The 67,813-nt window shown below is 61.6% G+C and overlaps 3 protein-coding genes across 9 annotated transcripts; 1 reads left to right on the top strand and 2 right to left on the bottom strand.

Annotated features, from left to right (window-relative positions):
* The first annotated feature begins 2,314 nt into the window (after window positions 1–2,314).
* GRIFIN (galectin-related inter-fiber protein) lies at window positions 2,315–3,743 on the top strand. The gene is made up of 4 exons (XM_024576824.3): window positions 2,315–2,352; window positions 2,572–2,651; window positions 2,746–2,905; window positions 3,283–3,743. Exons 1-4 carry the CDS (start codon window positions 2,341–2,343, stop codon window positions 3,451–3,453), a joined length of 423 nt encoding a protein of 140 aa, XP_024432592.3. The 5' UTR covers window positions 2,315–2,340; the 3' UTR covers window positions 3,454–3,743.
* An 18,651-nt stretch (window positions 3,744–22,394) lies between these two features.
* On the bottom strand, window positions 22,395–35,124 carry CHST12 (carbohydrate sulfotransferase 12). Of its 2 annotated transcripts, none has more exons than XM_024576960.4 (2): window positions 33,817–34,199; window positions 22,395–24,132 (listed from the first exon to the last, which is right to left on the bottom strand). In XM_024576960.4, the coding sequence occupies exon 2, from the start codon at window positions 24,072–24,074 to the stop codon at window positions 22,815–22,817; it is 1,260 nt and encodes a 419-aa protein (XP_024432728.2). In that variant the 5' UTR covers window positions 24,075–24,132; window positions 33,817–34,199; the 3' UTR covers window positions 22,395–22,814. The 2 variants fall into 2 exon arrangements, with proteins under 2 accessions (XP_024432728.2, XP_053782880.1); XM_053926905.2 differs by lacking the exon at window positions 33,817–34,199 and adding an exon at window positions 35,028–35,124 and having other exon boundaries at window positions 22,398–24,132.
* Window positions 35,125–41,991: 6,867 nt separating this feature from the next.
* LOC123478320 (kinesin-like protein KIF19) lies at window positions 41,992–67,495 on the bottom strand. Of its 6 annotated transcripts, none has more exons than XM_053927033.2 (20): window positions 67,354–67,371; window positions 66,665–66,745; window positions 65,324–65,489; window positions 63,999–64,109; window positions 63,068–63,155; window positions 62,168–62,304; window positions 61,878–62,003; window positions 60,689–60,883; window positions 59,524–59,676; window positions 58,740–58,889; window positions 56,584–56,737; window positions 54,708–54,885; window positions 53,176–53,368; window positions 50,356–50,626; window positions 49,842–49,963; window positions 49,345–49,469; window positions 49,041–49,224; window positions 48,266–48,607; window positions 46,788–46,935; window positions 41,992–42,514 (listed from the first exon to the last, which is right to left on the bottom strand). In XM_053927033.2, the coding sequence occupies exons 4-20, from the start codon at window positions 64,107–64,109 to the stop codon at window positions 42,414–42,416; spliced, it is 2,778 nt and encodes a 925-aa protein (XP_053783008.1). In that variant the 5' UTR covers window positions 65,324–65,489; window positions 66,665–66,745; window positions 67,354–67,371; the 3' UTR covers window positions 41,992–42,413. The 6 variants fall into 6 exon arrangements, 5 of the variants coding, with proteins under 5 accessions (XP_053783008.1, XP_053783006.1, XP_053783004.1 ...); XR_008427155.1 differs by lacking the exon at window positions 65,324–65,489 and adding an exon at window positions 45,414–45,499 and having other exon boundaries at window positions 42,431–42,514; window positions 67,354–67,495; XM_053927031.1 differs by lacking the exon at window positions 65,324–65,489 and having other exon boundaries at window positions 49,041–49,149; window positions 67,354–67,494.
* Between the last annotated feature and the right edge of the window lie 318 nt (window positions 67,496–67,813).

The raw sequence follows: 67,813 nt of genomic DNA, 5'->3' as shown, positions 1-67,813 counted from the left end.
TGAGGGCAGGGAGGGTGGCACCTGCAGGCCAGGTCTGTTTGCTCCATGGCACCAGCTCTGGCTGGCCAGCAATGCAGGGTGGGGGCCTGCCCACTGTACCCCCCACCAGCCAGGCCAGGTTGGGCCCCACCTGGGCTCTGTGATGGGTGTGCCTGCTGGGCTGGGTTGGCCACATGGGGTTCCATGTCCCTGTCTCCATCCCCCAGCCTTCTGGGCCCTTGGTGGCCTAGTTGCTGATGGCTTTGGCCACTCCCAGCTCCTGCCCACGGGACGAGGTCCCAAAGCCCAGTCAGGCAGGAAGAGACCACAGGCTGGACCAGGTGTGCACTCAGGCCAGGTACCAGGTGTCACGGTGCAGGTGGAGCCTGCCTCATCCCAGGTGGGTGTTCTGAGACCCCCAGGCTGGTGCAAATAGGTCAGGCTCCCCATCCTGGCCCGGGGGCCCCTGGGCTACCTGCAGCACCAGCCCCCACCGCGTGGACCGGGAGGCTGCAGCCCAGAGAGGGACGGGCCTGCCTGAATCAATGGGAGGTCAGGCCTCCGCAGCCCAGGCCAGGGTGCCCCCAGGCCAGCAGCACTTGGGCCATCTGTGCAGCTCACCTGGGGCCCAGCTTCCCCCCAGGCCCCTGATGCCCAGCTGGGGTGCTGGGCAGCTGATTCTGCAGGACCCTCCACTGGCACCCTCGCTGATCACACAGCCAGGAGGCAATGGCCCAGTACCAGGCCAGGGGACAGTCACAGGACCAGCTTGGAGGATGGAGGCACAGAGGTCACTAGGTCATGGCCACCCCTCTAGACCCCTGACCATGTGCTGCCCCTGGCACAGGGCCCTGGACCCTGGCCAGAACTGTACCCAGAGCCTAGGCTCCATGTCTCCACCCAGCAGCAGACACCCAGCTTGCCCAGTCCCAGCCCCCCCTGGACTGGGGGCAGGCCAGGCGGCCTTGCGCCCACCCTCCTGCTGGACCACAGTAGCCCCCCATGGCCTTCGGCTGGGGAGGCAGGCAGGTAGGTGCAAAGGGCCTGAAGCCTGCAGCCCAAGGATTGCCAGGCTGGGCCAGGTCACAGGTGTGCAGAGAAGGCCGGCATTCAGAGCCAGGCCCTGCAGTGGGCGGGCGGCTCCTGCCGCAGCCTCTCTGCTGCCCAGGGGCTGCCCGCTGCCAGCCCCCGGTGCCTGGTGGAGAAGACAGCACCAAGGGGCGGCCCCTGTACCGCCCTCACCACAGTCCCCTAGCACCATGTCCCCTCCTGGCCTTAGCATCCCCCTCATTCCCCTCCAATAATGGACCAGGCACTCGCCTGCACTGCCCGAGGGAAGAGGCCTGGCGCTGGGCCACCCCTGCCTGGGGCCCTGGGGAAAGAATGGGGCTGAGGACGGACGCAGGGGCAGAGGACCCGGGGGCCCGGGAGCCACATAAGCACCCACCCTCCTTGAGAAGCAGGGGCTCCTGAGCCACACATGCTGGCATTCACGTGGGCCCCTGTGTGCACACACACAGCCCCACACTTGGCACATGCTCACACTCTCATTGTGCACTCACACAGCGGCCCTGGAGCTCTGCGTTTCCGCCCCCCAACCAGCTCTCCTTTGGGTTGGCTCCCAGGTCTGTGCAGCCAAGGGGCCCCACAGCTTCCCAAAAGCTTGGGGAGACCCTTCCTGTCTCCCCTACCTGCTCTGCAAGGGCCCCAGCCTGGCCGCCTCCCCAGCTCAGACACCAGGAGGGGTGTGGGGGTGGGAAAGGCCCCCCCCTTCACTTCTGCCTATTCTGGAATGCGCTGACCCTAGTGCCCAGCCTAATCCCCAACTGGGTGCTCATGGGGCTGCTGACCCGCTGCTGAGCCAGCCACAACGGCCCAAGGGAGGCTGGGCAGGGTGGAGTACAGTGGGGTGGGGTGGGGTGGAGGACCCAGGCTTGAGGCCCCTGGTGGTCGGACAGGGCCCCAGAAGGCCAGGGCAGGGGTGGTAAGCCCACCTCCCTCCCCACCCCCTCACTTGACCAAATGGGAGGGTTTGGGTCCTTGGGGGCAGAGGCTGGGCCGGGGCCTGCCTCAGGGTGTCCTTCCTACAAGAATGGGTGGCTGCATTCCTCTTCCTAGGCATCCAAGGATCTTGAAGTTTGAGAGCCCTGAGGAAAGGGAGGGGTGCGCTGGGTGACCCTCTCCCTGCTGCCTGAATGAAGCACCTGCTGAGGCGGGAGAGGCCAGGACAGAGGGAGAGGTGGGGCAGGGAGGGGCAGGGAGCCTGTCAGCTGTGGGGGTGGGGGCCAGCCCCCGCCCAGCCCCCTGCCTGGCCTTATATCCCGGGCTGGCTTGCTCTGCCCACCAGCAGAGGCTGTGGGGATGGCATTGCAGGTGGGTAAGGGAGGCCTGGTATGCGGGGAAGGAAGCAGGGCCAGGACAGGAGTCTCCCCAGTCACCTGGCTCCTTCCCAGCACAGCTGCCCTCTCATCAGACCCTGGGCAGAGACCCCTGTTCCCTGCACCCATCAGGGAGGGAGCCCTGCCCACAGGGCCAGCTGGGATGGGCCTCCTCACCCCGGGCCCCCCTGCCTTCCTCCTGGTCTGCCTACAGTTCGAAGCCTTCTGTGCAGAGGGCCTGGCCCCGGGCTGGAGCCTGCTGGTGCAGGGGCAGGCGGACTCTGGAGAGGACAAGTAAGGGCAGCACCCTCCCCGGGGTCCCTCCTCGGCTCTGGGTGGGGTGGCCACCCAGCTATCAGCTGCTCTCACAGCCCTAGGATGCCCCCAGGTTTGAGATCAACTTCCTGTCCGAGACGGGGGATATTGCCTTCCACGTCAAGCCCCGCTTCACCAGCGCCACCATGGTGGGCAACGCCTTCCAGGGCGGCCGCTGGGGCCAGGAGGAGGTGTCCAGTGTCTTCCCGCTGGCGCTGGGGGAGCCCTTCGAGGTGATGGAGGCGGGGAGGCCTGGGGGGTGCCCAGGAGGCAGGGCTTGGGTCCCTGTGGAAGTGCCTGGGCCACCTGTGTGGAAGCTGTGTCCCTGGGTTCCAGCCACACTGCTGTCCCCACCTGGGGCCCACAGAGGGTGTTTGCAGGTGAACGGGCCAGCGCATATCTCAGGACGGGTGGGTGCAATGGGATGGCCCCTGCCCCCCCAACACCCCCCAGGAGAGAGGAGGGGGTGGGCCCGAGTGACAGGGTTCCATGGGGTGAGGGGACCCTCAGGCCCACCCGGCTGTGCTTACGGGACCCAGAGGGCGTGTGGAGTGGGACCAGGCCCAGGCCCTGGGCAGGTGGTGGTCACTGGCCGCCCGCCTGCCCGCAGATGGAGGTCAGCTCGGATGCTCAGCACTTCCACGTCCACGCCCAGGAGCACAGGGTGCTGCAGTTCGCCCACCGCCACAGGCCGCTGGCGGCCATCACCCGGGTGCAGGTGCTGAGCGACCAGCGCCTGGCCCAGGTGCAGCTGGCCAGGAGGGGCCTGGGCTGGGGGTGACGATCCTGCCGCCCCGGCCCCCGAACCCCCCGCTGCAGGGTTATCAGTGTGTGTCCTTATGCTGGGACCCCAGCAGCCTGGAAGGGCTGTCCACTTGGTCCTCCCCTGTCCCCTGTGTGGGTGCCGAGTCTGGCAGCTGGCTGGGGTGGGGGCCACTGAGCCGTGCCCGACGTCCCAGGAGCAGGCCTTGGCCACCAGCCCTCCCCAGTGCACTGGGGCCACGGGGGGCGGTGTGTGGCTCTGGGGCCCCCTCTCCAGCTCCACATCCAATAAAGTCTGAGCAGAGTGCAGGGCCTGGCTGCTGTGAGGGGGAGAGTGGTGTCAGAGGGCAGTGGCGGGTGAGGGGAGGGGGGCTCCTGGCCTGGCCAAAGGTGCAGCTGGTCCTTGCCAGGGCAGCTGAGCTCACAATGCCTCCAACCAGCTCCCTCGGGGACCTCCGCGCCTGCTTCCTGTGGGCGGAGGGAGGGCCTTCCTATTTCTCCTCTCCCACCTGGAAACGGGACGTGCTCCTCTCCTCGTCCCTCCTGAGTGCGGTGGCAGGAGGGGTGACAGGGAGGCCTGAGGGCCACCTCTGGGGAAAGCGAGCAGCACAGGGGGTCTCCCAGTCCTGGCTTCAGACGGAGGCTTGTCTGTCATCTATCTCCCTTGTATCGTACCTGCGTCTCTGCCACCTGCCTGCCATCTGCGATAACTGCCTGTTACCTGTTACACCCGCCTACCACCATCATCTGTGTATCTGCCATCTGTCATATCTATCCTCCATCTGGCCATGTCTTTTAAAAAAATATTTTAGTTATTTATTTTCAGAGAGCAGGGAAAGGAGGGAGAAAGAGGGAGAGAAACATCAATGTGTGGTTGCCTCTTGCACGCCCCCTACTGGGAACCTGGCCTGCCACCCAGGCATGTGCCCTGACTGGGAATTGAACCGGCAACCTTTGGTTGGTAGGCCGGCACTCAGTCCACTGATCTGGCCATCTTAATTAAACTGGTGATGTCACAGCTTAGGGCAAGGCCTGACAGGTATTGGCCTTTTGAAGGAGTTATTTAAGGAAAGGCAGGAGGTCTGCTGGGCTGGGCAGGGGCGGTCAGGCCTGGGCTGTGGGGCCTCAGCCCCTCGGCCTGTGTGTGGCCGTGGGCAGGTCCCGAGTTCTGAGGCAGCTGGAGCCCTCTGCTCATCAGGAACAGGGAGGCTCAAGGGAGCTCAGGTAAAGCACTAGGTACAGTCACGTACCTAGTCACGACAACCCTTGTCACAATGTCACCTGCGTGGAACTTCAGGCAGCACACGGATCTGGCCCAGACCTCTTGCTCTCTAAGGTTTTATAGATGGGGAAACTGAGGCTGAGTGGAGGAGGAAAGCAGCAAGGTGGAGCCCAGAGAGGGAAGGGTCCATCGAGACCCCTCTAGGCAGTGCGGCCGGATGGCAGGGAGCCCACGGCGTCCCCACCCCCAGGTGAGACAATGGTGGCCCCAGCCTCCAGCAGCGAAGCTTCCTTCCTGTCTCCACTCACGTCCTGCCTCATCCCCTTCTTTGGGGGGTCTGGCCGTCTGTCAAGGGAAGGGGTGGGGCAGGCAGGCAGACACTGGACCAGGCCCTGGGCCTTGGGAAGGACGGGGGCAGAGGGTGGGGTGACCTACATGGGGACACCAGGCCTGGCTCTGTGGTCAGGTCAGGCTGTGCCTGCCGCTGGCAGGGCATCCCTGCACTGGGCCCCAGGCCCTGCTCCTGTCTTTGGGCCTCAGTTTCCCTGCAGACAAAAGCCCCTCTTGGAGATGCACTGCCTCCAGATGAGCAGACACCAGGCTTTCTTGCTTGGGTGGGTGGACGTGGGGGGCTGAGCCTGGGGACGGCCTGAGGCTTGGAGTCAGGGGCGCAGGCTGTCCCTGAATTTGCCAGGCTCCATGCCAGGGCCTGGCCTGTGCCATCTCCTGAGAACCGAGCAAGTCACGGAGAACAGTGAGCACCTAGCTGGTGTGAGCCGGGCTCCAAGAGGTCGAGGGACTTGTCTTGGGTTGTTCAGCCAGCAAGGGAAGGAGTCAGACTCTGCAGGTCTGACCGGCCCCATGTGTGCACAGCCCTGGCCCTCGGCTGCCAGTTCTGAGCTCAGCCCACGTCGCATCAGCCCTCCGTGTCCTCCAGGGTCCAAGCTGCTGTCGGCTAGTCAGACCACAGTGGCCCCAGACCCTGCCTCCTCGGGCCTCCATCTCTCCACCTATGAAATGGGGGGCAGGGAGCTGTGGTCTCAGGGTGTGACCCCTTCCCTGATGCCCACTGCCCTCAGCACGCCGTGTGCGTGTCCATCTGGCCATCTGTAGCTGCGCCCCCACCCAGCTTTACAGACTCATGGCCAGAACAGCTGGATGGCTCCTCAGCTCAGATGACACCTCCTCTGGGAAGCCTTCCCTGACCTCCAGTGGGCTCTTTGCCCTCTGCTTCCCTGTGCCCCCATGCTTACCACACTGCATCGCTGGGGGTTGGGGACTTCCCTGTGCCCCAGCCCCAGCCCCGCTGCCCCACAGCACACCCGGCTCTGGGAATGCTGGCTGAGTGAACGACTGAGTACATGCGTGGATGATAAGCTCAGGAAATCACTCAGAGTCTTGAACAGGCTAGAGGCGCCCCTCCCAACAGGGGCCACAGGACCATGGAGGCTTCTAGTGCAACCCTCCTCCCTGGATACCTGGACCCCCGCGCTGAGAGGTGAGAATAAACGCAACCCCTCCCATGGCGGTATCGCTGGGGCCCTCGCTCCCCTGCTCACCCCCTTCCTCTCCAGTCCTGGCGCACACTGAGCCACCCCTGCCTCAGGACCTTTGCACGGCACCTCCCTGCACACCCCAGCGTGCAGCCTGTCCGGCTCGTTGTTTAGGTCTCCCCTGGACGCTGCATACTCAGTGACGCCTCTCACATCCCTGGCTGTGCTTATTCTCCATCACTGTTGCAGTTATGGTTCGTGGGTTTAACTGCTCACAGGTGTGCCGGCCACCCTCCTCCACTGGACAGTCAGCTCCAGGACAGGGCCAGCCACCAGTGTGCTCACCACTGGGTTCTGCAGATCTGGCACATCTTAGGCACCAAAGATATCTGTTAAACTAACAAATTCATGGAGCCAGACCCTGCTTGAATGCTGTGAGGGACGGGCAGCTCACCTACCACAGTAGCCCATCTCCCTGCCGCTCATAGGCAAGCGCTGGAGTTGATATCCGTCTCCACCTCCCGCACGCCTCCTGCCCGTCCCCAGTGCTGTCACAGAGTCCCCAGGAGGAGCCCAAATAGCCCTTGACACGCTCTAGAGACCCAAAGGCAACAACAGGGTGCTGTGCTCCCACTGCAGGGGCTCTGGGAGGTCACCAGGGCAGCCCCTGCTCCTGGCAATTCTTGGAGGACTGTCTGCTGTGGGGGTGGGGCAGACCCCCTGGGCCAGACCTTGGCAAGGAGGGTCAAGTCCACAGGCTTCCAACACCACCAACTGGCCAAAGGTGCCAGGCCCTTGGGATGGTCCAATAGAGAGCTCCAATGTCCACAGGCCCCAGGACCAAATGAGGCAGGTGGGCGAAGGGCAATAGGGATGGTTGGGGTCTGAGGCTAACAGGAAGGCACATATCTCATTGTGCTCAGCTCTGCACAGGGAAAGGGGGGTTCAGAGTGGGAAGATCTTCTCATTTAAAAAAACATGAAGTTAACTTGCTGTCTGATGCCTCTGTCTTTAATTACCGGCCACCACAGTGGGACCCAAACAAGGTACCCCCCAGGGGTGACTAGTTGGAGACCTCTGCTCCAAAACCAACTTTTGCCCTGTTTTGTCCCACCAGAACAGAAGTCATCGGTCACCCCAGGGTGCAGGTGCCTTCCTGGTCCCCCATATTCCAAGCCCTTCCTCAAGCCTCTAGGGCCACGGGGAACAGTCTGACCAGCAGAGGGCGCTCCAGACATAGTTTTCCTCCATGTTCACTCCGGTTCCAGCAACCAGGACAGGGTGGGGTTTTCTTCCCAACTAACGACACCCTGGGTGTGTGTGGGCGGGGGGGGGGGGGGGGGGGGGACAGAAGCTGAGCAGGGAGAATCAGGCATGGCCACGCCCCACCTGCCTTTCCTACTGCATAGCCCAGCACTGGGCACTGGGCAAGCAGATGGAATGGACAAAGGCCATGCACAGGTGGACCGAAGCAAAAGGCCACCCCCCTGAGCCTCTGTTCCCAGTTCTGTGAGGTGGCGTGGCTGTGAGGAGCACACGGCACCTGGCAAGCATGGTGGGGTGAGGTCTGTGCACCCCCCACCAAGGCAGCAGGGGCCAGGCCCAAGCTGCTCCCCATGGATCCCTGCGGGTGTCTCCAGCCTGCCTGGATCCCCCACCCCACGCCCAGGCCAGGGCCCTGTCCTCGGCTCACAGATTCCTGCTTCGGGTTGAGGATCGGCCACCAGGGCTCCCTTGAGGGCCACAGGAGCACAGGGGCTGCTGGCGTGGGCTGGTGTCGAGCTCCGAGCACGTATCAGCCTGACCCCAGAGGGCTGGGGGCCGCCAGGGCTTCAGTGACACCCCCAGAGAGGTCCCTGCTGCTGGGGGGCGAGGTGAGCTGAGTGGCAAAGCCACGCCCTCTCAGACTCCCCAGAGCAGCACCTGCAACGAGGGCAGTGGCCTGCAGGTGCTGATGGTGCAGGGCCCCTGGCCGGTCCCAGTGCAGGTGAGGCCTGCTGCCTTGGGGGACCAGGAAGAGGGGAGGAAATGCCTGGCTCTCCACGACCACCCTTGGAAGAATTTAATAAACCTGGTGGCAGGGGCTTCAGGGAGGGGCGTCAGGGGGCTGGAGAGCCCTTCTTAAACCTGCACTTTAACCCCTCCCCCAACCTTTGGTTATGAGAAACTTCAAGCACCTGGGAGAGCTGAAGTGATTCCTAGTGAGCAGCCCCTGCCTGGGGGATGAGGAGCTGTCTTTTCAGCACCAAGCAGCCCTCAGCTCCACCCCATGGCGCAAACCAGGGCGCTCGGGGCCCTCAGGGCTCATCCCCCGTGGCCTAGGTGTTCCTAGGGCAGGAGACGAGACAGTCAGGCACAGGGGCATGGGTCTCAGGGGCATGGGACATGAGGTGGGAAGGGCCTAGGGAAGGTCCAAGTGGGAGGAGCAGGTGGGTGGCTAGGAGGGCATGCACATGGGAGGGTCTTCTCGCCTGGGGGTACTTGCAAGAGGATCTCATCTTCTCTGCAGGCTGCAGTGGGGGCCTCTTCCAATGGGGACACCTTCTTGGATGAGACCCAAAGGCTTCGCGCCTCTCCTGTCCTACTGAGCCCCAGGACCACCATATGGGGACTTGGGGTCAAAATGGGGGGCTTTGTGCCCCCACTGGCACCCCCATGCACCATGATGTCACCTGTGGGAACCCAGCACCCTGGTCCCCACTGATGGGGTTGGGGGGAGGGGGTCCCTCAAGTCAGCATTAAGCCCCCCCAGCCCTGGTCCTCCTGGCCTACGGGTCTCCTCTGGGAGGTAGGTGCACCTGACCATGGGCCACCCTGGGGGCTGGGCGTGTCCAGGACGAGGAGGCCCGTGGAGAGTGGGTCCTACAGATGGGGTCATGGCCTTGGTTTTTACTGGGGCCAGAACCTCTGTGTTGCCTCTGGGGGTGGGGTCCAGCTGGCTCTGAGGCACGTCAGCAGCCCAGCTGTATTCTAGGTCCTCATCGGGGGGACGACAGAGAGGAGAAAAGTCCCTTCTCAGACCTCAAGACCTCCAGCAGGGTCTGGGCCTGCCCCCCTGCCCCAAGAGGGACAGAGCAGCCCAGGGCACCTGGTGGGGGGGCTTGGGAGGCTCCCCATTGGGAGGGCATGGTGGGGGGGGAGCTCTGGGACAGGGAGGAGACACCCTTCACCTCCCACCTCCTCTAGAGGCCCCTCAAGTGCCCCACTCCAAGCCTCTCCGGTGGGGGCACCTTTGATGGTGGTGTCTGGAGTCTTGTCCCCCTCAAACCCACCCCCTCTCTGCTCACTGTCCCTCCCCACTTGGGGTTTCGGTGAGGATTTCCAGGGCTAAAGAAGCCCCACTCCAGGGCCAGCCAGGGTAACTCATGGAGAATCAAAGAGACATGGGACCAGCCCTTGGGGCTCAGCCGCGTCCTTTCCGAGACATTTAGAGATGACCTCAGGGATCCTCACGAGAGCCCTTTGAAGTTGGTCTGCTGTTCGTTTTTATAGAAGAGGGATCTCAGACACAGAGCAGGGGAGACATCTGCCTGAGGCCAGAGGCCACACAGCACATAGGGGCAGAGCTGGGTGGGGGCCCAGGCACTCTGGGTGGCTATGGTTTTCTTTTTTAAAATATTTTATTTAATTTTTTTTTTTTAGAGAGGGTAAGGGAGGGATAGAGAGAGGGAGAGAAACATCAATATGTGGCTGCCTCTTGCACGCCCCCTGCCAGGGACCTGGCCTGCAACCTGGCCCACAGCCCAGGCATGTGCCTTGACCGGGAATCAAACCCGCAACCCTTTGGTTCACAGGCCAGTGCTCAATCCATTGAGCCACACCAGCCAGGGCTCTCCTCTTTCTTAAAGGAGGTCTTGACTGCTAATGTGGGTTTTGTAGGCATCACTTTGGGGGGACACTGACCCCCACAGCTGGAGAGGGGTTGGCCACTCTGTGCCCTGGGCACGCAGGGAGTGGAAGTGGGCCGAGCCGGTGGATGCGCGGCATCCAGGCTGAGGGAGCCCAGGGGACACCTGGAGAGGACCCCGTGTACTCTGGCCAGCTGCCTGGAACATCCCGGAACTTGGAGAAGGGCTGCCTCCTTCCAGGAGCACCAGGCCCTGTGCCCCATGGAGGGGCAGCTCAGAGGGCAGGGTAGGGGGTGGCAGTGTGACGACCTCCCTGTCAGCAGGCACGGTGCCCCAGGATGTGCTCCGGCCCAAACTGGCTGAGGTGTGAGGACCCTGGAAGCAGCTCCCAGCCTCCCCTCGACCCCAGCCTGCTCTCCAGCCCCGGCCCCACTCTTGCCTGCCCGCCCACCAGCCATTCAGAGCTGTGGGCCCGGGACCGGTTCCAACCGGAGGGACAAAGCTGTAACCAGGGTCCTGGGCCTGGCGGACCCTGATGGGCAGTTGGCTCTGCTGCCTTGTGGGGCCCCTCACCATGGTTACGGCCCACCCACAGCCCTGCTCAGAGGCGGGCATTGTTTGGGTGCCAGAGTGTGGCGAGCGCCCAGGAGCCCCGGTGGGCACAGTGGCCTTGGCGTGCCTTTGGCGGGGACCTAGAGCCGAGCACTTTCCCACGCTCCAGCCCCCGCAGCCCTGGGAAGGTGAGTGGGCCTGGCTCTGGCCAACGGGGAGCCGGGGCCTGGAGAAGGTGTGCACCCGGAGTCAGGGCCAGCCCTGGGACCGGGGTCGGGGTCGGGGCTCACGGCAACCAGGCCCTAGGTGGGGGCATCTGCAAAACGAAGACTTCGCTGTGCCATGGGTGGCGGACATGCCCAGGTCAGCACCTGTCTGCAGCCTCCCCAGCTCCCCCCTGCCCTGTGTCCCTGGTCCCAGCAGACAGGAGAGCCCGCTGTGGACACCGAGCCCCTAACCTGCCCTCCAGACCACTCTGCCTAGGTGCCCCCTCTCGGCTCTGTCACCGGGCGCGAATCTCCCCTACCAAGTGTCGCTTTCCTTAACTGCCTCCCTCCAGGGGGAAGGGACACTTCCACTTGCCCCTGCCCAAGCACTTGCCACCTTCTCTTTGGAGACCTGTCCCTGCCCCGCACAGGTCTCGGGGCGCAGGCAATCCTGGGCTCCACCCACCCACCTCAGAGGCTGAAGGACTGGGGGTCTTCTGCCTGGACCCTTGTTACTGCGCGGACCAGCCAAGGACAGGCCATCGGGCATCTTCGGTGGGGTCACGAACGAAGGCGGGAGGACAGGTCTCTCGCTGGTACCTGTTGGCTGTGGCGGCCACACGGTTGCACTCAAACGCAGAGAAAACATTGGAAGCAGCAGACAGCACAGGGCTGGGCAGCCCTGACCTCTCCGAGACAGGGGAGGCAGCGGGGGACGGAGCTCTGGTGTGTTCCAGGTGCTAGATGAGGCCAGCGGGACCACACTGCAAATGGGAAGCTGGGGCACGGACACTCCCAGATGTAAAGAGTCCGATTGGCCGCTAGCAGGCCTGTCTCGCAGTGAGCGCCAGCTGATGCACACAGGCCGCAGAGAAGGGACCAGAGACGGGGACGGGGACCCGCAGGGAGGAAAGGACCCAGACTCGCCAAGACGATGCTGAAGGAGGACAGAGTCAGGGGGATGACAGGACCTCATCTCAGATCTCCCGTGACACCACAGGGGTGACGGGGGTGTCGTGGTGGCACAAGACGGGCACACTGACTGCCGGAGCGGAACTGAGAGTCAGGAAATTGGCCTCGGGTCCTCGGTCAATGGATTTTCGACAGAACGCACCAGGTGATTCAAGGGAGAGAGGACAGGCTTCTCAACGACCAGTGTGGGGACAGCTGGGTCTCCCAAAAGCCACCCACACGGAGCGTCACGCTGCGCACTGCCATGAGGGCCCAGTGCGCTTGAGAACGCCACGTGTGGAAGAGCCGGGGCTGCGTGACTTCCGTATGAAAGCACAGGCAGACCCCTCTGTGATCCTGGGGTGAGCGTTACCCCAAAAGCACAGCCCATAAACAAGCTGGTCAACTGGAATTCATTAGAAATAAAAATCTCTCTTCAAGAGACACCATCAAGAAAATGAAAAGACAGGCCATAAACTGGGAAAAACTGCTTGCAGAGCACAGGCCCGGGGAGGGCCTCACGCCCAGCGTGTGACACATTCAGTAAGAGACCAGCTCACGCACAGTGGGCGGAAGGCCTGAGCGGGCAGTTCATTACGGGCATGACTGGGTGACAACGAGCTGGTGAAAAGACGCTCGGCATCGTTAGTCATCCGGGACACATGAATCCTGTGTGACCCAGCATCCACACGTCTCTGCCAGGGAGTGGACAGTGGGCGTCCACACGTGTTTGTGGCGGTAGTTCCGTGGTAGTTCTGTGACAGCCCTGATGGGACCCAGTCCGAGTGTCCATCCCCGGAGGTGGGGGCGATGCAGGCCGCCCATCCAATGAGCGGGACAGCCCCAAGTGACGTAGCCGAGGACTCGGCACTGCCCGCGTCCCACGGGCCCGTGAGGATGCTCAGACAGGCGGGCAGGTTCACAGGCAGAGAGCAGGCTGGCAGTGCCAGGGTGGGTGGGCGCAGGCCTGGCCGAGAACGGGCTCGGGAACCCTGGGCTGCACTGATAGCTGCACCACCTGGAAGCTCCCCAGTGCGCACAGCACATCTGACATTGACTCTACCTCAACAAAGCCACAGTTAAGACTGCTGTGTTTGCGGTGTGATGCACTGTGTCTGCGTTCATTGTGTTGTTTCGTTGTGTTAAAAATACAGCCACTCGAAAAAAGAAACGCGTAGGCATGCATCTAACAGAAGTTGTATGGGACTTTTATGCTGAAAACTACAAAACGCTGAAGACAAACCAAAAAGGGCTAAAGGCGGGGAGACACTGTCCACCAGGTTCACAGACCAGGAGAGTCAACAGCGAGGGGCCTGTCCCCCGAGACGGACACTCAGCGGCAGCACAGTACCCACAGACACCCCAGCGAGACCTTCTGTAGACATGGGCGCGACTACGGCAAAGGGACGTGAAGAAGAAAGCAGGAGAAACTGCTCCCCTGGTGCCACGCTGTGTCAGGGGCACGGTCGGCGCTCCTGTGTGACGGCGACCGGCAGGCGTGCAGGGCGGTGGAGCAGAGGGAGGACCCAGAAAAAGCGGCTGGGCGAGCAAAGGCAGCCACTGAGTGCCCACAGACGAGCAGCGAAGCTCAGCGTGAACAGCACGGCTAACTGCGCACCTGCCCGCCAGATGGAGCCTGGGCCCCACTGTGAAAGGCGAGGCTTTCTGATGGCAGCACAGAAACAGCAATCAGAACCTGGGCATGGCGGAGACATGGCGGGTGGGTGACGCAGCCCTTCCTCCAGGGACCCAGCGGCTTGGCGGAGGCCAGCTCTTGCCAGCTTTCTGCTGGGGGCATGGGGGGCTCAGGGACACCCATCGTGAAGATGGGGACCTGGGGGTGTCCAGAGGCCTGGGAGTCAAGACGTAGCCCCAGCCCTCTGTGGGGCCACAGACCCCTGTGGCCATCCTGGTTCAGTACTGGGGCTCTGAGCTCCCCATGCCCTGTGCAGCCCGACAAGAACCTGGCTTCTGTGCTGGGCAGGAACCAGCTGCCCCCAGCGGAGGCTGCAGCTCAGAGGACTTCTAGATCGTCCTGGGTGGGCCCCTCACTCCAGCTATAGAATTGCCCGCAGGTTTGACCAGCAAGCCCCAGGCAGGGTGCCAGCCTGGGCAAACCCGGAGGCCCACCCCCACAGGTCGGAGCCTAAGCCAAGGCTGCCCCCTGGTGGGAGGTGCTGGGACCAGGCGAGCCCAGCCCTGCATGAATCCTCCTGCTGGCGGGATTCAGAGCTGCAGCCCTCCCCAGAGGGAGCAGGCAATACAGACCGGGCTGGTTCTTCATGCCCCGCCCCTCACGTGGCAGCAGGGGCCACAGGGACCCACACTGGTCAGTGGGAGAGGAGCCCAACCCCTGGGGTAGGGGAAGCACCGGGGACCACTCCCAGCTGCAGGGCCGGCTCAGTGTCTGGCCTGGAATCAAAAGGGCCAGGACAGTTCCCTGGGGCGGCCCCTCCCAGACAGAGCCAAGAGCTCAGGGTAGGCTGTGACCTTGGGTGAAACCGTGGCCTCTGGGAGCCTGTTTCCTCACCTATACAACCGCAATAGCTGCAGAACCTGCTCCTCAAAACCACACTGCCCCCTGGTGGGCACCGGCCACGTGTGGGGGTCTGGGTGGTTGGTCCCAGCCAGGACGTGCTGTGAGGGTGGAATCTCACATGTCCGAAAATGTAAACCTACCATTTGGCTCGAAGGCTCGTTGGGAAGATCCGACCAGACACCCTGGATGGCAGGTGGTAGACCTCGGGCAGCGGGCCCTTGAGGCCTGAGAAGCGGTGTTGGACAGGTGGGTCAGCTGTGGCCGTGGGAGGCCGCGGTCCCTGCCCGGGTCTCTGCTTGCCGAGGTGGCAGGGCTGCGGGCAGCTGGACATAGGCGGGGCAGTGCAGGGGGTGCAGGGTCAGCATCTGTGTCCCAAGGCCGCACGCTGCGCTCTCTCTGCCTCTGGGCCCACGGGTACTCTCACCTCGGGGGCGCTCCATGCCCGGGAAGAGCCACGGCGGCCACCAAGGCCCTGCAGAGTCCCTGTGCCTTGAGGGCAGGGGCCAGCAGAAAGGGTGTGGGCAGGCAACAGAGGAGGGGAGGGCCAGGTGGGTCCCATGCCAGCAGGAAGTGACCACAGGGCAGCCCTACCCACAGGCACCCACATCCAATTCCCTGGGGACACTCAGTGCCGCTTGACGTGCCACTGCTCAGCTGCTACCCCACAGGGCATTCGGGGCCTCCCTGCCCAGGAAGCCGGCAAGAGCAGAGCAGAGGGCACGTGGCCAGGCCCTGGGAGCCCAGCGCCCTGCCCTGACCCCAGGCCATGGGGCCTGGGCTGGGGGCTCCAGGACCACCTGACCTGCTCTCGGACAGCAGCCTGTTTCTGGGCCCTCGTAGCAGAGAGCCCAGGCTTTGCTGTCACCGGCACCTGGGTCAGCCTCCAGGCCAGGGAGCCCCAGGAACATGGGCCCATTAGCAGACCCGGAGACTGTGCCAGCTCAGGAGGGGAGGGCTGGGGCAGACGGCCAGGGCTGCTGATTTCTCCTGGGCTGTGGGCTCGGGGCCCCCACCTCCCAGGAGGGTCAAGGGTCTAGGGAACACACCAAGAACCCACCACTTCTCTGGGTCAAGGCTATTTGAATGTCTTTGTATCAGGCCGGGTTACTTTTGATTATGGCCTTGAGATGGGCCCCTGCAGGGACATCAGAACGGGCTTCTGGAAGGAGCCCCGGGCCGCAGCTACAGCAGGTGGCCTCTGTCTTAGCAGATGAGGAGCCAACAGCCAGAGCACAGACTGGCTCAGCTCTCCCCTGCTGCAGCCCAGTGGCGGGAGCCCCACTGGGTGGGAGGGGCCTGAAGGGAACGGACACATGTCAGGCAAGACCTTCTTGGCTTCCTGACCAGGCGCTGCCTCCCAGGGTGGGGCCGCTCCCTGGGCAGCTCGAGGTGAAGGCTCAGGCCCCCGCCTGGGCTGGACGTTTTCCTGAGTGCTGGGTTTTTCCTCCCTCCTCCCCTCTGCCCTGGGCCTGTCCGCCAACACACAGTGCCCACAGCACCGCACCCCAGTCTACGTGGCTGGCTGTCCGCTGCATGCCCTGTCCACAGCTCCCCGCTTGTTCACCGTCACTGGTCTGCGGGCCGGGCGTCCTCAGACCGCCTGTCATCTTCCCCTGGCCATCGCCCAACCCCAGGCCGGCTTTTTCCAAGGCTGGGCCTGATGCCGAAGCCCGGGGGCCCGCTCAGAAGGACAAGACGCCTGAGGAGGGCCTGAGTCAGGTGCTGCGAACGGTTCAGAGAAGCCGGGCTTTAGGGTCAGAGCGACTGGTGCTTGAGGGGTGTCAGACTCGGGCAGGTCAGCACAGCCTCTCTGGGCCTTGGTTTCCCCATCTGGAAAACGGGACCAACAGCCCGCACAGTGGCAGACTCTGGCTCGGCCCAGGACTGCACAGACATCTGCTGCAAAGCCCGAGGTTCCCATCAACATGCCTTTTCCCACATGAGCCCCCCTATCAGCTTCCTCTTTGGAGTGTGACGCCAGTGGACAGGCACCCATCAATATGCACATATGCCAAGGTCAGGATGGATGCGGGCCCCCCACAGAGAGGAGACACCTGAGCAGAATGACCCGTGGGGGACAGCTGCAGGAAATGACCCACTTGGATGTCCTTCTAGACACCAACACAAGGCCCTGTCTCCCTGTGCCTGGGGCTGGGCAGATGCCCCACTCGCCTGGCTGCCCCGCCTCATGCCTCCCGCCCTGTCCACTCCTGCCTTGCCCCCTTCCCACAGTGCTGAGGAGCTCTGTGCTCTGGGAAACACCTCCGGAACATTTGAGACCAAAACATTTCCAACCAAAGCTTTCAGAAGCCCAGACCACATTCACCGCCAGCCTGCTCTGAAACCCGACACTCTGGAAGCCACTTGGTGAGTTCCTGCCCCAACATCTTGAAACCAAAATATTCTGGAAACCTACTGAAAGCAAGATATCGCACGCAATGGAAGGAAACCAACAGGAAATGGCAACCAGCTTCACCCGGTTGTTCTTAACTCCCAGTTTGCGAGATGGCTCGGAGGTGAGGGGGTCCTGTCAAAGCTGAGTTTCCGCCGCAATGTTCCTGGGAAGAGCTGGGCACAGAGTCCTCGCTCGTTCTGTGGGCGCACACTCCAGCCTATGACCGGGCAGCATCCAACCTGGGGGGGAGGCTGGGGCCTCTGCGCCGAGTGCTCTCCGCTCGCCCTGCTGTCCCCTGGAGACAGCCAGGTCTGTCATAGCCCGGGGGGCCTTTGGGAGGTACCTTTCCACACAGATACCCTGGGCTGGTTCGGGCAGCGTGGCCTCGCTGGGCCTGCATTCCGCCGCTCCCCACCTTTGTCACCCACTGAGGCTCCCTCAGTCTTCACCCGTTTGCCCTCGGGGCACGGTGGCCACCTGCCCAGTGTCCACCATGAGACAGACCGAGGGCTTCGCCTTGAAGGGACTGAGCCCGCCCGCCAGGAGCAGCGACCACAGGGTATCCCCTCCCGGCCGATGTGAGGGCACAGCCATCTGCCTGACCACTGCCCCTGCTCCTGGGTTTAGGGGAGCAGAACCGTTGGAGGGGTGCCTCCTATGTGCCAGTCTCTCACCGCATCCTCTGTAAGCATTTCTGGCGATAAAAATCGAAATTCAGTTCTATAAAAAAGTTAAACATAGAATTACTATCAGATCCAGAAATCCTACTTCTGGGTCTACACCTGAAAGAACCGGAAGCCCCCGTCTGACAGGGAGAGAAGAAAGCACGGAAAGCGGGGCTCAGACGCGCTTGCACACCCACGTCCACGGTGGCGCGGTCCAGCACGGCCACGAGCGGGTGGGGGGCAGCACCAGGCCCACAGACGGCAGACGGAGACAGGGGTGCACCCACACACAACATGTGGCCTGTCCTGACCACACAGTGTCCCTCAGCCAGACACGGCAGGACAAACGGCACGGTCCCAGTTCACGCGCGGGGCTGGAGGGTCACGTCCGTAGAGACAGACAGCAGGAGCGTGGGGTCCAGGGTCTGGGGAGGGGCGGGGCGGGTGCAGCGTGACTGCGAACAGAGGTCCCCGCGCTGCACCCCAAACGGCTGAGACGGCACGTTTCGTGTCAAGCGTGTGCCAGCACGGCTGTAAAAAGAGGCCAGGTAAGCGCCAGCTGACAGCACCACCCCCGCTGCTCCCCAACTCAACCAAGAAAGCGGACTCACAAGGCGAAGGGCTGCTTTCCCGTGAGAAACCCTGCTCCCCAACCCGGGGCCGGCTGTCCAATGACAGAATCATAAGCTTCGCTGTCGTCGCTACTACCGAGGAAACGAGCATCTCAAAGACTCCTGCTCCAAACTTGCTTAAAAATGATCTCCAGCCAGGGCACAGGCCCTGAGGCTGGACATCGCTGCAGGTCTGGGCATCGGGAAGTGTCTGCGGGGCCGAGCGAGCTGGACGCAGCAGCTGCCCCAGCCCGCACCGGGGAAGGCCGCTGCACTAATGAGGCTCCCACTCTGTCCTCGGGCTCCGGCCTTCCCTCCAGGACCCCAGGGAACGCTCAGGTGCCCACCTCTGCCGACCCAGGTCTGGCCCGCACCTCACCGAGCCCTTTGAAGCTCCTGAAACATCACAGGCAGAACGCTGCCCAGGAGCACACAGGGTGGTGTGTCCGCCTGGCAACCCCACAATTTGGAAGGTGCCCAGAGAGAGCAGAGTCAGCGTTTGACCCTTCTCATGCAAGTGTGGAGAGGTGCTGACCGGCTCGGGGGCCGGACCCTTCATAGACGGCAGAGGGGACAGCACAGGAACGCTCTCGGCCCAGCTGGACGCAGACAGACCGCAGTCCAGCTCTCAGGCCTTCCTCCCGTGGCCCGCTCTCTCAGCGCTCCCTGAGTGGTGTCTTTTATCTGTGTGACAGCAGGTGACTACACGAAAAGGAGGAGCCAGGAGGATAGAGAGCCCGCTCACAGACCAGTCTGCAGAGCCCTGTGGGCACCCGGCTGACTTGCCAGCCGGCTCTACCCCCGCCTCTTCTCTGTGAAGCTCGGTGCTGCCGACTCGGATCTGGGCCTCACCGTGGCCAGTGCCACGTGCCAGGAGAGCGTGCACGTCAAGGCTGCAGCCTGAAGTTCGGGTCAGACACCCCCCAGGAACTGGGCCGTGCTTCCCAGATCACCTCCCCAGACACAGCACGGGCTCACAGCCCCGCCAGCCTCCAGTGGGATGTCGGGCTGGACACTGCAAATCCATCAAGTGCAAGAGGCCGTGCCTGTGCCGTTCACTCATCACTGACAGCCACCCTACAGCCCCTGGTCACCCGGAGCGACAGTGCCCCCCAGATGGCCCGGGCACCCTGAGCCAGGACACAGGGCATGGATCGCAGCGCCCCGGAAAGGCAGGCATGCGGCAATGCACCAGGACTGGCCCCGAGGGAAAGCGCCCCCGGCCCCTCAGGACTGTGTGGCGCTGGTTTGCACGGGCCGCAGCGGAGCACCTTGCCCGTGTGCACAGTCGCACAGTGCTGAGCCGTCCGTGCCTAGTGAGACCCACGGAGGCCGCAGCCCCTCTCCATCACTGGGACACCTGGACCCTGCTAGACCAGAGCCAGGGTGGCAATTCAATGGTGCACCAGGCAGGGTCCTGAGGGTTCAAGGCCAAAAGTCCAGCTCCAACACACTTAAGCCCAGCCCCACCTGCGGAGTGCAGACGGACACCCCATCTCTCAGCCTCTGCCCTCCCGGTGTGGCCCAGGTGAGGGCGCTGGGTCTGATGGTCCAGACTGGGGTGTGAGCCCCGCCAGAATGAGAGCCGGACCACCCAGCCGGCCAGTTCTCCGGGCTGGGTGCCACGACCCCACTCGGCTCTCCAGGGCCTGGAGCGAGGGGCAGACTGACCAGAGGAGGGATGGATGAGCGTAGGCAAGAGCAGCGGACACTGAACAGAGTCGCCCCATCTGGAGAAACGCTCACACGTTTTTAGATTAATTATGTCAGACCAGTCAAGTTTCATCTCGTCATAATTTTAGGTTTGGAATGTGTGGTGGGCAGGAAAGGACATGTAGCTTATAAATAAATGAGCCATAACCACTGGGGCATTGGCTCAGGGCAGCAGACCCCCTGGGTCTGCGTGACATCGGGGAGCCTGTTTGGCACTTGGCAGGGCAGGGCAGCCAAGGAGGACAGACCGTCCCAAGCCGTCTGCCAAGAGTGGCACTCCGCCCCTCTGAGCGGCTCTCCGGCCCAAGTGGGGAGGGCACACAGCAAGGGGAAAGTCGCACCAGAAACCCACCTTCCTTCCGGAGACACGGAAGGCCTCCTCCCCGCAGAGGGCTGCCGACGCAGGGGATGCAGCATCCTCTCCGGGGGTTGGGGGCGGGAACAGAGACACTCTTCTTGTCTGGGACGGAGAAGGGACAGTAACTTCCCCAGGAACAGGGCAAACTGCCCCCAGGAGCCACAGACAGCACAGGGCTGAGAAAGCGTCCCAAGTCAGGAGGAAGGAGCACAGGGCCCCACAATCCCGGGGCCCGGCACTGACCCTCCGAGCCGGGGCCGCCTCCGTGACACACGTGGGAGAACGATGCAGGCCCCTGGCTCACAGGCCCCGAAGGAGGCCCTCATGGAGTCACCCCTCCCTCATTCACTCGTTCGTCCATTCACGCACTCACACAATGAAGTCACCTGAGCCCCGGCATGCCAGGCCCTGCATGCCCCGGCCTGCTGCTCCCCACCCAGGAAAAGTGGGGAGGAGACTCAAACCGTACTGGGGTCCACTGCCCACATCTGCGATTCCACTGTAACAAGTCCCCCAGACCCTGGAGCCTCAGCGGGCTCCGCGTGGGCTCCAAACGGAGCTCCGCAGGCAGGCAGGTTAGACAGCCACGCTCCTCATGGCATCCGCCTCGCTGCCCCCAAAATGCCACCTTCCCCCTCTGCCAAGTGCTCCCAGCTGAACAGCTCCAGCACAGCCCACCTGGGGAGGGCAGGTGGGCGGGGCAGCTCCTCTAACTGCCCCCACAAGAGGCGGGGCTGGATTAAAGCCCCTCCCTCACCAGTCAGACTGTGGATGCTGGTGCACAGGGGCACACGGACCACACTGCAGAGAGAAAAGGAGACCCTCACCCCTGCCAAAAACAAACTTATTCATCAAGAGTAGAAATTCCTTCAAAATAGATGATGAAGGCACTATACACCTAAATATTCATTAGAAGCTATGAGTGGACACACTGTATCGACACATGAGCAAGTAGATACACTGTAACGACACATGAGCAAGTAGATACACTGTATCAACACACGAGCAAGTGTATCAGACACTGTAAGAGTTAAGAGGATGACAGCGCCGCCCCCCCCCCCAGAACTGCGCTATCTGGGGGAGGTGCAAAATGCACAACCCCAAGGCTAAGCGCAAGTCCAAGGCGGGCTCTGCCCCACGCCACATCCTCTCCCAGGCTGCGACAGGCACAGTGCCTAAGGGGCCCAGCTGGGGGCTCAGCTATGACACACGAGGGGATTTTGTAGCATAAACTACGGTGGTGACAGCTGTCCAACAATGTGGATGTGCCTAGTATCCCTAAATTGGACACTTAAAAATGGTTAAAAAGGTAAATTTTATGTTATGTATAGTTGACTACAAAAACAAATGGGGGGGAAAAGTTAGCAGGTCAGGAGAAGGGTCTCCGCCACCCTTCACTGATCTCGTGCATCTGTGCCTCCTCCCAGCAGCAACCCTGGGCAGGGGACCTGCCCATGGGGCATCCGGGGCCATCTCTGCGTCATCACCGAGCCAGCTCTAAGCCAGGAAAATGGAAGGAAGATCTCCGAACATCTTGGTCCTGCTCCTCATACCAAAACGAAGTGAAAGACAAGGTGGCGCCTCCTCTCCACCACAGACCCTCATGCCTCCCATCACCAGGGCCCTCTGGCCTGTCCTCCACCCTTCCTGCCCATGGCCACCCCTGGGCTGGGCCCCAGCCCTACGCACTCCACTAGTCAACTCACACCCAGAGGCCACAGGCTCCAACAGGCCGGCCAGAGCAAGGGCACTCACAGCAAGGAGACCCAAGGGACGGCTTCCAAGCCCATGGCAAACTCTCCAGGGATTGGGCATCAGGGTCCTGATGTCTGAGATGAGGAAGTCAAGGTCAGATGCGATGCCCCAACACCACAAAATGACAACACACTTTTCAGCAGTTACATGCCCAACTGCAAAGGAATAGGAACCAGATGTTTTGAAAGAGCCTTCTGGACTAGCAGACACCTTAATCGAGTCAAGGCCACCAACTGGGGCTAACTACCCCAGCGTGACAGCCTCGAGGACGAATGTCACCAGAGCTGAACCCGGCCAGCCAGGTCTGCCACGAGCGACAGGCAGAGCCTTGCCCTGCTGGGGTAGGGCATCCCGCCCGCCCACTGCCGTCACCGCAAGCCTTCAGTCTGTGGCTCAGACGCGGAGGGCGGCGCTGGAGCTAACGTCCTGCCTCTGGGGCTGGGACTGAGGGGCAGTGTAAAGCCCTGATCTGACCAAGGCCCCACGAGACCTGGCCCCCGGTGAAGGAGCGCTCGCTCGTGAAGGGTGTGTCTGCCGCATGCTCACAAGCACAGGTCACACACTGATCACACGCTGGGGGTCCTCCCTCCCCTCAGTGACGTTTCTGAGTGTGAATGCCGGCCGTCACACAACTCAGAGCCCTACTGTGTGCACCTGAATGACCACACAAGCAGGCGGCGCAAGCAGATGTAGGATTTACTCCATTATTTTCTCCGCCCGTCTCATATTAAATATCCGAAATATATTAATCTTAAAAAACAGTATTAACATGGTACTCAGGGAGTACAAGCAGTGGGGTAAGCAGTAAGTCTGGCTGCCGAACCGCAGGGGATTTTACAAACTGGAGTGTGGCTGTGGCCCATCGCAGGGTGCTTAGGCCGTGGAGCAGGAGCGCTGTGGACTTGTCTGCCACGCGTCACACTGGGAGGGACACAAGGCCATAAAAACCCGTGTGTGGCGGCCCCTGGCTCCCTCTTCGGGACGGCGGTTGAGGCCCAGCAGCTGTCACTGCGCCAAGAGGCCCGACGCGGCCCGGTCAGCAGGTTTCTGGTGCCGGGAGCTCGCCCGCTCCTTAGTCCCGGAGCAGGTGCTCGGGCTTGGGGTAGCCGAAGAGCACAAAGTCGGCCTCGTAGAGCTTGTACAGCTGCCGCCTCCAGGCCAGCGGGATTTTGGCGAACCAGTCCTCCTCCCAGCTGCTGGCAGTTCTGTTCCGGTAGCTCGGGGGGAAGTGGAGCTGCCCATCCACCTTGAGCAGCCGCAGCAGCTGGGCGGCATCCTGGTCCAGGGTCTCCAGCTTGCCCACAAAGTCGTACTCGATCTGGCAGGGGTGGCAGAGCCGGTGCACCTGCCGCCAGTGCTCGTTGAAGGGTGCCAGCTTCTCAGTACGGGGGTCCAGCAGGTACTGGATGAAGTGGGAGAAGGTGACCTTGAGGCCCGCGCTGAAGGCCTCGCCCACAGACGCAGGCAGACTGGTGAGGTTGGCATAGGCCCTGAGCATGGGCACGGCGAACTTGCGGTAGAACTCCTCGTTCTCCAGCTCGAACTTGCTGCGGAAGGCCGAGATGAGGCGCACGAAGGGGTCCCGCACAAACAGGAACTTGGTGTACTTCTTCAGCTTGATCTTCATGAGGTGGCGGGAGAACTTCCCGTAGCGACGCCAGAACTTGTTGAAGGTCAGGTGGGTGCTGGAGTTGTGGACATACTCGCGGGGGATGTCCAGGGGGTCGCGGTAGGGGGCGCCCCGGTGCAGGAGGCTCTCACTGAGGACGATCATCACGCGCTTCCAGTTGGTGCAGGCCACCTTGGGCACGTAGCAGTAGATGATGCCGTGTCGGTCGTCCACGATCAGGTGGTTCAGCTCATAGTTGGGGATGTCATCGAAGGAGCGCTCCTTGGTGGGGAACACAAAGCTGGCGTTGGCGCAGAAGTCCCTCAGCATGCCCCTGCGCTCGGCCTGCCGCCCATCGGAGTCCGGGCCCTGCTGGGCATCACGGCTGGACCAGTCATAGCCCCTCACACTCTCCTCCACGCTGCCCAGCGCGGGCCTCCTGGAGGCCGGCAGCGGGGGCAGCTCTGTCTTTTTGCCCAGCAGGACATTCTGCTTTGTGCTGGCACCAAGCAGGTTCTCCAAAAACTCGTCCATGTCAGGTGTGAGCTGCTCCACGGCAGCCCGCCCCGGGCTGGGGTGGGGCCCTGGCGTGTGCAGCCTGGAGAAGGCCGTGTGCGGGGGCAAGTGCGCGGTGCCCACGCTGTCCCAGTACACGATGATCAGGACCACCATGAACACGGAGCCCAGGGCCAGCCCCAGGCGGAACAGCCGGGTCTTGGCCATCCTGCGCCCGGGTCCTCACTCCGGCCGCGTGGAGAGGCTGGCACCGCGTTCCCGGGACCTGGAAAGGCAATGGAAAGCCGAGTTAAAGGCTGGGCCAACCTGAGGGCCCCTCTGCGGGCTCAGGGTCCAGTGGGTGGCGCTGACTGGCTGGCTGGTGCTCAGGTGCTCCTTCCACGAGGCGTCTGCAGCCCCCTCCATCCTCCACGCGCTGGGTCTGGTTAGGCCGCCCGACCAGGAGCCCTGGCCTCTCCATGTACTGTGACCAATGCTGCTCATAAGGGCCTGAAAGGACGAGTGTGACTGACGAGGTGCCTAGAGGTCCTTTGTCACTGCCCTGAGGAGAGAAAGCCCGACAGAGCTGTCATTGGGCAGAACGCAGACCTTAAAGAGAGGCGTGAGGATCAGAGTAGAGGACAGAGGACGAGGCAGCGAGAGGGTGAAGCTCAGTGCAGCTACAGTTTAGGAAAGTGTGAGGATGCCCCTCCCTCTTGCTGTGTCCACTTAATCCCAATAAACACAAGAGACAGGCCCCTGGGTGTGGCTGACATGCCTGTGCGTGGTCCCCGCCCCTGCCCCTCGGGAAGGGCGGGAAGGGCGGGAAGGGCCCAGTGCACACAGGGCTGGTGGGAGGGTCCACCCACAGACCAGCTGAGCTCCATTCCGCCCCAGGCACTTTCTCAGTGCTCAGATGCAGCAGGGAAAAGGATGGGGTGTCTCCTCAACTGCTTGGCTGAAACACGAGGACTAAGTTGTGGGGGACCCCAGCTGGGGATGCTGGCTCACAGACAGCAATACCCTGGATGCCTGACCTGGTTCAACTCAGGTTCCAGCCAGACGGAGCAGCCTCAGTGCCCCGAGACCTGCCCTCCTACAACTAAAAACTACAGGGCACAGTCACCAGGCGAAGGAGGAGGTCTCAGGACCTCTGAGCGACACCAGTGAGTTCGCTGGGCCCCTATTGTCTCCCGTATGTCCTGGACAGGGTGCTGCAGAAGCTACCAGCCCCGAACAGCTACCAGCACAGGAAAAAACACCAGCTCCCGAGGAGAGCCCAGCCAGAGGACAGGAAGGGGCGGCTGTGTCCCTGCCCAGAGGTCTTCCTGTCCCGGGCTCCTTGGGAGGGAGCTCTGGGCCCTCGGATGTCCTGCCTGATGGGACCGGCATTGCTGATCTGCGGCCTGGGGGTCACAGAGTCCCACAGTGTGGTTTAGAGTGGGGGCTTTGGGTTGCACAGGTTTGAATGGGCTGCAGACTGAGGTCAACTGTGTGTGGGTCAATATTGATATGACAAAGGTCCAGGAAAGACTGGCCACGGAGGCTCAGGGGCTGTCCCTGGTGAGCCGTGCTGCATATACAGGGTCCCCTGTTCCTGCTGGGAGGGGTCAGCTCTGTGCTCGCTGCACTGGGAGGGGCACCTTCTGCCCTCTACCTCACGCTGCTGCCCCTGGCTGAGCCTGACCGGGACCCTGTGCTGTGATGAACCATGGCTGTGAGCGTGGAGGCTCGAGGAGCTCTGTGAACCCTTCTGGCAGAGCATCCGACTGGGGGGCAGCCCGGGGACCCCCATTTCCTATTGGTGTCGGAAGTGTGGGAAAAGGGGTCTTGGGAACGGTTCCTGATGTGGCAATGACCTAACAACAGAAGCATCTTTTTGGCAACCCACGTCCTGCTTACGCCGAACACCAGCGGAAAGACCACGCTCACGGGGTCAGAGAGCTGAGCTGGGAGCTGAGCCTCCACCCCAGGCCCCCCAGCACCCCTGGATGGACCCACGGTGGCAGGAGGTGGGTAGGTCAACACTCTGATTCCTGATCCCCCCACCACAGTGGAAAACATGAGCCATGCAGACACTGTTCAAAAGAGGCCACCCACTGGGGTCAGGGTGCCCGCAGTCCCCAGTGACTCGCTTAGTTTAAGCCCTTTCCCTGACAGGGTCCGATCCCCCAGCCCCACCGACACAGCCACCGGCTGGTAAGCACATGAAAAGATGTCATTGTCACTAACATGTGCCTTAGGAAATGCAGGCCGAAACCACAGTGAGATGTCACACTTACTACGATGACTCCTTTCTAGAGAGAGGGAGAGAAGACTGGTACGGGTGATGGTGTGGACAAATCGAAACCCTCGCGTGTGTCGTGGGCATGTAAGGCGCCCCCTTGTGGAGCTCGGTCTGAAGGCCCCTCAGACACCAAACACAGCCCCTGCGAGACCAGCTACCCGCTGCAGGGTTGGGGTCTGAAAGCTGGGCTGGGGTCTGAAAGAGCCGGGAGCAGGGTCTGCGCAGCCGCGCTCATGGCGGTGCGGCTCACACACGGCGGCCAGAACGAGGAAGCGGTCCTCGTGTCCACTGAGAGTGGACCCACGCAGGTGACTCATCCCCACGACAGGACACTGTTCAGCCTTAACGAGGAGCGGACACATCCACAATGTGGGGGAGCCTCAGGGACAGCGTGCGCAGGGACATCAGCCAGACGCGGAAGGTCACACACTGTGTGACCCCACTCACGTGAGGGCCTGAGGGGTCACAGTCACGGAGACGGGAGGCGGGGGGGGGGGGCGGGGGTCAGGGGCACAGGAGCGAGAGTTTCAGGAGGACAGAGGTCCAGTTTGAGAAGATGAGGAAGTTCCGGAGATGAGCCTGCTTACTGCCCCTGAACTGGACACTTAAAAAGGGTTAAGACAGAATATTTTGTTAGGTGAGGGTCTTTTCAGTAAAAAAATGGGAAAATGAGTTAGAGCTGTAACAGGGCACTTGGAGACATTTCCAACAGACACTGTTGGATGAGCAAAGTGTTCAAAGAGAAACGAAATAAAGGCCTCAGCACGACAGAGAATCGAAACGGAGGCTAAGCCCAGAGCCCGCTGCCGAAGCCACGCTCACCCCGGAAACCCTCCGCAGCGCTCGCAGGCCGAGTGCACCTGCAATTAGTGTGGGAAGCGAGCGTCACTGTTCTAGACATTCATGATGGGGGAGGGGGGTGTGACGGGAAAACAAGCCAGGAGTTCCCCTTCGACGGGCCCAAACCTGGGCCTGGGGGGTCGGCGCAGCTGCCCGGGCCCCCCCCCCCCCCCGGAGAGCAGCCAGGGGCCAGACTTGCTTTGGGCCAGCACTTCCAGGCCTTTCCAAGTCAAGGCGTGGAGCACCTGGGTGCTACGCTGAGGCCATGTTCATTTTTAACATCAAGGCACAAGGGCGGTCCTCTGCGTTGTCACTCCCAACCTCAAACACGCCACATAAACAGCAGTCGTGGAAACGAGCCGGCGGGGGGAGCGCCCTTGCAGAGCACAGCACTGTGGGGCCTTGGACCTACGTGGTCCCAGGCTCAGGGTCTGAGAGCTGCAGAGAGGGAGCTGACCGGATGGCAGCCCAATAAGTTCTCCTCTTCGAGGAGGGGAGGGTCAGCTAGGAAAGTAGTGGGCAGGGCATCTCAGTAGCACCCCGCTGCTTTCTGGGGAGGAGAAAGGCCAGGTGGGGAAGCCAGGTGACACCTGAAGCCATGACCCTGCCTTACGGCACGCCAGGGACAGCACTGACCTCATACAGTAAGTTTTCATCCAGAAAATAAGGGCATGGTTTCCAAACTCAAATCTCCCACTATTTCAAACACGGTCAACAAAACCCCTCAAGTTTGAAAGGACTTTCCACTGGGCCCTGCCTTGGGCCAGAGGGCTGGCAGCGGCCTCAGCCAGAAGCTTCCTCTTTAGGGCTAGTTTTCTTCCAGGGCTCGGTCAAATGCCCTTGTCACCACTACTGACAAAGGAACTCGGTCAGGTTCGAACACTGCGCCTCGGCTTGCAGGCAGAGCTGTTTGCTGGCTCGGGCAGGGCGATCATGCGCATCGCGTGGCAGGTGGGAGGCTGTGCCCACGCTGGCTGCCCACACAAGGCTGCCCATCTGAAGGAGCTTTCCCACCAAGAGCGTGCAAAATCAGGGAAGATAGGGTGGCCTGTGGCCACCTGCTGGGCTGAGCCCCTGACATTCGGGGTGCCGTGCTGCCAGTCACCCCATGAGATCCGTGGAAGGGCACTTCCCACGCTCTTCAGCGGAGCAGACCACTCCAGTACCTGAAGGTCAAGGGGACGTGCTGCTTGATCCTATGTGTGTCAATGTGACTGAGCCTCAGGCTGCCCAGGGAGCAGTCACGCGTTCTTCCCAAGTTACATGAGGCCACAGACCCCCAACAGCCAGCGCAGCACTGAAGAAGAACAGAGTGGAAAGACGATGCGACCGACTTCAAGGCTCACCGGTACATACGGTGATCAACAGTGTGGAACTGGCAAAAAAGCAGAGGGGTGACCAATGGAACAGAGGAGAGAGCCCGGCAACAGCCCCCCGTGAACTCTGTCGGCTGGGCTTGAGGAGGAGCAGAGGTGACACGGGGAGCCACGACGGTGTTCTCTCCCTCAGACGGTGCCGGACAACTGGACGCCCACACGCCAAATGACACACTGGACGCAGGCCTCCCTCCCCTCAGAGGCTAGCTCGGCATGGTCACAGAGCTGGACGGAAAACGCAACGCAGCAAAACCCTAGGAGGTAGCACAGGAGGACAGCTTGGTGCCTTGGGCACGGCGAGGCCTTTCCGGTAACAGCGAAGCCGTGCCCCACGAACGGAACTGACCACACACTGATCCGTACCAGCGAGTGCACTGCAGCTTTATAGAAACGGCTACCAACTGGAGCCAAGCCCGTGGCCCACTGACGCGAGTGAATGAACCTACCCTGGCTGCTCGCTCGCTGGGGGACCGGTCAGCTGTGACAAGGAGCGGGCCCTGCCTCACACACCAATGCCACACGTGGGTGGCACGGAATCAACAGATCTGGACACGAGACAGCACACCACACGGCTCCATGCACAGGAAACTTTCAAAGGACAACACCGGCAACAGAAATCACAGGCTGCAGAGGCTCTGGGGAGACTCTGGGACAGACAGGTTCTAGCGCACCCACTGCAGTAGTGGTCTGTGCCCACGCTCAGAGAACAGCACACTCAAAGTGCGTGAATTTCCTGTGGGCCTTTGCACCACCACACACTTCACCAAGGAGACGCCGCCAGCAGTCTCACTCAGTCGGCCTCCAGCAGGTAGAGTCTCTGACGGGATGGCTGTGGTGGCTCTCAGTGGTCCCCACGGTGTAGGGGGCAGGCCCCAGCAGCGACGGACTCTCCGACACACAGAGATCAAGGCAAGGGCAGGGCGTTCTGGGGCCAGGGCCAGTCTCTGCCGGTGGCCTGGGACGTGGCTTAGGCCTGCGTTTCCGTCCCCCACCTTCGGCCCAAGGACAAGGGAGGCTGTGCTCCCCGAGCTGCCGAGGGTGAGAATGGGAGATGTCAGCGGATACTGCTGAAGAGCAAAGTGCTTTCTCTGCACTGTGCCACTGGCCTTGACCCTTCCGCCGTCACCAGACCCCCACCATCTGTCTCACTGAAACATACCGTGTGATTTTCATTATTCCCATGCTTTCTGCCAACAGGCAGCTACCAGCAGTCAAAGACTGTAAGTTTCAAATAGGTTTTACAATAAAAACGGTTAATATACTTTCAGAAGTGCTGCTACGAGGCCCTGCACATATTAATTTATTTGATCCTCACACGAACTATGATGAAATCGAGACAAAACACATAACTTGCCGGAGTCCACAGAGCCAGGAACCGCCCAGAGCTGGCCTCGGAACCAGGCAACCAGAGGGAGGGCCTGCCTCCCCGGACACTACACCTCACGGCTGCCTCTCCAGTCCGCAACTGTGTGGATGGCCTGGTTTTGAGTAGACACTCGGATTTTTATTACCTTTATCTCTGAAAGAGTCCACCTCTTCTTGTCCAGCTAACCAACTTCTGAGCCCGACGTCCAGTGACCTGAGCTGCACTCGGGAGTCCAGGCTGCCTTGGGCGTTGCTGCCTGAAAGGCTGGAGACCCCTCCCGGCCCTCCAGCTCTGCAAGCACCGCACAGGCAGAAATCCCCTTTGGTTCCCGCCAGGGCAGTCAGCAGAGCTCTGGAACGTTCCGGTGAGCAGCCTCTGCGTGTGCCCTCTGTGCCCGTGCTGCCCAGCCCCGCAGCCGATGCTTTGGTGCCGAATTAAAACCCCCATTGTGAGGCAGATCTGTGCGTGCTGCCGCCAGCACACGGGTTTATTTGCTTACAAAACTACTTCACTTGTATTCAGTTTACCCTGCAAACTCAACCCAGCAGGAGACCCAAATAAAAATAAGTAATAAATGGTCACATTGATGGGAATGGAAGGTGCATGTACATCCCAGAAGACCTGGATGAAAACTGAGCCCAAACTTGGCCTCAGAAGTGAAGTGATTTCCCTGCAGAGCGGGGCCCACAGTACAGCTGACTGTCCGCTCCGCTGGTCTCTCAGGCCCCGGAGACACCTCAGTAGATGGGACATTATCGTCCAGGTACCAACCCCACATGCTGGAATTATATTTCACATTCTCAGAAGACAGGCATCATATCTACTAAATCCCCCCACATTCTTGCCAAGACTCAAATATCTGATGTGGGGTACTGGACTCTGGAATCCAAATAACTCATTTCTCAGACTTAAGTCAATTCAAAGAAATTATTTCAAAGTGAAATAATGATAATAAATTTCACCACAATTTGTTCAAGAACGTGCCTGAGGCTTTACCTTAGAAATACATCTAGCCTCTACCCCTCAGCCCCTCCACTGCCCCACCACTGCCCCGCCTTGGTGCACGCTCCCCACCCCCCATTCCTGCGGCAGCAAGACCGGCCTCCCCACTTCTGCCCATCGTCAGAGCCCACAGCTCCCCAAGTCCAGCCCCACAATGGCCTGTGACAAGCCCCATGAGTGGGGTCCTCTGCTCTTGTCTCCTCCTCTGCCCCCACAATGGCCTCGCGGTTCCTCAACACCACCGACCATGCCCCTACTGCCGGGCCCACCACGTGGGGGAACCCTGGGGCTTGATTCTACACTTGCTTCCGATTTCTGCTCGAAGCTCGCCTCCCCAGCGAGGGCTGCCCTGGCCACTCCCAGCCTGCCTCACCTCCCAACACCCGCTGCTTCGCCAGGTCCCCTCCAACGCGACGTGCTCACTGGTTTATCCACTCATTGTCCACCTGCGTAGAATAGAAACTTGCAGAAGGGGAGCACCTGCCCTGTCCCTCACAGCTGCAGCCTCACGGCTAGAATAGTGTCTGGCATACAGCAGGTGCTCAATAAAGTGTTCTTATGCTGCCAGCAGCAACAGCAACGACAAAACGGAGGAGCACGGCCGGCCCTGATCTCATCACTTACGAAACTGGCGGACCGGTAAAGAAGGGTTCACAACACTATTTGCTTGACTTTTGGAAGTATGGGAAAATCCCTTTATGACAAATTAAAAGAAAAAGAAAGCTAGAGAGTGCTGAACCCCTGATGTGTGCCCACAGCCAGGAGACAGGAAACAGGGAACAATGACAATAACGAAGAGGAAGTAAGGACAAGTACACTCTGACTGGTAAGGGCTGATGCGTGATCCCCCAGCCTCCCGCCCCCAGGCAAAGTCAGGGCCTCTGCTTCGGAGGCAGAAGTGTGCTGTGCCTCTGTCCTTAGTTTCATCGCGGTTATGCCTATGTGTTCCCAATTAAATCACTCTGGGGAGTTCATCACCAAAAACAGCAGCGCCCCACCCCGTTCCCATGACCCACCTCCACCCCGCACCCCCTTCGTTGCCGCCGAATCTCTGGAAGCTCTCACTGTTCCCCCTCCCTGAGTAGCAGTCCCGGAGCAATAGCAGCTGTTCAGTTCGGGCGTCACCCTCGGCCTGCCCGCTCTGGCAGTGCACGGTGGCCCCTTTCCCCCTCTGGACCCTGCCAGGCCCTGCCCTCCCACCTGCCCGCCTTCTCCAGCCAGGCCTGCCATCCCTTCCACCAGGGCCATGCTCGGCGGGCTGTCACAGCTGGCCGGGCAGCACCCCACCACGAGTGTTCTGTTCTTCGTTTTCCCGGGAATGAACCACGGTCCTGGTTTCCGTTTGCTTTGCTTTGCTTTCTACGCACTCATCACTAACCCCGCCCCAAAGTCCAAATCTCCTCTCCAGACATCCCAGTGCAGGTGCCCCGTCAGTTTCATCTTCCCCCTAAATCCTTTCCAGGACCCTCTGGCCAGCTCAGGTCACGAGGGGTCTGGTGTCCACGCCTGGTGCCTGGCGGGCAGCCTGGCCTGTGGAGCTCACCCAGAGCCTTTCCCCTCTCTTCCGAGGAAAGCCCTGTCCGCTGTGGCTGTCTGTCTAGAGCCACCACCTCGTTTTGACAGAGCATGCCTTCCGGTCACTTCCCTAGAAGGTCTCGAAAGGCAAATTTGGGGAGCATATCTGAAAACGTTTCTACTCCACTCTCCTTTGCCTGAGTATAGAGTCCAAGATTAACACATACGTTCCTTCAGGATTTTGAAAGCCATCTCTCTCGTCTCCCAGCCCCCGCTGCTGCGGAGGAGCCCCCCGCGCCGTTCGCTTCCTCCAGTGGCGACCTGCTTTCACTCTTCCTCTGGGGCCTGCACGGCCTTCCTAGTCCCAGAGCTCTGAGATCCCACAACAGCGTGCCTCGGTGTGGGTGTGCACGGCTCCCCAAACTCTGGGACCCGCAGCTTCAGAGGCACTTCCAAATCGAGCTCTTGCTCCCCAAACTCGCACTAGGCACCCCTCACTGCCTACACTTGCTGTCCACACTCTGTCCAACTTGGAGCTGAACTCACCGGGAGAGTGAAGGACACCTGTGTTTTCATGCCCACTGTCCGCCTCTCGGTGCCCCTCAACGGGACAGGTTCACTTCCAGAAGTTACCTTGTGTCACTTTGCCAGTGATTTCATCCCCCTTCCTTCCTCTGTCTCCCTCTTTTTCATTTTCCACTTTCTCTCTTACTGAAACCATCACTCAGCTCTCAACCTCCTGATCTGATCCTGCAACTTTCTTTTTCCTCTCATTTTGCCTCTCTTTGCTTTTCTATTCCTCTTCCTAAGCTCCTAACCCTGATCTGTCCCCACCCACCCACCCACTGAGGTTCCTCTCTGCCACTGCCTTTCACACCCAGGGGTTTCCTCCTAGCACTCTGCTCTTCCTTTCAGAGCATCCTGCTCGTGCGTGTGTGCCACGTTCGCCTCCCTGTGTGCATGAGTGGCAGCTGGCTTTGCACGGCTTCTCCCTGCACACCCTCCACTGCCTGCGAGCGTGTTCTGGCCTCGGTCTCCCGAGTCAGTCAGTCTTCCCTCCCGAGTCCCTGGTTCTCTGTTCCTATTTAAGGGATGGGGGACTAAAGGACCCTGGAAGCTCTGAACTGGGGGGGGGGTGGCGGTTAGTAATTATGAGCCTCATTAGCAAGTGATCTAGCTGGGCCTCCTGACAGGGAACCCTGATGCCACTGTGGTCTTTGCTCTTGGGCTGCTCAAAGGCTCCTCCACTCTGCTGCCTGGAGGGAAAGGACAGCTGGTCGAGGGAGCCCAGCACCCTCCCGGGTCCTGCTCGGAAGTGCACCCCTCTCCCCCGTGCAGCTGGGCCTGGTGCTTTCCATCCTGGCTGAGATATTTCGGAAGTCCTCTCCTCAGTTACAGAAACCCCACCCCTTGGTTAACTGCAGGAAGCAGAGTTGCTGTGTCACTTGTGTTCAGCCCAAGTGTCGGCAAAGTCACTGAACCTCCACCAGCCCTGGTGCCTAACTGCTACTTTCTGAAGAGAGAGAAACCCTGCTAACGATCACCACCAAAAATTAAGTTCTTTTTAGACGATAAACTAGCTACCTTTGTTTCAGTGGCATCAATGGCCCGTGGCAGCCAGCCAATGAGGTGCTTTTCTGCAGAAATGTAGAGAACGTGGCATCGTGAAGCCCTGTCACGAGCCGGAAAGACACTGAAGTCAGGCAGGTCCCTGAAAATGGCCATAGGACAGAAAACTTTAAAAAATAAATAAATAACCAGAAAGGGCATGTCAGCCTCGAGACCTCTGTGGACGAGAACCGCCAGCAGCCCTGGTGAACGTGCAGCGGGTAACGACCACCCGGCCACGTCCAGGGTCAGCCACCCCACACGCTGCTCCTCCGCCGCCCTCCACCGGGGCCCGCGCCCCGGGGCCCACAGACACCGCGCACAAGCCAGACGCGCTCTGCCCGGGCCGGGGCACCCTCCTCACTGCGGCCGCAGCCGCCAGCACCGTCCTCGAGTCACCGAGCCCCCGGCCCGCGCCCCGCCCCCCGGCCACGCCCCGCCCCCCGGCCACGCCCAGCTCGCGCCCCACCCCCAGCAGCCCGCTCCGCGCGCTCTCCCGGGGGCTCCGGGACCTGTCACAGCCCCAGCCCCCGCCGCTCCCCGCCGCAGGGTGAGACCCCGCTCGCGCAGCGTTCCGCGCCCTTCCCGCCCCGCTCCTCCGCTGCCCCCACCGCGGAAAAGTTCGCGCCGACGAGCAGGGCGCGCCCGCGGGCCCCACAGTCCGGAGCCCGGCCTGCAGGAGCGGGGCGCCCCCGAACCGCCGCCCGTGTCCCCTGCGCTCTCCTTCCTCCGGGCACCGGTCGGCTCCCGGCCACCGAGAGGGGCCCCTCGCTGGCCGGGGGGCCGGCGCGGACCTGCCGAGCGGTCCGGGCCCCGCACGTGCGGCCGGACACCCGCAGGAGGCACCTGCCCCGCTGCGCCCGCAGCCCAGTCTCCCGCGCGGAGCTGCCCAGCGCACGCTGCCGCCGCCGGCTCGCTCTGCCCCGCGCCAGACGGCGCCCGGGCGCGCCCAGGCTCGCGGGCCACGGCCCGGCGGCCGGCTGGAGAGCGGGGACCCCTGCCGGGGCCGAGCCGCGGCTCCCACGGCGGCCCGCTCAGAGAGGGCGCGCGCCGGGCCAAGGTCACACAGCGGCCGGCGCGGGGCTCGGCCAGGGCTTCGCCGGACCTGCCGGGGGGCGCAGGGGGCAGGGACCGCCCGGCCGCCGGGAGCCCGCCCCGCGCCCCGCGTCCCGCGCGCTTCGCCTCACCTCCCCTCAGGCCGCTGCCGCCGCCGCCTCCACCTCGCGACCCTCGGAGGCCGCCCCTCCGCCGGCCCCGCCCCCGGCTTCGCAGCCACGCCTCCCGCTCTTCATCTCGCGAGAACTCGCGGCCCAAGAGCGCGCCCACCTTCAATGCGCCTGCGTCCTCCGCTCCCCGCCCCGCCTCCCAAACCATTGCCATGTGGCGCCGTATTTACGACCCGAGGTAGACCCCGCCCCCTCCCCCAGCAGCCAATCCTGCTCTGCCGGCCCCGGCGTTGGCTTCGCCCCCAGCAGCTTAGGGTCTGGGAGCTGCGGGGGAGCCCACGATGGCTGTCACCGCAGCCCGCTGAGACCAGGCCGCGGCTGCAGCCAGCACGGTCCCGCTAACCGACACTGAGACAGTGCCTGCCGTTTTCTGCACCCGCCCGCGAACGCCGACTGCGCTCAGGGCGTCGTGAGGCTCCCGGCCGGGGCCGTGGAATCGCTGTGCCACCTTGGGGAAGCGAATGAACCTCTGTGCGGTGGTCTCCAACTCAGCCGCCGTAAACCACCGTGCACCAGGCAGGGACCCAGTGAGGCCTGGATGAACGATGCCTTAGCAAGATGCGCGGCTGGCGCGGCTGTCCGTTGCTTTTAGTATCACTTATGCACACAAGTTACCATCTTCACCATTTTTAAGTGTACAGTTCGGTGGCATTAAGTACAGAACTTTTTCAATTAGCGATGTTTTACGTGGTTCCTGCCTCTGGACAACAACTGGGGACTGACCGAAACCCTGCGGGAATTGGACCGGCAACCTTTCTCTTTGCGTGGCGATGCCCAACCCACCGAGCCACACAGGCCAAGGTGGCAGCTGTCTTCTGATGGAAGGAAGTCTGTGTCGTCTTCACTCCTTCCCCAGCCTGCACTCAGGCACGGAGAGGTCCCATTGCCGGGCCCTGCAGACCCCGCAGCAGAGGAGCCAGGAAGGCCCTCCTGCAGCTTCACTTCTAACGGGGGAGACGACAACAAAAAGGAATATACTGCCCTGGCCGGTGTGACTCAGTGGATTGAGCGCCGGCCAGAGAACCAAAGGGTCGCTGGGTCGATTCCCGGTCAGGGCACATGCCTGGGTTGTGGGCCAGGTCCCCAGTAGGGGGCGTGCAAGAGGCAAACACACATTGATATTTCCCTCTTTTTCCCTCCCTTCCCCTCTCTAAAAATAAATAAATAAAATCTTACAAAAAGAAAGACGGAATGTACCAACCTCTCCTTTGCATCTGTCCTCCCCCTTAGCATGAAAATAGCCAGCCCAATATCCTGTATCCACCTACCCCCCAGCTCCCACCTGCTCAGCTAGCCTCTCAAAGCCCAAGTCCCATTCCTGGGGCTCCATCCTCCTCCCCCTCAGCCCCACTCACTCCCCGCCTGGAAGGAGGTTTCTCCGGCAGGCAGGCTCCAGGTGGCAAAGGGCAGGAGCACTCAAATGCAAAGATACCAGTTACCTTCTGGTCGTTAAACTGGGTGGTAGGTGACAGACAATGTCCTGTTTTGAATAGGACTTGAAATCTACAGATACAGCAGCTGTGACGTTTTGTATGTGTGAGTTCACTAGGGCCACTGTGACAGAGTTCCACAGACCGGGTCGCTTAAACAACAGAAATTTAATCTCTTAGTTCTGGAGGCTGGCAGTCCGAGGTCAAGGTGTGGGCAGGGTGGGCTCCTTCTGAGGGTGGGAGGGAGAAGCTCTTCCAGGCTCCTTCCTTGGCTTGTCAGTGGCTGTCTTCTTCATGGTTCTTCTCCATTAGCTCCCCTCTGTGTGTTTCTGTCTCTGTGTCCAAATTTTCCCTTTTTTAATAAAAATATAGTTATACTGGACTAGGGCCCACCCTAATGACCTCACTTGAACTTGATTTCATCTGTAAAGATCCTGGTTCCAAATAAGGTCACATTCGGAGGTGCTGGGGTCAGGACTCGAACGGTTCTTTTTTTTTTTTTTAATGGGACACAATGTAGCCTATAATACTTATATAGTAACCCCCTTTTAAATGCTGGTTTCTGCTATGTGTGTGTTAGAATGGTTAAGATACATTTATAACCCCAGACAACACCACATGCTGGTGAGGACGTGCAGCAGCGGGAACTCCCTACACTGCTGGGAGGAAGGCAAAATGGCTCAGCCCTTTGGGAAACAGTCCGGCAGTTCCTTAAAAAGCTAAACCTAAGTCTAACATGTGACCCACACACTCGTTCCTCAGTATTTACCTAAGAGAAATAAAGACCTAAGAAACTGACCTAAGAGAAATACATTGGCACAAAAACCCATATGGGACTGTTCTTAGTGGCTTTATTCACAACGGCCCCAACCTGGGAACAGCCCCAGACCTTCGCTGGCAAACGAACAGACAAGCAAGCAAGCAGTGGTGCAGCCAGGCATCGGGATCCGTCTCAACAACACAAGGCACAAGCTGTCAAAGCACAAAGGGACAGAGCCAAAACTCAGGTACGTCCTGCTGTGTGAAGGAAGCCGAACTCAAAGCAGGAGAGTCTGTGTGATCCCACTTAGGATGACGTTCTGGAAAAGGGACAGGCACTTTCCCTCCAGAGACTGGGGTTGGCAAGGGGTTGGCCAAGAAAGGAGTGAGGAAGCCTAGGTGACAGGACCATCTGTACCTTGGTTGTGGTGAGGGTGGCTACATGGCTACAGGTTTGCCAAAACTCATAAAACTACACGCTGACAAGGATACATTTTGTCGTATGTAAATTATACCTCTATTAAACAATAGTGTAAAATGTAACTTCTCCAACGGAGATTTAGCTCATCGTGAAGCGGTACAGATTGTTCACCCAGCAAGCCTGCGTTAGCGATGCTCCATGTTTCTGCAAAGCCAGCCCTTCCCAGACCACCCTGAAAGGCTGCCCCCTGATAAGATAAAAGGGCTCCTGGTCAAATAAGAGGGGGCACAGGAAACACAATTCTATGTCTATTAGAGCCATAGTTCTCAGCTAGGTTCTTTGTGGGGATAACACACGTTGTGGGTTTTAGTTTCCCTGCAAGTTCTCCAGCGCCTGGGAGGGTTGGTAAAGGTGGGCTTGGATTAAATGGAGGTTCAGGTTGCCAGGAGCCAGAATCCCATACCACGAAAGCCTTTGCACAAAACTGTTTGGTGAGCCCCGGACAGGCTGAGGAGGGGGTGATGGTCCCAGTTAGGGGAACTGGTGGGGAGGAGAAAGGAGAACAGCTGGGTAATGGGGACTGGGCCCCCTTTTGGGGTGGTGAAATGTTTTGCAACTAGACAGAGTAGTGTTTGTACAACATTGTGAATAAATGACAGTGAATTGCTCACTTTAAAATGGTGTAATTTATCATATCAATTTCACCTCAATTAACACACACATCTCCTCTGGAATAGCTACATAGTATCCTCACAGATGAGGCAGCAGAGGCTCAGAGAAGTTAACCAAAAAAAGCACACAAATGTATAAATGACAGAGGCTGGACCAGAAGCTAAATTCGGGGCTCCAGAGCCTGCAGTCCACTGCACTGCATTGACCCCGTGACCCAGAGGGCACCTACTCTGAGGGCCTGTGAGCGTGCCAGCTCCTCCCGAGAGACACCCCCATTGTGACTTTCACCTCCCTGCTCATGGCCCAGACCCCCTTCAAATGCTGGTGGATCCCAGATGGCTGCCTTTCTAGGTAGGAACCTCGTTGGCCGCAGCCCCCCCACCCCGCTTCAGGGCCCCTGGCTCCCTGTGTGACGGCTTCCCCAGGGTTAACCACAGCCTAGCCCGGTCTCTGGGCTTCGGTCTGAATTATTGTGATGTCCCCTACAGGTGACAGCAATTTCTGGTTTCATAACCAGCGTTGCAACAGAAAAAAAAATAGAAGTGCCGTGGCCTGGGCCAGGGAGCGTCAGCTGCTGATAGAGCTGGCTGGGAGGTCCCCAGTCTCTGGGCGCTTGGATCAGGGGGTCCTAGGAGAAGGAAGAAACGCAAAGAATTGGTATGAGAATTGCAGATTCCGCTTGCCTTTTTCGCAGGTGATGGGAAAATCCGGGGGGACCGGACAGGAACCTCCTGAGCAACCCTGAGCTCAGGCACCCTCAGCCCCCACCTCCCCGCCAGGCTCACCGCCCTGAGTCTGTCTCAGAGGGTGTGTCTTGCCTGCAGGGTGGGGTGGGCTCACACAGGGGAGGTAGAACACTGGCCCTGATGCGGAGCACTCACCCGCCCTGTGCCCTGTGCCCTGTCCCCTGCGTGACTTCACAGGGGCTTTGGTCTCCTTATCTGCATAATGGCTCAGGTGATACCCATTTCCCCCCTAGGGGGGCCCTGTACTCCAGGAGGACAACAGTGTGAGCTGTGCTGTTCTAGGCAGCCTGTCTGCTGGGGGACCTGCCAGATCATCCCCTGCTGACCAACGCCTGTCTCACGTAGACCACCTCCTCAGTCTTGCAGCTCCTCCAGCTGCCTGTGCAGGGGTTGAATCCGGTGAAGGCTGAGAGGGCATGGAGCTGAGAAGGGTGATATGTCATCCGTTCTTAGGGTGGTGAGAAACCACCACTGGATCTTCGTGAAATCCAAATAAAGCACCGTCAGCTCACCTTCCTTTTCCACATGGGCAAGTGCTCGACCTCTCAGAACACACAGAAAGCTCTTAGTGAGGAGGCCGGGACCCAGTGTCCCCAGCACCACCGGTCCCCCTGGAGCAGGTGGCCCAGGCCCAGGGTGTCCTCGTGAAGCTGTCCTACCTCAGCCTGGGCCCTGAAGCAGACCCTGAGGGGGTGCAGGAGTTTATGCGGGAAGCACCAGATCCAGGGGCAAATGGGCTTTAGTCCCTGGGGTTGTCCACCAGCGTGGGGATGCTGCCACCCGTCCTGTGGTGGGGATGGGGTGGGCAGGGTGGGGAAGGGGCGCCCTGGGGGCAGAAGGCTTCCTGCACCTTGCACAGGAGCCGCACCGGGGCCACAGGTGTGCACAGAGAGGGCCCGAGGAGGGCAGGGCCTCTCACACCTGGCCTGTCCTCCCGGCCAACCCACCCACCTCTGTGCAGGACGTAGGTGCCTCGTCCCACTGCTGCCTGACGGGCCCACAGGATGGCAGACCGCTGCTGGCCGGAAGTCAAGGTGTGGGCCCGCTGCGCTCCCTCCCAGTGCTCCAGGGGTGGGTCCTTACTGCCTCACCCAGCTTCTGGGGGCCCTGGGAGTGCTTTGGCTCGTGGCCCCGTCACTCTGGTCCCTGCCCCGTGGTCCCAGGGCCATTGCCTGGCTGTGCATTTGCATCCTCTCCTCTCCCAGGGCACTTGCCTCTGGGTTTGGGGCCCACTTAAATCCAGGGTGGTCTCATCTTGAGGTCCTTCACTAATTACATCTGCAAAGACACTATTTCCAAATCAAGTCACATGCTGAGGTTCCAGGGACAGGCATTTGGCAGAGGAAGAGGAAGATGACCCTCTGGGCCTGGAGCCAACCTTCCAGGAAAGGCAGCCTTGCTGAAGTCAAGGGCAAGACACAGCTCTCTTTCCCCTCCGGAAGGGGCCCAGCGGGGTGGCCTGCTTCTCACCCAGCCCCTGCGTGTTCTCACAGATATGGACACAGGTATTCACACTCACGCACACACAGAGATGCACACAAGTGCATTTGTACAGACAGGCATATACACACCACACAGAGACACCGGTATGCACACCCACAGGCCCACACGCGGCCCTGGCAAGGGACTGTGAAATCCCAAAGACTTCAACTCAGGGCCCATCAGCTCTAGAACTGTGGGGAGAAGCCTTTCTGAAGGGGGGTTCCGGCCCCTCCTCATGGCTCCCCACCCACCCCCGCCAGCCGTGGCTCTGACTTCAAAGCCCAGCACCATTTCCGCCCTCGAATTCTGGGAATTCTCCCAGAAATACTTGTGCCAACCACATTTGTATACATCTTCATAAGTGTCCTCACCCAGACCCCAAATCACACCACACATCCTGTTGTGAACCTTCATTCTTTCCGTTGGCAAATCTGGGACAGCTCCCCGCACCAGCAAGTAATAGAACTGGGGCTGCTCTGAACGTAATGAACATTTTTTTAAAAGATTTTATTTATTTATTTTTAGACAGAGGGGAAGAGAGGGAGAGAAACATCAGTGTGTGGTTGCCTCTCAAGCGCCCCGCAGTGGGGACCTGGCCCGCAACCCAGGCACGTGCCCTGACTGGGAATCAAACCAGCGACCCTGTGGTTGGTTCATAGGCCAGCGCTCAGTCCACTGAGCCACACCAGCTGGGGCTGATCGTTTTACACTAGCTCGTACATGAACAGGGTAAAAGCCCAACTAGGTCAAACATGGGTACGGTGCCACTGCGGCCAGTCTCAGCCATTTCCTGTGACGCGTCCAGGAAGGCAGGACACGGGCCCCGCACCCATGCACACACACACCTGTATACATGCACACAGATTCTTGCCAGGCCCTTGTAACCTGCACCTTTCCCTATCTCAGTGAAAGAAATGACGGACGCTTACGCCACGCAAACGCAGTCGGAGCCTCGACTTTCTCCCAGGCCTGGCAACGCTGTCCTGCTCCCCGCAGTCAGTGACGCGTCCCTCTCCGCACAGCTGGGCGTTGAGGGGGACATCAGCGCACACTGGGGGCCGGTAGGTCATGGGAATAGGAGAACACGCTCGTCTTCCCCCGGTGCTGGCTCATCCGGGAGCCTGTGGACACGTGGGGTGGGGACCAGTGTCACTCTGCAGACTGGCCAAGGCTTGTGGGGTGGCAGCGTTAATTTAACGTGTCCACTTGGCTGGGTGACGGAACCCAGATATGTGGTCAAACATCAGGCTGGATGTTGCTGTGAAGCTATTGTTTCGAAGAGACTGAGTAGAGCCCATGCCCCTGTGGGTGTGGGGGCCAGGTCCCATCAGGCAAAGGCTGCAAGACAAAAAGACTGCGGTCCATGAGAGAGAGGGTCACTGCCTCCAGGGGCCTACAGACCCCAGAGCCGTCCGCTGGCAGTCATGGTTGAGGGGCAGGGGGCAGTTCCTTAAGGTAAGTCTCTCCCTCTCCCCTCCCTCCTCGGGTGTCCCCAACAGCTTCCTCAGCCTGAGCCTGGGGGGCCATGGCCTGGCGTCCCAGCCACAGAGAGCTCCCCCTGGAGCAGGAGCCAGGAGGTGCAGCGATCCCCAGGGGCAAGCTCCGAAGTCGGGAATCAGCCATAGAAGGCTGAGGCCCTCTGTGAGGTCCTGAGAAGGGCCTGACACCCCGTGGGTGGCCTTCTTCTGAAGGTGGCTGCTGAGGTGGCCTCTGGGACAAAGGGCTGTCCCCCGAAGTGCCCCTGCCTGGGCCCCTGCCTCTCCAATCCGGCTTCAGGGCAGAGCCCTGTGCGGGGAGCCCTGTGTCTCTGGGCTCCCCGGCTCTGCCGCCACCACCTTCACTTCGGTCGTCTTGGTCCCCTGGCGCTGCCGCCCTGGCGCTTTCGAGGGCTGCTGGGGGGCCGCGGGCTGAGGCACTGGCTTCCACTGTCTGCAGACCCTGGAGGGGGTGGGAGATGTTGGTGGGTGGGCAAGGCCAACTCCACTGAAGCCTGAATCCCTGCCGGGGTCACTGGTGGGGCCCCTGCCCAGGTGGGTGCCTGGCCCTGGCCAAACCTGCCCACCAGACTCAGGTCAGACCTACCTGGGCTCTCGTCCCTCTGCCAGCCCTGCCCCTGCCCCGGGCCACCCTCCGGGCCTGCGAGACTTGACCGCCCCAACCTGGAGCCTCACTCCTGAGCCTGTCTCAGACGCTGCTGCTCGGGCAACAGCAGGCCTGTCCACGGGACGCACGGCCACCTCGCCCACGGTGGACACGCACATGCTGCTGGTGCACCTCCCTCCCACCAGACATGCGTCTGACTGCTGGGCTCCGCCAGCCATTACGCAGCCTGCTCCAGTCCGGGAGCTCCTGGCCCCAAGGCCATGGCCAGTCAACACCTTTGAGAGCCCTTCCTCAAGAACCCTTCAAAAGGAGGCACGCTGACAAGAAGGTCCTATCTGGTACAGGTCCGAGAGGGATGGGTTCAAGGCCCAGCAAGGGACTGAGGACCAGCCCTCCCTCCCTCCAGTTCCTGCCAATCCTCCCTAGGGCTTGCTCAGGGGGAGAAGAAATAGGGCCAGGGATGCCGGGAGTTTCCTGTCCCCAGGGAGGGTCCGGAGGACACAGGCCTCACAGGCTGGGTGGGGAACGAGACCTCAGCCATCACTGGGACTGGCGTTCACCCAGCAGATTTCGGCCTCCTCCTTCCCTCGGGGCCCAGAAGTGGAAGAGGAGGAGGCTGGTGAGGAGGGCAGGCGGACAGGCTGGACTCCTGCATTTCACGCGCATCCAACTTTCCGCGTCTTTTTAAAACGTGCTACTGCTCCGCGGAAGGGGCCTCGGCTGCATTTGGCTTGAGAACCGCCAGCGGCAGCCCCAGCTCAGCCCGGGCTGTCTAAGCCGCTCCGGATGGTCAGTAAATGTCTTACTGGGGGTGGGGGCTCCTCACTGAGGAGCCCCACCTCTGTCTTTGGAAGGGTTTGGCTTCGTGCTCCAGAACCGGCTGGGCAGGGAGCACCGGGGGGCCATGAGCACAAAGGTGCAGGCCCCCGGGGAGACTGTGGTCAGCAAGCCTGGGCCACCCACAGCTCCTCGCCTGTCCGCTCCTGGTCTACCGTTCTGGGAAATGGGCGCCTGTCTGACTGGGTTCATGAACAAGGGGACGTGTTTACCCATCCCAGTGCCACCGGCGGGGCAGTGACGGCCCTGTCCCCCCTCAAAGGCAGCAGGGTGCTCATGGCCACACACCCAGACGTGACACATGCCGGGCACAATGGGGGGCCAGCCACGCCACTGCCCAAAACTGCGACAGGCAGCCAGATGGACCCAGCACCCTGGGCCTGGGCAGCCTCCCCAGGGGGCCTCCCAAGCACAGTGAGTCTGGCAGTCAGGTCCCCTGGGCAGCTCCACGTTCAACCCAGGCCTGCCCAGAGCCCGCCAGAGAAAGGGGGGACCTGGGCCACCCCGGCTCCCTGCGGGCCCTTATCGTACACCTGCCAAGTATGACTTCGTTCTGCGTCTAGCAGAGGCAGCCAGCCACAGCGGGAGGGACGTGGGGTGCTGTCCCAGCTAGACATCGACATGCAGTGCGACCTGGGGACATTGCCTCCACGCTCCCAGCCTCAGCTCACCGCTGCGAGCCGGCCAGGCTACTGGTCCTGAGGGACCATCGACTGACTCTCCAGCGGGCTGACTTGCCCATCACAGGAACACGCAGATGCAAAGGCAAGAACCCAGGGCCCGCGGGGACCCTGTGCAGTCCCCCTGCGGGAAGGAGGGTCCTGCCTTTCCTTGGAGCCCCCCCAGGTGGCAAGGCTCTGCGTAGGCCAGGGCTTGGCCTGGCATGAGTGAGGACATGGGCCCTTTCCTGACACCTGTGGGGGCCCTGCCAGTCCCTCCTTTTTATCTGAAAATGCTGATTTCTCTTGTGCCCTTGTGGTCCATGCTTCCTGAACTCCCTGCAAATCACCCAATCTCACTTCTGAAGTCTATCGCCCTCCCCCTCCTCCTTTGTCCAGAAATGAACTTTCATGGGTTTACCCGTCGGTGTGACTTCCCCTCGCACACGTATTAACATTGATTCCTGTCGGTCTGTCCCCGTTAGTCTGGTTGTCAGCCGAGCCTGGGAGAAGGCGGCAGGGAATGTGTTGGTATTTTTTAGCCCCCCCCAGTGTGATGGGGACCAGACTGCGAGGAAGTGCCGTGCTCTGTGGGGGCCCGGGCTTCCCTTCCACACTGTGAGGTTGGGGATTTCTGGGCGTTTCTCAATGAAACGCCGCGGTAAAGCGCATTCCCTCTCTACCATCCAGACACACACAGATCCCAAGGGGCTCATCCCCAGATGGGACAGAATGTGGAGGGCTGACCCAGGAGACTAGAGCCTTCTGGTTAAGGGGCGACGAGTCCCCTGCTGAGCCCCTATACCTGCCACCACCCCCCCATTATTTCACAGGCATCTGGAGGCTCCCCCCCGCCAGGCTGCAGCTGTCTTATCACATCCTCCAAGGAGGGAAGGCAGCCAGCATGAGGTCATGATCGCACATGCTCTGCCTGGGGAGGAGAGGTGCTGAGCCCCTGCCCGCCCAGCTCCACTCCCAGTACCCCTGCCTCTGCGATTCCCTGTTGTTCCTGAGTGTGCAAGAGAAACAGCGAGAGCTCCTGAAAGCGGCACATCCCGTGAGGGTGAAGCATGCTGCGAGTGTTGCACAGGGCTTGGTGTTCAGGTGCTGCTGCAGCAATCCCGGCAGCCACGCCGGGGAATCACAGGTAAACCCGCGTTTCGTCCTCAGCGTCCCAGATTCCTGGCAAGCCCTGGAGAGCGCGGGTGGGAGTCGGGCTGTCCAAGGGGCACACCCACCAGCAGGACAGAGCGTGAGCGTGTCATCTGCTGCCACTGTCCTTGAAGTAGATCCCCGGTGCCCGAAAGATGCACTCACCCTTGACCTACCGAAAACACATGCCAACAAAACAAGACACAAAGCCACGTGCTTGGGAGCCGGCCCTCCAGAGCCCACCCACCTGGCTGGCCGTGGGCAAGTCCTTTAACCCCTCAGTGCCTCGGTTCACTCATCTGCACAATGGGATTTCCAGCCGCTCCTTGCCTCACAGAACCATCATAGGGACAAAGGGACCGACACCTGCAGAGCGCCCGGCACATGGTGAGTGTTGAATGCACGGGAGCTCTCGCCACATAACCAGTGACAGGCCCACTGGAGGACCGGCTGGCTGTCTGCTTTCTCCAGTCGATACTGGATGGACACTTTTATAAATGCTACAGAAATCTTCACTGGAAAGGCTAAATGAAAAAATTTTAAAAGGCGGGATCCAGCCCTGGCTGGTGTGGCTCAGTGGATTGAGTGCCAGCCTGGGAACCAAAAGGTCGCCAGTTCAATTCCCAGTCTGGGCACATGCCTGGGTTTTGGGCCAGGTCCCTAGTAAGGGGTGCACGAGAGGCAACCACCCATTGATGTTTCTCTCTCTCTCTTTCTCCCTCCCTTCCCTTCTCTCTAAAAACAAATAAATAAAATCTGGGAAAAAAAAAAAAGGCAGAATCCAGGCCATGGACCCAGGTGTGGGACCGTCCAAGTACCACGTGCATTTCTAAACACTTGGTCTCCACTTCTGTCCTTTTCTGTTGGGCTCAGTGACGGTCTGGGGTCCCCTTGCAGGACCCCCGATGTCCACCTGGCTGCTGCTGCCACCAGGGCGAATGGGGAACAACCCAACACCCTGTACCAGGCACAGGCGTCCCCGATGCTGCCGCCCTCAGCGAGGACGTCATCGTGCAGCCACTATCTCTGAAGGGGGGGTGGGTATAAGTGTTTCCTGTTTGTAATTTTATCTACTTTCCAGAGTCGCCACAGCGCGCGTACGATGTTTTTGCAGTAACCACAGCACAGGAGCCGGATTCAAAGCTGCGCTGGAAGAGGCTGCTGCGGGCGGAGCCACAGGGCACAGGATGGTCATTCGTCCAAACCCTGCTGGGGGCCCCCGGGCAGGCCTGGACCTGAGCACCCTGTACACACACACACACACACACACACACACGTCTCTCCAGAAGCCAGTGGCCTCGGCCCACTCGCTGCTCTGAAACCCTGAAACTCACCCACACCAGGAGCAGACAACAGTCACACCTTCCTGAGGTTGACCCGGGAGACCGGGGCAGGGGCTGGGGGGAATCCAAACAATACAGAAAAAGCCAGCGTGCTGTTCCCTCTTTCGGACCCTGTACCTGCATGGAGGCTGAGGTCTGGTTTCATCTTGGAGGCCGCAGGGACAGCGGGGAAGAAGCCCCGCCCTGAGGGCAGCCGACGAGGTGCAGGGGGCGTCTGTCTCTCCGCTGAGCGCTCCAGGGGCGGGGGCTGAGGTCTCTCTGCTGCCTGCAGGGGATAAAAATCACACAGCAGGCAGGGCGTGGGAGCAGGTGGGAAGAAGGGAAACGCCTAGCCCCACCCATGCAATGCTTAGACACCTGCTGTGTGCAGACTGCTGCAGGGGTGTGGGGTGGCTCAGGGACTGTAAGGGGCAGGACCACTGCCCACGTGCTCCTCAAAACCCCAGGGCAGAGGGCTGCCTGCCCCCCCATTTCTCCTCTCCACAGCACCCCCCACTGGAGCAGGTAACATTTAAATACACAGACCGAGATGCGCAGGAGGAGAACAAAAAGGCTGACCCTCCTGTGGGTCAGAGAGACCCCTGCAGCCTGGGCTGCCTCGGCCTGAGACATTGGCTTTTTCCTGCCTCTGGACTTGAACTGAAACATCGGTTCTCCCAGGTCTCCGGCTTGCTGAGTGGGGTTTGTCAGCCTCCAGAATTGCAGGAGCCGGCTGTTTCTGATAAATCCCTCTCCTTCACTCCCCCACCTCTCTCGGCCCCCTTTCTCTGGAGAACCCCGACCACTGCCACACCTTTGCTCCTGCTGAGCAATCAGCAGCAAACTTCCAGTCCAATCCGCAGACACCGTGGCACACCCAGCGGACTGTGGCCCCCCACCCGCCAGGGACGAGCCCGCCTACTTGCCCTCAGTCCTCAGCACAGGGAGAGGGAACCCCCGCAAAGTAATGACCACCCCTAGGAACCCACTGCCCCCAGGGAATCAACGAGACGCTCCGCTGTGAGCTCTCTGATTTTTGCTGAAACGCTGTTGAGACTTCGTGTGGGTCAGCACTGTCCGACACCCGAGAAAATGGCCCAGATGAAAGCACTGCCCATCTCAGGGTGCAGAATATGATGCGTGACAGTCGAAACCGAGGGACAACCGTGGTGGCCACGCAACAGGGGACAGAAAACCATGGAGTGGCCCCGAAGGGGGTTGTGCGTGGCCAGTCGCCCTCCAGGTGCTGCTGGACAAGGGCCTGTGTGCTCAGTGCCAACACGGCGAGAAAGCAGCGCCTCCCAGCAGGCCGCAGGTGAGTACCGTCAGCTGACGCACTTTAGAACCAAGGGACGTAGCTTTCTAACGTTCCGAGACAAATTCTGCCCCAGACAATGTCTGAGACAGCGCTAAGGAAGACCAGGTCCCAAGCTCCATCGCTACCGGATGCCGCCAGACACCGCGTGGCTCAGGTGACGCGCAATGCAGGCAGGGTTTGCTCCCAGCTCCCAGCATCCAGGACCCTCCACCCCCATGCCCCTGCTGGGTCTGCCCTTCCCTCTCTGCTGTCTGCCTGGAGCCCTGGGACCGAGGGGCCCAGGCCAGTGTCCACCCACCGGCTGTGCGCCCCAGGTGAGGAGGGGGGACTGCTTCCTGCTGGCCTTCCTCTCCGCGGAGCCGCCTCTGCCTGTGCTGGCACGGGGCCACCTCCTGTCTGCTGGGCTCGGGTCCCTGGAGTCCAGGGCTACCTCCTCTGGAAGGTGGAGGGACGAGTGGCTGCTGCCCCGCTTGCGGTCCTGCGCCTGGGAGCGCCGGGTGGCCGCGATGAGGGCGATGCTCTTGGTGCTCAAGGCCATCTCCTTGAGGGTGGCCGCTGCCGTCCTGGGGGTGTCCAGCTCCGGGCCAGCTGGCGAGCACAGCTTGGAGACCCGGCTCCTCATACTCGGAGAGCCGGACTTCTGCAGGAAAGTGACAGCTGCAGGCAGTCACGCAGGGCCCCAGAAGCAGACCCAGGGACAGTGACTCAGCCCAAATAGTTTATTTCGGGGAAAAGACTGCTTTGGGGTGGGGGGGGCAAGGGCCAAGGAAGTGCAATGTGAGGAAGCCAGTTCCTGGCCTGGGACATCCTGCAAGGCAGGACAGCTCTCAGGCTTCAGGTTCACCACACCTGAGGGGCGCAGGGTCCAGCCCAGAGGCACTGATGGGGACCTCTCCCAGGGACCTCACTGCTCAGCACACAGGCTGGCTCGGCAGGGGTGTCCTCAGCACGGTCACCCAGCTGCTGACAACCACTGTGCCGGCTCCTTACAGAGTCCTCCTTCTGGAAGCTTCTCTCCTGCTCCCCCTGGCCCAGGGCAGCTCTGACGGGCCCTCGACCCCGCACGCACCCACCTCGCGTGATGGTGGCGTGAGCAAGATGTGGAGGGCTGGTGGAGGGACAAGGATGCTCTGCTTTCCCAGCTGTTTTGAGGGTGTGGCTTTCGAGGACCTGTGACCATCACTGCAGGCGATAAACAGGCGCTGGCCAGGGGCCGGGTGGGCGTGGCTCAGCGGGGGCGCGCGCTGCCTGACCATGCTGTGTTACGAGGGGCACACACACCACAAGGGGACCCTGAGGTCTCGAGTCCCGGCCGCCGGCCTCCAGCCCCCACTGCCTCACCTGGGACCAAGAGCAGGTGAGGCACTGCCAGCTCACCTGTCCGTGTCCAGCAGCACTGGTGGCGGCTCAAACTGGGCAACGCATGGGAGGTCCCTCCAGTCGTCTGGCTGGTCTCGGCTGGACTCCTCTGGCAGTGGAGATGTGTTCCCAACAGGGCCATCCTGGGACCGGACAGAGTTGCTGAGCGAGGTTACAGGAACCAGGGCCACGGGCAGGTGTTGGTGTCCAGCCAAGGTCCCCGACAGGCCATGGGAAGGTCCTGTTCCTCCCAGCCACCGCCACCCGAAAGAATACCCCCGTGGGGAGGCCAGCCAGCAGCCAGTTCGCTTGCCCCACCGAGTGCCCACCGTGGCAGCAAGGAGGCCTCTGAGCTGCAGTGAGTGCTAGGGCCACAGGCGGGCCTCGACCCTGGAGCAAAACCAGGGGAAGTGTCTGCTGTCAGAGCACCTCACAGCCACAGGTCCAACAGAGTCACCCCGTGACCCAGCAGTGGCACCCCTGGGCGGGTGGGGACGGGCTGACCCGGCACTCACCTGCAGGGAGCTGGCCATCACCGAGTGCAGCTTCAGCAGGCGGTCCAGTGAGCCCTCGCCCTGCTCCCGGGAGTACAGGCTATAGTACTCGGCCAGTGCCGCCGGCACCGGGAGGCCGCCGTCTGCAGGAGCCGGGAGGGCAGGTTGCAGACATGAGCACTTGTTACCAAGGTGGGCTCCCCACATTGCGGTTGGAAGCTGGCTACGCCCACCCACATGCACGTACATGCACGGGCATGCATGCACACACACAGATGTGCACACAGGCACGCCCACACACGGGTGCACATGCACACAATGAAGACATGCAGACATGTTTCTGTGAAAATCAGGTTAAAAGAAGAGAAGCCCAGGGAAGGAGGGGCAGCCGCTTGCACAGGCTCACAGAGCAGAGGAGGGACCCACTGGCGGCGCGGCCTGGGAACACAGGCTCGCAGGCTGCAGGAAATTCAGACAGCCCTCAGCAAGGGGCACAACCAATCGCAGGTCTCTGAACCCTGGCAAAGGGACTCACCCTGAAGGAGCTGCCGCTGGTCCTGGATGATGCGCTCGCACAGCAGCCGGTGCTGGTGGCAGCGCCGGATGACCAGGTCCTTCTGGCACAGCAGGCTGTCCCTGCGCAGGAGACCGGCCTGCAGCCCCGCATTCTCCAGCTCCAGCTCCTGGGCCCGGCACAGCAGCCGAAGCGCCTCCTGCTGGTCCTCGCTGAGGGCCCGGGCGGGCAGCAGCCGCTCCAGCTGTGCGGCCTTGCTCTGGGCGCTGGCCAGGCGCTGCTCCAGCCCGGCCTGGCGGAGAGACAGCGCCCTCAGGTGCACGCTGGGGTCTCTGCCGCCATGCCCACTCATCCCGACAGACTCCGGTGTGCAAATCACACCCACGAAAACACGCAGGTGACCGGCTCTGAGGACGTGTGGCCGCACCCGTATCAGCCCTGCCTTTTATGTTCTCTGTGCTGATGCCCCGACGCTGGGGCCCTACTGACCTGAGGGCCTGACCGCCCAGGGTCCCCGAGTCCTAGAGACAGAAACCTCCCCCTCCCTCAGGAGCGCACCTTTCAGATGCAAACCCCCCAGCCCGGAGCCCACGCCCCGCACTCCTCCAGAGGCTCTCACTCTGGCCACAGGCCACCAGCCCTCCGTCACCCACGGCCGATACTGGACAGCGAGGACCGACCTGTGCCCCGGAGCCCGCTGGAATGCGCCAAACAGCCACTCCTGAGCCTGCTTACCTGTCTCACCTGCTCCTTCCCATGGAAAGGCTCTGTCCTGTGTCACCCTCCCCCCCCACAGCTGCCTGACTGGCCCTGGCACTTCCCACGTGGCCCTGCGTGGCAGGGTGCACACCCTCGTCTCAGGGACCCCGATTAACAAACTCTGCTCAGCGAGTCACCTCCGATCCGTTGGCCTTACTCTATTTTCTATTAAAATGCTGTATTTTAGAACACACCCCCTGTGCCGCCCTCCCTGCTGCATCTGCTACGGGAGACCAAGGCTGCCCATGTTCACACTCCCAACCTGCTGAGCCGTCGCTGGTCCTCACAGGGCATCTCCGCAGGGGCCCTTCTGCCCGCAGCACAGCGCATCCCTCCTCTACAGCTGCTCCCTGACCCTTGCAAAGTGGGGCAGGGGCTGGACGCGGGCCCAGCGCGTCCACCGCAGCCACGGGGATGCGCCCGCCTGTGGGAAACTGCTGGGAGCCCTGGGGACCCGCCTGTGACCTGCGACCTTGCTCCGTGTGTGTGTCAGAGCTCCAGAGACACAGAGCCAGTGAAAGGCGTCCATGCGTAACAGTCCGTGTGTGGACGTGTGTTCCAAAGAGCCGTGATGGTGGGGCTGGCGGGTTGGAAATGTGTGGGGCGGCCACAGGAGACAGGGGTGCATGCTGCCACCTTGAGGCAGAACCTTGTTCCGCTCTGGGAAACCTCCGTTTTCCCAGGTTGGGCCCCCGCACAGGTTGGGTGGGGCCTGCCCACCTCGCCAGGATAACCTTTGGCAGAGTGTCTGGGCGCTCCAGCCCAGCCAGGCTGACACAGCGAACCCAGTGCCACACCACGTGGCCACATGGCCCCTATGGTAACGCTCACAGTGCCCGGCCTGCCCAGCGCAGGGTCACAACCCCAGACGCACGTCAGACAATGACTTCCAGTGCGGCCAAAGGGATGCTCTCCAGCCGTCCCCTCCTCATCCCCTGGGACTGAGGGGAACCACTCTGGGAGGAGCTGGCTCAGCTCCCCAATAAGACCCTGCCCCGCTCCTTCCCCCTGAAGCCCTTCCAGCCCCCTTCTCCCGCTCCCTGCTGCCCATTCCTACGCCCGCACTGTGCTCCCGTGAGCTGTGGGCGGGCATGTTTGTGGGTCTTCCCAGCAGACTGAGAGCCTGAGTCCCAGGGCTGTCCCGTGCATCTTCGCGTCCCTGGGGCCCGGCCCTGAGCTGTGCCCTTAAAGCACTGGGATGGGAGGACCGAGTGGCTCCCCGTCTCAGCACCTGTGACAGTCACGCTCCCTGCCGATGCACAGGACAGGTCAAAGCCAGAGGCACGTCCTCCTTTCTAAGTGCTGGAGGACTTCTGACGTGAGGGCGCGTCATCTCCAAACCGCGGTGGCGCACACTGTGATACCGAGACGTTCTCGGTTTGGCCGCACAGGTCTCAAGTGAAGTAAACGCTGCCTGCCGCAGGCCACGTGACCTCGCCAGACGCGTCCTCCCCCCCCCCCCCCCCCCCCCCGCCCCAGCCTGAAACTACACCGGCATGCGTTTCGCCCGTGGGCTGGGATGCAGCCAGCGTCACAGGCGTCCGCCACGGTCTCTGTTATAGCACCAGCTCATAGCAGCAGCTCACTCTTCTCGGGACACCAGGGCGCGAGAAGACACGCTCTCCCGAGAGGAGCCTAGAGTCTGAGTGTCCTCCAACCTCGTCCCTGTCCTCTGTCCTGCGCTCGGGACCGGACTCGGGAGGCTGAGCGAGATGCCGGGGGAAGCACTGCGCAGGTGCAGCTGTGGCTCTGCCAGTCCAGCGGGGAGCAGGCTGCCGTCCACCACAGAGGCAGCAGGGGGCTCAGGGGCGCCACCCGGCACTCCTGCCCCCACGCTGGCCCTACCGCCCCTGATGTGGTCGTAGCTCTGACACGCAGGGGCATGGACTTGACCTCAGACCTGTCACCTCTCTGGGGGTTGGGAACACCCTCTCTGAACCCCAGTTTTCCCGCCAACAGAGGGGCTGCACGCGGCCCTATGCTGTGGGGTTGTAGTGAACGGGCCGGGCCCGGCAACGCTCAGTGAACGTCGGTGACTCAGCACCACCGAATCACGTGGGCCCACCCGGTCCTTCTCCCCACCTTGAGGGCCACAGTCTTCCGCTGCTCGGCCAGCAGCATGTTGACCTCCTCTCTGGCCAGGGTCACCTCGTGTGGCTCTGCAGACACGTCCTCGTCCCCATCCCTGTCAGCATCGGCCACCTCCGCCTCCTGCTGCTCGTCCCTCTCAGGGGACTCATCCTGGGCGTGGTGGTGGGTCTTTTCCCGCTCCCAGCTGCAGCCACGACAGGGGTCAGGGGTCAGAGTGCAAGACTCGCCCGGGCTGGGAGTCCCTGTTGGCACCAGCTGGTCAACTCACAGGCGTGGGCACGAAAATGGGGCAGAATTGGGCCTGCTATCTAATCTCTTCTATGTTCGTAAAAACCAGAAGTTATAAAGAAAAAACGGAAAACATAAAGAAGCAGCAAATGTTTGCACAGGACCACCGAGGATTAAGGACACTGCAGCCAGCCCGGCCCCTCCCGCCAATCCCCGGAAGGCCACCTCCGAGCCCCATCCCTCAGCTATAAAACTTGGGTGACAACAGTGCCCCCTGGGGCCCTGTGGTCTCAGGGCAGAAGCTGCCACAGCGCCAGACTGAACCTAAACCACAGGGTGCGGGCTGGAAACGGAGTGGGGTTAGGGGGTGGGGACAGCGGCTCTTTTATGTGGAAGCCCTAGGATGCAGGCGTCCTGTGTGATTCGGCAAATGCCCAGAAAGGAGGAGGAGGGGGCGGGGGAAGAAGGGACTGAAGGTGGAGCGTGTGCAGGGCAGCCGCACATGCAGCTCGTCCAGGGCAGTGTGGTGACCCCCACGTCATTGTTCACGAGGCCCCACCCTCCCACACGTCCCTGTCTGGGTGACAAGCCACACAGCCTGTCCCCGGCCTGGGGTCAGCCTGTTCACAGAACGGTGCACAGGGAGTAAGTGCGGGGCAGTCGAGAGAGCCCTGGTCAGTGGACACGCAACCGTGGGCCAAGCCCACCCTCTGAGCCTCAGTGTCCGCTTCTGTCACATGGCTGACACGAGCCTGTGAGGCTGGCCCTGCACCCAGCCTGTGAGAAAGAGACCAAAGCAGTGGAGTGTGTGTGTGTGTGTGTGGGTGGGTGCGTCCTCCACCCACTCCAGCGTTGCTGAAGGGTGGGAGTGCACGGGAGGGATTGGGCCATGGGTCCGTCTGCCTGGGCAGAGGGGTAGCCCTTGGTCAAAGTCCCCTATGGGAGGCCCTGGCCAGGTAGCTTGGTTGGTTGGAGCATCAGTCCAATACACCAAGGTTGCAGGTTCGATCCCCAGTCAGGGCACGGACAAGAAGCAACTAAAGAATATATACGTAAGCACAATGACAAATCGAAGTTTCTATGTCTTTCTCCCTTCCTCTCTCTCTAAAATCAATCAGTAATAAATTTTTAAAAATAAAAATTAACAGTAAAGTTACCCATGGGGACCCGCAGGCAGTAAGGGGAGGCTGGACAGTAGCAAAAGAAGGAGCTCCTGCCAGCAGCCCCACTGGTCCTTCCCGGCCTCCCTGCCCTTTCGGGTGGGCGGTGCCGGGGCCCAGGGGCAGCACGCTCACTCTGCGACGGCCAGCAGGTGGCGGGACACGGCGATGTGCAGTCCCACACTGGTGTTCTCCAGCTCCAGCAGGCTGCGCCGCATCTCCAGCTGCTCCTCGAAGGCCCCCACGAGCTGGGCCCGGATCCTATTCATCTGCAGGCGGCTGTTGTCCTCCGTGTCCTGGGTGGGCGTGGAAACTGGGGGCCACAGAGAGACGGCTACACTGGGAGCAAGGCCACCCGAGCCAGGGCTGAACTGCATGCTTGCCACCAATCTAGGTCGGGCCCAAGGAGGAGCTCCATACACGTGTGTGGGTGGGTAGGTGACGGAGGGGTGGTGGATGGACAGAGGGATGATGATTGGACGGGTGATTGGATGGGTGGCTGGATGGATTGGTAGATGGGTGGATGGGTGGGTAGATGGATGGATGGATGCAAGAAAGTATTTGCAAACCATATATATGCTAAAGAGTTAATACTCGAAATATATAAGGAATGCATACAACTTAATAGCAAAAACCAAAGAATCCAATGTAAAAAATGGGCAAAGGACCTCAATAGACTTTTTCCCAAAGAAGACACGCAAATGGCCGACAAGTACGCGGAGAGGTGCCAACGTCACTCTCCTCAGGGCAGCCATGAGCTGTCCCCCGGTAGCAGTCGGAATGGCGACCCTCAAAAAGACGAGAGAGAAGAAGTGCGGGCGAGGACGCGGGGCACAGGGAGCCCTGGCGCAGTGTCGGTGGGAATGCAAATCGGTGCAGCCACCGTGGAAAACAGCACGGAGACTCCTCGCAAAATTAAAAATAGAAGGAGCACAAGCTGTAGCTGTCCCACCTGTGGGTACCTGCGTGAAGGACACGACGTCACAGGCTCAGAGAGACGGCCGCGCCCCAGGCTCAGGGCGGCATCACTCCCCATGGCCACGACACGGAAACAAGCCACGTGTCCCGGGTGCACCGCGGGGTGAGAAAGTCACTCCCGGAACAGGAGACGTCACGTATGCACACGACGTAATGAAATACTGGTATTTCTCGGCCCCAAGAAAGGAGGAGCCCCGCCCTTGTGACAACCCAGAGGGACCTTGGGGGGCACCGTGCTGGGAGGAGGCTGGCAGATGGGGACAGATGCTGTGCCATCTCTCTTCATGCAGCATCTGAAGACGCTGAACCCACAGAAACGGAGAGAAGTGGGGCTGTGGGGGTGGGAGGGCGGCCACGGCTCAGTGAGTTTGGGGGTCCCGTGGGTGGCAGCGTGACTACAGGCATGAGACCAGCGACGGGCGGGGAGAGGGTGCAAGCAGGTTAGCGCTCATGTGTCTCAGGTGTGGAAATGAGACATCACGTTTTTGCAGTGAATTTTGCAGGGATTATGCTGATGTTGGCAGGCATGAAGGGCAGGGTGTCTGGAACGCACAGCTGGACACCAGGACGGGGAGCGGGAGGCGCCCTGGGAGAGGCCTGGGCGGCCGGTCCTGGGGGGCTGCTGCGCTGTGCTCTTCTCCATCAGTGTCTGGATTCCCCAGCGCAGGACCCTGAAGCGAGTCTCAGGCCCTCCTTGGCTTGGTGGCTACAGTTGACCCCCGAGGCCACCCCTGGGCTCCTATCTCAGCACCTGCCAGGTTGTCCAGGCAAAGCCACGCCCAGGACAACCCTCCATGTGTGCATCACCGTCACAGACTGAACAGACACAGAGCTGCCAGTGGTCTCACCCCACTGTAGACCGGGCGTCTCCCGGTGGCTCTCCGCAGGGGGCCTGCCTTCCACTCGAGCTCAGAACGCACCCGGCCCCTGGTCATTGGCTTCCCCGCCTCATCTCCCGCCACAGGGGCGCCTTCTGCTCCTGGAATGAACCCCTCCCCACACCGGGCGGCCCCAGGTCTGCGGCAGGCTCTACCTTGTGCGTCCCGGGCCCCGGGTTCACTCCTCTTCCCTGGGTCCTGCCTCCTCTCCATTTTGGACTTGAGGTGCTCGATCTGCCTGCGCAGGTCGGAGATGACGCCCGTGTACTGGTCGAGGTGGCAGGACACGTTCAGCAGGTTGCGCTTGACCTGGAGGGACAGGACACGCCCGGGGTCAGGGCCAGTGGGCTGCCGGGCGCAGGAAACATTCTAACAGCCGCACACCTGCGCCAGAAACGCGCAGATCGTCTTGTTGCGAAAATTCAAATCAGTACAACTCCGCCTCAAAAAGGAGACGCGGACACCTCAAACGTAGACGAACCTCAGGAAATCATGTGGGGGGACAGGAGACAGATACAGGAGGGCACACCGCGGTGAGTCCACGCGTCCGAGGGCCTGGAGGGCTCAGATTCACAGACAGGAAGCAGGCGGGGTCAGGGGATGGCGGAGGGGTGTGGGGTGTCTGATGGGGCGGAGTCTCAGTGTGGGAAGATGGAAGGTGCTGGAGAGGTCGGTGGTGCTGGCAGCACGACAGTGTGAATGTGCCTAAAGCTGCCACGCTGGCCGTGGTTAAACCAGTGAATGTCACGTCCTGCGTGTTTTGCCACAACAAAAAAATTGAAACAGCCCTGGAGGTGTGGCTCAGTGGATTGAGCGCCAGCATGAGAACCAAAGGGTCGCCAGTTCGATTCCCAGTCAGGGCATATGCCTGAGTTGTGGGCCAGGTCCCCACTAGGGGGCGCATGAGAGGCAACCACACGTTGACGTTTCCCTCTCTTCTCCCTCCCTTCCCCTCTCTCTAAAAATAAATAAAAATGAAGATCTTAAAAATCAAACAAACAATGAAAACAACCCATCGGGTGTGTAGAAGGCCCCCTGGGGAACCTGCTGCCGTCCACGGCCGTGAGCCCCCCATGCCTCCCATGTGGAGTCACACACGCATGGACTTGCAGACACAGCAGGGGTTTCTGTGCTGCAGGTCCCGAGTTGGGTCTTTGCGTAAATTATCTCAAACGCAGCCACTCTTCCCCAAGCAACGAGGTGTCCTGGAGGCAGCCGTCGGCTCTGACAGCTGCAGAGCGCTTGTCCCGTCCCCTCTGACGGGCACCACGGGGGGCTCTCCAGGGGCACCCCTCCAGGAGCCTTTCGCTCCAGTAGATGGGCGGCGATGGGTGCCGTCACCCGGAGTCTGCTCTCTGCATAGCTCGGGGCTCAGCTCCCTGGCCTGACCCAGGCCCCCAGCAAAGACGCCCAGGGTTCGGTCTGCTCCACTGTGCGTCCCCGCAGCACCCTGTGGCCCCCACTCGGAGCACGTTCCACAGCTGGGAACTGTACCATCATCCTTGCGAGTCCAGGCCTCCTGTCTGCCTGCGCCCTGTGGCCAAGCGCAGGGTCTGGGCGAGCACGAAGCCCGTCCTCTGTCTCACGTTATCACAGGGACTCACTCAGAGCTGGACACCGGGGAGGCTCCCCTCGTGTTTTCGGACAGAGGACACTAATGACCACACCCATTACAGCGGTCCCTGGGTGCCGGGAACTAAGCGGGTCACCTGCACCATCTCACTGAAGGCTGGGGGCGGGGGGACAGTGTGGACAGACCAGCACCGCGGTGTGAGGCGAGGACCGGGAGCCAGGCACTGGGCGCTGGGCTCCATGCCTGCCTGGCTCCACTGTAGAAGTTGGTGATGCTTTCTTTCTCTGCACATCAGCCGCCCAGGCTGTGAACCGGGGTGACCTAGGACCCCGCTCCCCGGAGAGGGCTGCACGGAGCTGAATATGTGAATGCTCACAGAGAACTGGCAGCCTGCCGGGCTCAGGGCTAAGTCCACGGGCCAGCACCCCGAGCCCTGTGAACGCACTGTATGTGGAAGAGCGTCTTTGCAGATGACAAAGAGGTGAGAGCATTCTGGACCAGGGACCGGGGGTGCGGAAAGGCCCTGAGTCCGGGGCCAGTGACCCCATCGGAGAGGAGGCGGCAGAGACAGAGGGAAGAGGAGGCCCTGCCAGGATGCACAGAGCTGGGGGTGCGGTCCCGGCCAAGGCACACCGGAGTCACTGAGGCTGGAAGGGACGAGGAAGGACTCCTCCCACCGGAGCCTCCAGAGGGGGCGAGAGTGTGAGAGAGTGCCAGCAGGCAGCGGCAGCGGCTCACCCTGGTCTTGATGCTCCTGGCTCTGTGCGCGAACAGCAGGGTGCTCCGCGACTCCTCGAAGTGCGTGCTGGCCGGGCTGATGTGGGCAATCATCACGGTGCGGCTGTTGCCTCCCAGGGCATCCTGCTCCAGGGGCATGGGTGGCATGCGCTGGGGGTGACAGGAGCAGGCCCTCCCCTGTCCCTTGGCGCTGCCCAACCCCGCCCATGCCAGGCCCATCTGCACCAGCCCCTGAGGTTCCTGCACCAAACCCTGATGGGGCAGCTGATGCCGGGCCCCAGGGGCCTGTGCTGGGGAGCTGCCACTCAGGGCAGGGTGGGGCCTGCTCTGAGCCCACCTCTCTGACTCCTGCTCCTAAGTGAGCAGATCAGACCAGGAGGCTGAAGTTGTAGGGACATGCCTTCGGCTGGGCCTGTTTGTGTGGAGCCTGCCTTGCTGTAGGACAGAGGGGACGGCCCGGTGAGAGGGGGATCTCCTTGCAGCCTGCTCGACGGGGCGGTGAGCCCCCGTCCCTGGAAGTGTGTAAGCACAGGCTACGCCACACTCGGGGGATGAGGGGGGGGGAGGCAGGGACTAGAGGTGGTTTCCACGGGGTTTCCTGCCGCTGGGGGCTCCTGGGAGGGTCCTCAGACCCTGGTGGGGGCCTCGCTCCCTGCAGCTAAGTCCTGAAAGGTGCAGTGAGCCGCAGCGGCAGCACACAGCACACACCCACGCACAAACACGTGCGCATATGTGCACGCACATGCACACACATGCACACGCCCAGCCAGCCTGCAGCTCGTACCTTCAGCAGGCGTGTGAGCTTGCTGTCCCGGAAGTTCACGAACTGCGTGCGGCCACTGCCCTTCTCGCTGAGCGCTGCAATGCAGTTGCCTAGCGCCAGCAGCGAGCGGTTGATGTGCGCGCCCTCCTGCAGCCTTTTGCCGCGGTTCTGGGTCTGAGCGGGGAGAGGCCGGGCTGGCGGGGAGGTGGTCTGTGCTGCCCACCCTCTCCCCACGGCAGGTCCCCGGGGAGGGGACTGAGGTCTGGGGGCCCAAACCCGTTTCCTGGGGGTCCTGCATGTGCTGACTGTCCCTGAAACCCGGGCCCAGCAATGACATCAAGGACAGAATCCCACGGGAAGAGCTACGTGGCCACTAACGGGATGGGGGGCCCTGTGCGGGAAACAGGCCCCGTGCCGCCTGCCTTACGCTGCACCCGGCTCAGGCTGGGCTACAACTGCTAAGTGCCTGGCACCCCAGAGGGACGGGAAAGAGGTGTCACTGATGACGTTCTTTGACACCACCTCGGTCAAGCAGCGTCTCTGCCCCGGCCCTGGGCTGGGTCCTGCCCGCGTGAAAAGCTCAGGCCTCAAGGGCAGCAGGCAGTGGGCACAACCCCCAGTCCCAACGACAGGTGCAACAAGGGATGGGTGCGTCAGGGGCTCAGGGCCGGCAGGGTCAGGACAGCAGCCACGTCAGGCCTTGCAAAGCGTACGCCATCCTCCCAGCAGCCAGGCTTTGCACGCACTGTTCCCTCCACCTGGCAGGCTCTTCCTCACACTCCACTGAGCTCCTAATGACTCCCCCGGCTCAGCCTGAACCGCCTCCACTGCCACCCCCCTCTTCTGAACTGCTGCAGCCTCCGTGTGGACCCCAAACCTCAAAGCACAGCCCCCCATGCTGTGGTTGCTCACAACCTGTCTCCCCCGATTCCCTGAGGCTCCAGGGCCTGAGGGCAGGTCTGGGTCTCTGACCCCAGAGGGCCAGCCATGTGGGAGCCTTCCTTGGACAGGGCTCCGCGGGCTCCCCACACAGTGTTGGCTGAGGATTCATCCGCACAACCAGCAAGCGGTTAGTGGGCACCTCGTGGGGCCAGGTGCTGTTCTAGGTGCTGAAGACAGGGTCCTGCTCACAGACCAAGGGGCAGGGGACAAGGCGAGGGACAGTGGCAAGGGACGAAAGAGGCACCTGGGACGCCCGCTCTGAGCCCGCCAGGTCCACCATGAAGAGCCTCCCGACGCACACCTCCCCCGCCACATCAGGGCCGCGGCTCTGCTGGCGCACGGTGACCTGCAGCACGGCGTGGGAGCGCGAGGACGTCTGGTTGGTGGCTGTGGGCTCCTGTGTGCGCTGACGGTTGCCTCTGGTGAGGAGCTGCATGATCTGGGGACAGAGGCAGTGAGGCCGGGCAGTCAGGGCCTGAGGGACTGGATGCCCCCTCCAGAATAGCCCAGCAAGAAGGAGGTGGGCCCCTGAGCTCCTCAGAGCACCTTGTAGCTGGTCCCCAAGGTGGGACACTGGGGCAGGACTTGCCCCAGGGGAAGCAATTTCTGGTTCTTGGCATGAAGTGACTCATGGATTGAGGAATGGCTGATGGCCGGCAGGTACACGGCCCCTTTCCCAACCTCTACCGAAGCAGACATCACTGAGGGATTACCCATCTCTTCCCCAGTGAGCCAGGGGCGGAGACCTCCAGCCAGGCAGGCGTGTGGGGTGGCAGGTGGGCCGGAACCCATCTATGAGCAAGCGGCTGTGGAAATCAAGCCCACCAGCCGCTGCTGAGCACCTACTGTGTGCACACCATGCTAGGACTACAGAGCAGGTGTGAAGGAAGACAGGTCCAGTCCTTGGTACGGAATCGGTAGGATGGCTCATGCCCCCGCCCCAACTCCACTGGGAGGACGCCGGCCACCAGCGTGGCTGGAGCACACGGCTCGGGGGTGGGGCGCTGAGGAGTCTGCTGATTCTGGGGCGAGGAGGAGCCCTAGAAGGTTTCTGAGCAGGGGGGAGGCGCGCCCCAAGGCCGTGGTGCTGTGGGTGGCCTGGGGAGGGGCTGGCAGCGGGGAGAAGAGTCAGCAGAGGGCAGTGGGGAGGCTCCCTGCTCCGCTCCCCTCCCCCTCCCGCGCAGAAGCAGCACTCAGGGTGGGGAGCCCAGCGGGGGTCAGGCTGGAGGCCGACTGGGATTGGTCCCAACCGCCTGGGGCGCAGACCAGAGAAGGGTTCTTGCATGGATCTGTTAGTGAGGCCTGCCCGGAGCGCAGGCTGGGAGAGCAGGGCGGGGGCAGGCGTTTGCCCTCCCTGAGCCAAGAAACAACTGCAGGGCTGTGTATCGGGCTCCACCGTGGGCTCTGGTGGGTGTGGCCGCCCTGACCCGCACCTCCTGGGCGTTGGAGGTGGACACCTCTGTGATGCCCGCGATCTGGACAGCACCCCTGGCGTCTTCCCGCAGGTCCAGGACCCCCGAGGACGGGTTCAGGAGGTCCCGGAGGACTTCGTTGTAAACCTGGAACGGTGCAGAGAAGCTGGCAGGAGCAGGCGCATCGGTGCAGGGCGCACACATGCCTGGGCCCTGCAGCTGCAGAGACTCAGCTGCTCGGAGCCTGAGGCCTGCAAATGCTGCTGGCCCGTCCTGCAGGTGAGGCAGCTGAGGCGGGCGGGCAGGCTCACCTCGAGGTAAGACATGGACACGCTGTAGTCCATGTCGTCACGTGTTCCCTCGATGGCCTGGAAGAGGTCAGTCAGGGTCCGCAGGTAGATGCCGGGCTCCGCGTCCACGCCCAGCATCGTGTGGGTCTTCCCCGCACCTGTGGGACCACGGGATACCCACTACGTGGGTGCCTGAGCGGGGCTCAGAGCCCTGCGGACGTGCCTGCGCCCAAGACCACGCACACTTGCTGGCTTGAGCGTGCAAACCCGCCCGCTGCTCCGACGTGCTCGCTTTCTATTTGGGAAACAAGGGGAAGAGCTGAACAGTCTCAGGGCCACCCCGGGGAAGGAGCCCTGGGCGATACAAAGAGGAGATGCACAGGGTGTTGGAGGAGGGGACACGGGACCACTGTCCTCTGTCCAAACTCTCCTCAAGGCGTCCGAGCCGTCTGGCGACAGTCACCGCATCGCCCTTGGAGAGGGTCTTTTGCCCAGCAGCCCCTCCCCACCCCTTCCACGAGCACTGACAGGTGAGGATCGGGCTGCTCATCTCTCTTGTGACAGCCTGGCACACAGTAGGTACTCCGGGACGCTTGTTGACTACAGGGGCCTCCGTCTCCCCCTCTGCCCAGTGAGGGGCCGGGGCCCATCCCGCCCTGACCCTTGGTGATTCTAGTGTTCAGAGAGCAGCTCCGCGAATGCTGGCTGGCCCTGGCTGACCCTGGGGAGCCACTGCCCTCTCTGAGGCTCAGTTCTCTCTTCGGAGCGGGTTGTGCTACCTGCCTTCCCTGGTTGCTGCGTGAAAGGAGCCTAGGGGTGCAGAGGCCAGGGAGGCCAGCCCACAGTCGGGGCTCTGTGCTGTCGGGAAGAGGCCCCTGCCACCAACCCCGTCCCTCCTCGGGATGCTGCCCCCGGCGGTACCTGAGGGGCCGTAGGCAAACACCGTTGCGTTGTATCCAGAGAGGACGCCGGCCACGAGGTGCTGGGCGGTGGCACGGTACACGTCTCCCTGCAGACAGACAAAAGCACACCATCCGGGGGACAGCCCCACCGGAAGTGGGTGCCTGGCTGTCTGGAGGGAACTGCGACCACTGTGCCCTCTGGGCGGGGACAGGGACCTTGGTGGGGAGGGTGGTTTAGACACAGTGTGGCCGTTGGGCGGTGTGGGCCCCACCCAGGGACATGGCCCCGTGTCTGCGTCACCCTGCAGCCTTACCTGCGCCCCGCCGCGCAGGCAGGGTGAGACAAGGCCAGCCCCACAGGGGGGCTGTGAGGGGTATCGCAGGAGAGCGTGTGTGACACTCCCACCTAGAGGCCCGAGAAGAGCCAGAAAGAACACAAAGGGCTGGAAGGTCGCAACAGGGGCTGGAACCCTGCGAGGAGCACGAGGGCCCCTCCTTATGGGAGAAAGCCAGGGCTTGGGAGTGAAGCTTCCCCCCGCAGAACTTAACCGAGGCAGCAGTAGGTAGCGCCAGGAGTGTGTCGGTAGTGAGATCCCTGTCCTTAGAGGTATTCAAGAGAGGACTCCCCCTGGGCTGGTATAGGAGGGTGTGCAGGCTTGGCTGGACTGAATAGAAGTGACCGTCTATCCCCCTTCCCCTGCCTTCCCTGGTGCCCACTCAGGGTCCTGCTCTCCAGCCCCTTGGCCAGCCCGACAGCCCCGGCTGGACACACAGCTCCCGGGAGCCAGAGGCAGCAGCTGGGCTGGGTGGGCAGACGCCCAAGCCGCTGCTGTTCCCTCTGGCTTTGGACTCACACAGTCCGGAGTGGGCCCGGTTCCACAGCCGTGCAGCCCCTCTCAAGGGTTGGCCCAGGGGAGAGGTGGGGGCGGGGACGGGGGGGGGGGGTGTACCTGCGAGGCACGCTGGTCAAAAACAGCATCAAAGGTAAAGGTCCTCTCCCGGGACCGGTGGGTGCGCAGCGTGTCCTCGGGGTCCTCGCTGGGGTCCATGAGCACCACCATCTGGGGGCGAGGAGCCGGAGGGGTCAGCAGAGGAGCCAGCAGAGGGGCCCCGCGGGAGGGGCAGGGGCTTTATAAACCGGGAAGTGCTGTGCCGGCTGCTGGGCTCCTGCGCCCTCCCCTCCGCAACCCTCAGCACGTCCATCCCCACGGATTATGTCTTCTTGCCCAGGGGCTGAGCGTCCCCAAAGGGAAGGGGGAGCGGAGGCACCGGGTGCATGGGTACCTGGAGAGGCACCCCCCTGAGCTCTGTGCTCCCTGGGGCCTCTCCTATCTGATGTAAACTCATCATTATGGAGCAAGGACCTCTGGGGACCACAGGAGGTGCAAAGGCACCTTCCCCGGGGGGCGGGGGGCGGGGCGATTAGCAGTCAGGCTGTTTACTCGTGGGCTGAAGGGGGACCTGGAGGCCCTGCATGGCCCGGTGCTGGGGAGGAACCCCAAAGTGTTAGGGGCACAACCGCAGACCAAAGCCCCACCACCTGGCCACCAGACTGCCCCCTCCTCGGTCCACAGCTTTGGAAACAGGGCCCGGGAGGGGAGGGTGGCCCATGGTTCCCGGGAGGGAGGTGAGATGGGGTGGCCTCTGGGCCATCCTGGCTTCTGGCCGGCACTTTTCCGTGACGTAAGCCAACTTTCTTTTCCTTACGATTTTCAGCCTTTTCATCTCCTGGCACAGAAATGAGTCACTGAAATTCTGCAGTACACCAAAAATACATTTTTTGCCAATCTGCCAAAAAATAGGTGTAATTTTGATTGATTTCCAAAAAATAATAATAGTAAATACCTACCCTTTTTTCTCTAGAGTGACATCTTAAGAAAGCAGGTGCCGCCCTGGCTGGCGTGGCTCAGTGGATTGAGTGCCGGCCTGAGAACCAACCGGTCCGATTCCCCATCAGGGCACACACCCGGGTTGCGGGCCAGGTGCCCAGTTGAGGGCCCACAGAGAAACCACACATTGATGTTTCTCTCCCTCCCTTCCTGTTTCTCTAAGTAAATAAATAAAAATCTTTTTTAAAAAATCAGGCACTGCCCCCACGGGTGAGGCTCAGGGGCTGGGCGTCGTCCCAGGAAGCGAAAGGTTATCAGTTTGATCACTGGTCAGGGCACAAGGCGGGATGGTGGGCTCGGCCCCGGGAGGCAACCAATCGGTGTCTCCCTCTTTCTGCCTCGCTTCCCCTTTCTCTATAAATACATAAATAAACAAACAAACAAACCCTAAAACATCAGGCAGCTACACGTGTCCGGAAGGAATTCTGGCACAAAGACCTAGCCAGTCAGATGCAGCTGTGGTACGTGGCCGAGCCGCTCGTCGTTCCTGACGGGGCACTCGCACCCGGTGGCTGCTGATGTACTGGCCGCTGTCATTTGTTCATTTGCCGTCTAAGGGACAAGAGGTCACTGCCCCGACTAGTCAGATGCTGCGTGTTTTAGATATGCCTGCGGCATGCCGGCTGAGTCCCTGGCCCAAGGGGCGGAGGGCCTGGGGCAGCTCCCCCCGGCGTGTGCTCGCTGGGGGCCAGGCCTGTGCTGCAGGAGGAGTCAGCCAGGTACCTGCCAGGGCGCAGCCCAGCCAGGGGAGCGGGCCTGGCGGCGGAGGGCTCCCCACGGTGACACGTGCTGTGGAGGGGCACTGGGCACAAGCCTGGGCCAGCGGGCCGCCGCCAAGATGACACTCCCTTCAGGTGGGAGTTGGTTGCCTCCAAGGTGTGTGGCAAATGGGTGCCGAGTCCGGTCCGTCACCCTCTGCTTCAGCTGGTGGGTCAGCTCCACGCGCCCGCCCGATTCCCCGGGGTTTCCTGGGGAAGCTGGTTCCATCACTGCTGCTCCCCCACGGAGACGTGCGAGCCTGCCGCAGAGCAGCGGATCCTTCCCTGCAGACCTGTGCCCGAGTCCCGGGTCCTCTGCCCGTGGCTGCCACGTGCCTGCGGCACCTCTTTAGGACCACCTTTCTAACGACCAGTGAGGAACCCAGTTTGCTTGACAAAGTTTCGTTTCACCCCAAATTTGGCAATTATTCTGGCAAGTGACCACCACCGTTTCCTAACCGCACTGAGAGCTCAGCTTCAAGGATCCTCGGCAGTGTGGCAGTTGCAAGGTCCCGACCCTCGGCTGGTGGTCCCCCGGCCACCACCAGGCCTGCTGACAGCACGCCGGTGCGCTCCACTGGCTCCCACGCGCAGGCCCTCCCCCACCCCCCCAATCCATGAACATATCTTATCAGAGAGGCCATCCGGGGCTGCTGCCTCACCCGCCTCTGCCCCCGGAACTCCCGACACCGCACATCCGCCTGCCGGACCCCCCACTGGAGAGTGAGCAGGGGGGGGGAGGTGGGGGGGGCCTTGCCTCCCATACAGCGAGTGCAGACCGGACATTTCTGTGACAGGCGTGCGAGCGGAGATGTGAATGTGTGAGGCAGGGGAAGAGCGAATGGGTGAATTAACCAGCGTGAGTAACTGAACGAGTGTGAGGGAGCGAGTGTGGCAGGTGCAGTTCACACGTCCAGGATGCCTGGGCTTTGAACTCCGTGGCCACACCCCCACGTGCCCTCGCCTCACCTGGTCGCCCACTTTGTGGGTGGTGACCGTGGCCCCCTGCTCCAGTTCTGCAGCGCTGAGTGGGCGGATCCGAAGTGCCACCTGTGAGGACACCACCTGGCTGCGTCCGGGCTCGGTTTCCCCTTCCCTTTCCTGCCTCGGCCCCTTACTCTCGGAGAGCTGAAGGCCAGTGAAGCCCCCACCTCTCCAGGCCTTCACTTCTGAACCAGCAGTGTGAGCCCGCTCACATTCCGCGGACACTCAGAGCGCGCGACTAGTCACCGAGTGTGTCTCAGCAGGGGAGACTGGGCACTCGCTCGCCGTGGCCACCAGCTGCTGAATGTCCCGCCCCTCCCCTAGTCCTCCCCACCCCCGGGCCCCCTAAGGGACCCCGCCGTGAGATGCAGACAGCTCCTCCCTGGGAGCCGCCTCTGGGTTTGGGGCAAGGCGGATTTGGTCAGGCCTTGCAGGGCCCAGATGGGGCCAGGTGGTGGGGCCTACCCCACCTCACTGGGGACTCCTGGTCCAGGCCTGAGTCGCCTGGGGAGGGAGAGTCAGGGGGCAGGGGGTCACTACATCTTCATGAGGGAAGACAGGGAGAGTCCCACACAAAAATGGCACTGGGGGGCAGTGGGCCAGGAGGCAGGGAGGGCAGCCTTGGGCACACACAGCCCTGCCGGGGGTCGCCACACAACCAGAGGGACCCTCACCATGAGCTGCTGGTCCCTGGGTTCCATGTCCTTCACGGGAGGCTGCCCCGGGCAGGGGTGGGGCTGGAGGTAGGGTGGGAGGGCCGGGTCACGGGTCCAGGCTCCCTGCCTGCCTGCCCGCCCGCCTGACGGTGGAGGCCTGCCTGGCTGGCATCAGCCCCGCCCCACTGACGTAAGCAGCCCCAGGAGCCCCACCTGTCCTTAATTGCCTCAGGGACGCTGGCATTGCCCACGTGCTTTGGGTGAGCCCCACGCAGCTGGGTGGCCCAGGCCAGGTGGGCTCGGGCTGGCTGCACACCTGGCACGTAATTACAGCCCCAGACAGGGTCCAGCCTTTGTGTCTCTCTACTAATCTGACACCATGGCAACCCCAGGGCTCCTCCCTTACCACCTTACCTGCTTGCTCTACAGGTGAGCCTGCCTGAGCTCTGCTAGGCCACAGCCTCGGGGCTTTTCACCA

The sequence above is a fragment of the Desmodus rotundus genome, chromosome 6, assembly GCF_022682495.2.
Source record: "Desmodus rotundus isolate HL8 chromosome 6, HLdesRot8A.1, whole genome shotgun sequence".
Lineage (NCBI taxonomy): Eukaryota > Metazoa > Chordata > Mammalia > Chiroptera > Phyllostomidae > Desmodus > Desmodus rotundus.
Note: the sequence above shows the minus strand (reverse complement) of the source record. Positions and strands in the feature narration are given on the sequence as shown.

Bases quoted from the DNA above. Each gene is read 5' to 3' on its own strand.
- GRIFIN (XM_024576824.3), top strand. The intron at 2,652-2,745 runs GTAAGGGCAGCA...GGATGCCCCCAG, and splicing joins GCGGACTCTGGAGAGGACAA to GTTTGAGATCAACTTCCTGT. The intron at 2,906-3,282 runs GTGATGGAGGCG...GCCTGCCCGCAG, and splicing joins CGCTGGGGGAGCCCTTCGAG to ATGGAGGTCAGCTCGGATGC.
- CHST12 (XM_053926905.2), bottom strand. From the start codon at position 24,074: ATGGCCAAGACCCGGCTGTTCCGCCTGGGGCTGGCCCTGGGCTCCGTG.
- LOC123478320 (XM_053927029.2), bottom strand. From the start codon at position 67,380: ATGGAACCCAGGGACCAGCAGCTCATG. The intron at 49,470-49,841 runs GTGAGTGCCGGG...GTCCGGTCCCAG, and splicing joins TGATGGCCAGCTCCCTGCAG to GATGGCCCTGTTGGGAACAC. The intron at 46,936-48,265 runs GTGGGTGGACAC...TATCCCCTGCAG, and splicing joins TCACCTGGGGCGCACAGCCG to GCAGCAGAGAGACCTCAGCC.